The 60,948-nt window shown below is 53.0% G+C and overlaps 1 protein-coding gene across 1 annotated transcript; it reads right to left on the bottom strand.

Annotated features, from left to right (window-relative positions):
* Positions 1 to 1,729: 1,729 nt before the first annotated feature.
* Positions 1,730 to 35,460, bottom strand: EPHA8 (EPH receptor A8). The gene is made up of 16 exons (XM_035557510.2): positions 35,401 to 35,460; positions 26,290 to 26,953; positions 15,004 to 15,159; positions 13,606 to 13,941; positions 12,729 to 12,853; positions 12,389 to 12,551; positions 11,962 to 12,058; positions 11,096 to 11,163; positions 10,466 to 10,591; positions 9,588 to 9,773; positions 8,441 to 8,502; positions 7,839 to 8,048; positions 5,304 to 5,453; positions 3,972 to 4,162; positions 3,457 to 3,612; positions 1,730 to 1,844 (listed from the first exon to the last, which is right to left on the bottom strand). Exons 2-16 carry the CDS (start codon positions 26,933 to 26,935, stop codon positions 1,730 to 1,732), a joined length of 2,787 nt encoding a protein of 928 aa, XP_035413403.2. The 5' UTR covers positions 26,936 to 26,953; positions 35,401 to 35,460.
* Positions 35,461 to 60,948: the final 25,488 nt, after the last annotated feature.

Genomic DNA, 60,948 nt, shown 5'->3' with positions numbered 1-60,948 from the left:
GCCAGCCCCGGAAAGGCCAGTTTAGCCAGGATTATTGCAACTGGGAAATGGCTTTAACCCGCCCCCCACCCGCCTGGTGCCCAAACAGTGCTGGGAGAAGCAGACCCTGGGCGAGATCCTGCCCGTACCTGCACTGGGGTGGTGCTGGATTTTCTGTGCAAGTGCTCAGGACAGGATGCTGTGGCGGGTCCCCAGCAGGCAGTGAGGGCCCCCACCAGCACTTCTCCTTCTCCAGCACCCCCACCCCCCCACCCGAGCCGTGCTCCCAGCAGAATTTTTTTTTTTTTTTTTTGCAGTGAGTTCAGCCCCGCAGCTGGGGCTTCTGTGCTTTGAGAAACGTTTGTGTACATAACATCAGATTTCAGTAAAACAGTTCCCAACCCATAGAAAAATGTATTTACAGTCGGGAAAGCCTTCAGAGCCCCCAAGCCTGCACATCCTCCCTGGCACATCTGCATCACTGCATCCACCTCAGCCTCTCAGACCAGCTCCATGTGTCCTTGGAAGCTGTTGCTCCATACCAGGGAAGCTTACCAAAAGAGATGCTCCTGTGGGGGACAGAGGAGAGACAAGGAGGAAAGGCCAACCTCCCCGGCACCTGGCTTACCAGCTGGGCAGCGCTGGAGATCCTGCCAGCCCTGCCTGACACGGCTGAGCAGAGCCTCTTTCTGCAGCCACAGGGCTGTGTGGCTGCAGCTGGAAATATTGCTCGGGACCCCCCACTCTGCAGATGACTTGGCAGCCCCAGGTATTGGCAGGTAGCATGGGTTTCTCTAGGGTAATATAAGAACAAAGTTTGGCAGAAATCCCTCTGGCCCCCAACCACATGAGATGGGCACAAACTCTCCCACCCTGCTGGGTGCAGCTCTGGGGGAGGCCGGAGGAGATGGCAGTTCTGCCGGGGAGAAACCTGAGCTTGTGGCCCTAGAAAGCACATCTGGGCTGCCCCGGGATGCTTGTGCTGTTATCCAGAGAAGAGCAGTGCTGGTGTGCTCATGAGGTGGAGAGTCTCCTGTGGGACCTGAGATTTCCTGAGGCTCCTGAGAGCAGACCCTGGCCACCTCTTTCCCCGTGTGAGGAAAGGGCCAAAGTATCCTCTGCACAGAGCCCGCTGGCAGTTCCTAGCACTGTCAGCCTGTACCCTGTCCCCTGCCCTCCTGGGCTTAGTGGAGGTGGACCACGAAGTCACCTGCAGGCTGGTGCAGTTCAGGAGGAGCACGCAGGAACAAGGATCAGGGCTATCTCTGCCACGTGGCAGCCTGCAGGGCCCTCCTCAGCTCAGAGCTCCACCAAACTCCCCACGTGTCCGATCCACAGGAGCTGGAGCCCGTGACAAGCCCAGTCCTGCTGGTCCTGGTATTGCTGCTGTGAGTGCTGCCCCTCCCTCTGCAGGTGCTGCTGGGGCCATCCCGCTGTGTGAAGGGGTTGCCACCTGTCTAGCACAGCTGTGCGGGGACCCCCAGCCCCACAGGGACACAGTAGAGGATGGAGAGAGGAAGGACCTGTCTCTAGCCTGCTTGGAAGTCTGCTCCCCCCTTCAGACGGGGGAAGGAGGCAGCAGGATTGTCGAGGTAACTGGAAAGCCATATTTCCACTGAAGTTCAAATCAGAGATGCTGGAGGAGTTCCAGATCCTGGTCTGGTGCCCCTTTTTCCTGTTCACCACCCTGCTGCCCCCCAGTCAGGGTAAGTGTTAAGGAATGTCCGATGTGGGTCTGCGAAGCCGGTGATCAGAGATGCCTCCTGGGGCCATTTGTGTTCAGCAGCTGGGACCGCATGGCCTGGATACTGCTCAGGATCTTCTTCTGGTGGCCCATCATGGTGATGCCCAGACTCCGAATGTCCCTGGAGAGTAAGGACACAGTCAGACAATGCATGGGATGGCCTCATGCCCACAGAGACACAGCTCCTCCCTGCATGCACACCCCACAGACCAGCCCAGGACCCCTCTTCTGGCTCTTCTCCATTTGCCCCTCAGCACAAGGCTGCCTGAGGGGCCCGTGACATGCTCCACGGGGAAGGAGAGGTTGTCATTCCCCCGGCACAGTCTCCTGACAGGGCCGCTGTGACAGCCGGGGGGGAGCAGGAGCAAGGGGCACCGCTCCTGACAGGCTAGTAGGTGACAAGATCGATGCTCTGAAATTGGATTCAGTTTTAGTGAGATGCCCTTAGATAATCCAGTCAGAAAGACAGGCAGATGATGAGCCTTCTGCACGCAAAAGCTTCCCTGGTGTGTGGGAGAAACAAGGATCTGTATCCGTTCAGTGCCACGGCGAAGGCCCCAGGTACAGCCCCCAATCAATGCACATGACAGCGCTCTGCCTGCATCTCTCCATCTTCCCTTTCACCTCCTCCTGCTTTACCCGTCCCAGCTCAACCAACGCTTTCACTGTCACATCCTTTCTGAGTCATGGCAGCTACTGCTTTTGGCAAGGAGCAACTCTCCTCAGAGGTAGAAGAGATTTTTTCCAGCCCTGGTGTGAGAGCTAACACCAAAGGATGGTGAACGTAAGCCCAGGATGTATTTGCCATCTCTTCTGGTACCACTTGTGGCATCAGCTACCTCAAAGAACCCCTAGAGAGGTGCCGGAGCAAGCGCTTTACAACAAGAGGAGGAGGATGGATGGTGGGACAAGCCTTTCTCAACACCCCTTAACCCAGCCTTGATTTCTAGGGAGCAATTTCTGCCTCTCTTGCACTCCTGTTCCATGCAGACAGGAGCCCTGGGCCCAGCGACCCAGCACATGGTGATGCTGGAAGCTCTCCTGTAGCTCCCTGCTTTTTCATTTCTCCCTGCTGTGAGTGAGAAAGGTGGCAAGAAAGAGGCAGGGGGAGGACTGTATTTACTAGGAAGAGGATTTCCAAAACATCCAGGCTGAGGCTATGGCCCTCCAGTCACACTGAGGCCCTGGGTCCTCCCTGCCCAGCTGCAACGCGCAGGCAGCCAGTGCACAGAGGTCTGAGCTCCCATCATTTCCCTGGAATCCCACACCCTATGAGTAGAGAAGCTGAGTGTACGGCCCAGCCGTTCCGACCCAGACATGCCTTTGGTGGAGGAGACAAAGGTGAGAAGAGCAGGGAGACCAAAATCGTGTATCTGACCCTACTTTGAGCAAGCAGTTGGACTAGATGAACTCCTGAAGTGCCTTACAATCTGAATTACTTACTTCTAATTATTATTATTATTATTAATAATAATAATAATTTCTATTTATATATATAAAGTGCCTATCACCATATTGATAAACACTCTTTTGAACCACTCTATGCCAACCGTGGAGCTCTATCACAGAGCTGCCATGGAGCACCAGAGGTGGCTAGGTTCTCACACACCCTCTGGGAACAACTCCCACATCTCTGCTCAAAGGTCACTGCTGCCATGGACATCATCCCAGGACTCAGCATTAACCTGGTACAGGTTATGTACCAGGTTATGTATGTTAATGTTGGTACTCACTCGATGTTCATTCGCATCACCATGCCCAGGGAGGAGTACCCTGCCATGGCAAAGTTGTCCCGGTAGTGCCCCAGCCGGATGGAGTCCAGCCAGTCCTCGACTGTCAGGCAGCCGGAGAAGTCGAGGAGACCCCTGTCGAAGGGTGTTTGGGTGAACCTGAGAGCAGGACAGAAGTGATTAATTATCCCAGGAGCTCAGATGGAGATGGTGGTCCTAGGTGTTCCACCTCAGAGAGGGGAGGACCTGGAGAGCCCTCGCTGTGTAGGTAGGCACGCTGCTACGTGGGCAGTGCTGCACATGCTTGGCTCAGCCCCGTTGTTGGGATGCTTCAGTGGGTGCAAGGCAGCAAAATGCAGGACGTTTACCACCACCCACTGCAAACAGTGGTCACAGGGCAAGCTACTGTTGCTAGAACTGGACCGAAATATCCCTTTTTTGTGGCAACCCACATGCTCTGCTTGCTGTCAGCTGTGGCTTGATGGGGTCTACCCCCGCTTGTCACAGCGAGCCCTTACCGGTTCACCGTGGCCGTGCACTTGAGGCTGTCGGGATTGCGGATGAGCTTGTCCAGGACGCCGACGATCTGGGAGAAGCGGGGCCGCTCGCTGCGCTCCTTCTGCCAGCAGTCCAGCATGAGCTGGTGCAGGGCCGTGGGACAGCCCATCGGGGCGGGCAGGCGGTAACCTTCCTCCACCGAATTAATGACCTGGAAGGAAGCCACGGCGCTGGAGCGGAGCTGCTCTCCTGCCCGGCTCTGAGCACCCTAGACTGCTATGCACAGGGGAGATCCCCGGTGCATGAGCTGTTAAGGCCATCAGAAGGGGAAGCAGGGAGGTGTACACAAGATTCATGCTAAATGACAATTTTTATTGCCGGTGAGGTGTGTGCGGACTCTGCGGAAAGCTGAAAGCAGGCTGGACACCACACACATACAAGAAATCACTGCTCTGAGAGCAGATTTATTAAGTGGTCCAACAGGCCTAAAATATTGCAGCTTGCCTCCAGCAGATAAGTCATGAGGGCTTCATTCACATTCAGTTATTCTACAGCCAGGGCTTGCCACTGCTCAGCAAAGCTGGGAGAAACCCCACTCAAAGGACCTGTGCAGACGACGTTGTGCAAGTCACTGCAGCCACCATCTGTCACCAAAGCCACTTTCTATCATAGGAAAAAACACCACAGAGAGGGGGGATTCCCAGGACTCAAGAGCAGGGAGAAAGCAGGCAGGTTTATGGCACCCATAGGCAAAATAAGGAGTCCTATGGTTCTGCAGAATCAAAAGCATCCATTCTCTGCCTCCTTTTGGAAATTTTGCACCCAGTTTTTAGTCAGGCAATAACCTACATTTTACTTTGGTTTTTATGCTATCCTTGATATAAGAGTGGCCCCCAATGGCACTGCCAAGCCCAAAGCTTACTGCTGGGTGCTACAAGTCTGGGGCTCTTGGAAGCCACGTGTGGGCAGCAGGTGTGAGAGGAACTGGCAGGTCAATGCAGTGGGGTGGCAGCGATCCTAAGGAAGCTCTGACCCCTAGCAGGCAATGGGTAAGATGGCACAACGTACGCTGAAGCTCTCCAGCTAGCAGAAAGGCTTGCACAGAGCAGCAGGCTGGGGTCGGAGACCCGCCGTGCACAACCAGACACAGCCAGGAGCCACCGCGCGGCAAAACGAGAGGCAACAACAGGCAACACACCGATGCCCCCACTAAGGGGACAGGCACGTTGTGCACAGCCCAGCGGGGATGTGAGGAGAGGCAGGGGCTGCTCTGTGGGTCCCTTTTCCCTGGCACCCCTGCTAGGCTGGCTCGGGACGGGGCAGGAGGCGAGGCAGGCCTCACGTCCACTCACGTCCCGGTTGGTCATGTTCCAGTACGGGCGTTCGCCGTAGGCCAGCACCTCCCACATGACGATGCCGTAGCTCCACACGTCGCTGGCCGAGGAGAACTTGCGGTAGGCGATGGCCTCCGGAGCTGTCCAGCGGATGGGGATCTTGCCCCCCTGCAACAGCAAGCAAGGAACGCATTATTTCAATAGCTCCTGTGGGAGGGAGGAGGGGAGTGCTGGGCCTTGCTGCTTTGGGGCAGGGATCAGCATCAGGGCCAGGGCAGACACCACACTGCGTTTCTGTGTCAGATGGCTCCTGGCGATCCAAGCTGTGATGCCCAGCTCTCATTACGGGCAGAGGATCGCACATCGTGATGCTCCAGGGCTGGCTGCATCCTGCACGCTTCACTGTGCACTGTTCCCTTTTTGCCCCCAACCTATTGGGTTGTTTCCACCTTTTGGAGCACTAGCACGAAGCTTTCATTTCGCTGGAATGCACCTCTGCCTGGAAAACACGGGCAGCTCCCTTGGCCCTGCACTGCTGGGTCCTCTCCTGATCTCAGGCTGCCCCGGCAGAACTGGGATCCAGAACAGCTGCACTGGATGGGCAGTGGGCATCTTCTGGAAAGCACTGAGGAGGCCATCAGCACAAGGTAACCCTAAAGCTGTACTGGAAGGATGACTTCAAGGTATTTCCAGTGGAGCAAGGAGAAAGCTGTACTATTTTACAAGGTCTTCTTTGAAATGTCATGCGTGATGCTGGCCCTCAGTGCCCAAGAGAGGAGAAATCAGTGGTGACATGGAGCAAAGGGCTACCAGAGCACAAAGGACACGGAGCTGACCCTAGGCACAGGCAGAGAGCCTGACTCATTTAGTGCAGAAAGGAGGGAGAGTCATGGCATGTGTCTGTTACTGATTTGGCAGACAAGTGCTGAAGAGAATTTGTTGAATTAAAGGCTGACTATGATAACAAACAAAAAAAAAAACTAAAAAAAAAAGTAATAAATGGGGTAAGAATACATCTAAATTGAAATCGTGGTTGCTGGCAATCTGAACAGAAAAGTTGTAAAAACATCCTTATTTTAAGGATATCCCAAATGGCTCCTTGCCAGAGTGCTTGTGTTCCTGATCCTGTCACTTCATGTTAGTGGTTCATTTTTATCTGGGCTATGCAACAGGTAAGAGCTACCAGCGCTGGTGGGTTTCACCGTGCCTGGATGCCTCAAAGCCTCTGCTTGTGACATGCACAGTGGTAGCTCCATACTCTACTGACCTCTCTGCTTGCATTCATGCTGGATACATTAAGACAGTGTCTCTAGAAACTGGGCAGGATTGGAAAGGTCAGCATGTAGGTCAATACAGAGGTGTGCTCTGGTCACTCAGGTCACCCTCCTGGTCCTGTACAGTCCCTGCCACACCATTTCCAGAAATTACTTTTTAACGTGGGAAAGCTCAGAGACTGCCTTGGTGGGTGGCAGGCCAGGCTATCTGTGTGAAGATGGCCTGCTCTGAGGTCAGGAAGCCCTAGCTGATCTTGGGCCCCTTCTTGCCTTTCCACCAGCCTGAATCCTGAAATGAAGGTTCTCCTGAAGGAGTGGTCTCCAGGCTGAGTCACTGTGCACCCACCTCTCAGACCTGCAACCATGTTAGGCCATGCTTTGCAGTGCCACGAGCCAGCCCAAACCAATCTGAAGCTCTTTCTGCCTGTCTAGTCCTGGTCCTTCTGAAAAGTGATGCTCAGACTCCACAGCTGCCTCTCCAAACTGACCCAAATCAGGGAAGTCTATCTGCCAAAGGACTGCCTTGGGAGAACGCTAATTTATTTCATGTCCAGAGAAAAGCAAAAAGAACACGTTCCTTCAATGAATTTCATTTTCCCTCTTATGACCTCCACTAGAGGAGCACATCAAGCTCCAGTGCTGTCAGGTTGGCCAGAGAATCTTAAAATAGGTTCACAGACAAACGTGTCCTACATTAAAACAAAGTCATCTAGGTTGCAAAGCCAAGTGCTTGCAAGTCAAAGAGCTCAAGAATTTTCATTCCCGTCCTTTCCACACCCCTGAATGAGGCAGTGTCACATGGAGGAGCTGTCACATGGAGAGTGTGACCATGCTACTGAAGACTATGACAGTGACTGACCTGTGGTTGAAGGAGTGGATGGAGCTACGGTCTAGGGATGGACTCCAATAGGGACATGGGAGCATCCCTGTGGAGTGGTCCTTGCATGCTAATGGGAGCTGCTGGCTGGGGAGTTTTGATAACCTCCCTGTTCTCCTACCCTGCTTCTCTTTGTTCATTGCACACTTCGGTTGTGGGATGTCTCTTTATGAAGGAGAGTGTTCTCATATAATGCTTTGAAGGTCAGAAACACTTTGGGTTCATGTCCAGGTAGCAGTGGTGAGGTGACTGTCTCCATTCCTGCACTGCCTACCTTGACTTGGGTGTCTAACTTTTGCACCCTCACTGGACTGGGGCAATCACCACCTGTAAAGCTCAGCAAAAAAAAAAAAAAAAAAAGGAGTTTTAACACTAAGAGCTTTAACACTAAGAGCCACGCACCGTGGTGGTATATGCAGCGTCAGGGTCATCCTCGAGGATGCGTGAGAGGCCAAAGTCAGACACCTTGCAGACCAGGTTGCTGTTCACCAGGATGTTGCGGGCAGCCAGGTCCCGGTGCACGTAGCCCAGGTCAGATAGGTACCTCATGCCTGCTCCGATGCCACGCAACATGCCCACCAGCTGGATGATGGTGAACTGCCCATCGTGTTTCTGGAGAGGAAGTAACACAGAGGCTATTCGTTTTTTTATTATTTTTTTCTTCCCCAGCAGTCCCGTTGACACTGCTATCATTAAACTAACTCCTGAGTAGCTCTTATCTTTGGCGTAGCACCTCCTCTAACTCCAGAGCCTCTATCTTGGCCCTAAGTCTGTGCTCCCAGCACCTCTGCGTGCTGCTTGGGCAGGTGTCCCTGCCTTTGCAGGGAGCCAGCTGCAGTGCCCTGGGGCCAGTGGCTGCTGGGGAGGGGAAAGCCCAGCGCCCGCTGCTCTCACACAAGGACCACAGTGGTGGTCACAGGGCTGAGGAGTGTGAACTAACCCCATCCCTAGTCTTGCAGCCCAGAGGGATGTGCAATGAATACAAATACAAGAGAGCACTTTACCCTGAGAAAGGCGTCTAGCGAGCCGTTCTCCATGTATTCAGTAACAATCATGACCAATTTGCCTGCAGAAGACAAGGGAGGTCAAGTTAATAGACAAGTCACCTTCCTCTGAGAAGCCCGGTGCCAAACTTTACTGGGAGCGACATTAATTCAGGCCGGTGGGTCGCCTGCAGCCCTGTAGGGTGGTCTCACCACACAGGAAGGGCATGGTGGTGGAGATGTGGCCAAAACCCCAACACTTACCCCTCCCTCCAGGCAGTATTAATGTGGCTAGGTCAGCTTTCTTATCCCATTGAAATTTGCATGCCATTAACATAACGCTCTGCATCGCAATGTGCCTTTTTGAAGGAAGGATCCAAATTATTATTCAATACAGGCAGCCTTTAAAACAAACGCTAATAGGTAGGACTTCTCCTAATCCAATAACCCTGTCCTGGGGCACCGGGGAGCGCTGCGCAGCAAGGTGGGTAAGGGCTGCATGGGAAGCTTCTCCTGTAACAGGAGATGACAGGAGTGGTCTTGATTCATCTCATTAAGCCCCCTCCCTAGGACCGCCGAGATGCTGCCAGAGGTTTGGGCAGCAGCCAGGAACAAGCAGTTCATTTCTCTAATGGGGTTCAAAGGGGAAGGAGGAAAAGCAGCAGGGCTGCCGGGGACAGCCTGTCTCCCTCTGAAGATGTTAATGGGGAATGCCAATCAGGAGAGAAAGCTTCCCGGCACGAAGCATGGCCCAAGCCTGAAACCTTCAGCCTCACTTCAGATCAGGAACAAGCTACCCACAATTTAGATATAACTCCTGGGAAGGAGTTGGCAAAGAGACAGGGTTGCACAGGGCTCCCAGCCCCTGCAGACCCCTAAGCTGCTCCCTGCCAGCCCTGTGCACTGTGCTGAAGGAGCCACATTTTCCTCAATCCCCCCAGCAGACCCCGGGAATAGCAAATCTCCTCACTGCCCTGGGGTCTCTGGTGCTGTCAGCAGGAGGGGGTGGGCTGCAGGGGACCCCAGGATAAATGACAAGAGATTACCCAGGGCAGCCGAAGGATGGTGTGCGTGCCCAAAGAGGCCCCTGACCCCCATCCCCATGGTGCCCCCAGGGAGATATGCCCCCAGTTGTGACCAAGGGACCCCGTCTCCACCAGCCACCTACTCCTGGTGACCACCCCTTCCAGGTGGATGATGTTGGGGTGGTCAAACTGCGCCATGATGCTGGCCTCACTCAGGAAGTCCTGTCTCTGCTTCTCTGTGTAGCCAGACTTCAGAGCCTTGATGGCCACGGAAATCTCCCTCTTCCCCGGCAGTTTCAGGCGGCCGTAGCACACCTCTCCAGACTCCCCTGCAAGGCAAGCGAAGGTGAGGGCATGGTGCTCAGCTCCTTGCACGGACCCTCCAGTCTGCCCCCGTATGCCTGCAGCGTGCTCCAGCCATTGAAGACGTATAGCAGCAGGGATGCCTACTGCTACAAGCAGTCAGGCTTCCTATTGCTTGTCTGCTTGGCTGGCCCTGCACCGTCCCTCAGCACACGGGGTGAGCCTCCACCAGCCCCTGGGGCACTGCTCGTGAAGCTCTAGCTCTGGATCTGTCCTGTTCTTCCTTGCAAGCCCCTGTTCCTAGGCAAAAACCCATTTTGTTCTGAAAATTTACCACTCTGCTTGCTATTTTGCTCGTGTCTTGTCACCCCAGATGCTTGCTCCGAGGTTTGAGAGCAGGGTGGCTGCGTTTGAGCACCCACGCGGGACAGGGCGAGCCATCTGCTGGTGTCAGGCTGAGCCGCCAGTGCCACGCTGGCTGAGCAGCTCCCGCCTGCACCAAGCTGACGCAGGAGAGTTTATTTCATGCACTAAAAAAACCCATCCTACTCACGGTTCTCATCTCAGGGAAATAAGGAGCAGATGAAGCCCTGATTGAGCATTGTTACAGAACCGTGCAGCCTGCTGTGGTCCCAGCGGGCTGTGGAGATGTCCCTGCCTCCCAGCAAATTGCCCGAGCAGATGGGATGCAGAGAGGCAGCCTGGGCTGGGGACTCACCAGACCCAATGACTTTCTCAATCTTGATGCGGGAAGCCTCGATTTCACGGGTGAACTCATGCACGGCTTGGCAGGGGTCCTCATACGTGTGGGGGTCCACGTAGAACTTCGACTCTGGGAATTTCACTGTCAGGTTTAAAGGGGAGAGAGGAGACAAGCTCTTCCACACAGCACCGCCATGAAGTGGGTGCCCAGGAGCTGGGTGTTGGACAGGCAGGGGCAGGACTTCTTGGGGTGACACGCTGGGGATCCCCAAGGAAACCCAAGGCACTTCTTGGCATGGCAATATCCTTAGAGCACTCCAGGACTTGGCCATCCAGATCTCCTCCATATGATTCACACCCCCATCAACTCCTTCGTGACCCCTCATGTGGGTTTGTGGTGAATTTCCCACTCTTCTGGCCTGCTGATGACTTAGATGAACCTGCTACAACCCCATTACCAGTACACCCCTGGGATCAGAGCCCCACTTCAGCTCTCTTAGACACATCCCCAGAAGCAGGAGTGGACAAAATCCTTCTCCCTGGAAACCACAGCAGTACTGGGGAAAATGGTCCAGGTCCTTGCCCATTCAGGGGGCTGAGGTCCTTTGCACCCCGGGGGCAGGAGAAGGAGCAGGGATGGTCCTACCTTGCCCATTCTGATAGTGCATCTTCTCCTCATCAGAGTCCTGGAAAGCCTTGCTGTACCCGCAGTGCCTGTCACAGAGACACAGGGGTCAGAGGGATGCTCCTGTCTCTTCCTCCTACCAGCAGCCCAAAGGCAGGGTAAAGGCAATGCATGCCAGGCCTGGAGCTAAGGCTTTGCCCTCCACCAGCTGCATCACTGCATCTTGCTGGGCTGACACTTTGGCCTGGAGCAGGGGACGTTCTGGGTGCTCTCCAAGGCTCAGCAGGGCCAAGAGCTTCAGCCCTTTTGTCTCCTCTAGGCAGTGGCGTGTGTGCTGCACATGCCTGGCTCTGTCTTGCTGAGATGTAGAAGGACAAAGTCACTCTTCAGTTTTTCTGATCAAGAAGATATCTGTCTGTTCCTGACCTACCCCCTAGCCCACCCAGTCAGCCCTGGTACTAGTACTGGTAGTGGTAATGGTATATATATATATACATATATATATATATACACACTACTGATAATGTTACGGCTATTATTATTGCTATTGCTATTGGTATGGCTATGGCTGTTGCTGTTCGACCTGCTGGTTTTATTAGAATTAGAATGGGGATAGTTCGGTTGCAAAGGACCTACAAAGGTCATTGAGTCCACCTGCCTGACTACTTCAGGGCTAACCAAAAGTTAAAGCATATTAGCATTAAATGCCTCTTGAACACTGACAAGCATGGAACAACAGGCAGGATGACTCTGAATGAAGTCTCTTGGCTGAGCCCTGACCTATGGCTGCTCCGGCCAAAACTGGGAAGATAAAGCTGTGCCCAAGCTCTCCCATCCCTCCTGTCCCACTCGGTGACAGGTTGCACGGACATCCAAACAACACTTACCTCTTCTTGCAGATCAGGACCACCAGCAATGCGACCAGGCCAGTGATGAGTGTCAGGCAGATCCAGACAATTGTCATCGTGTCGTACCGGAGAGAGACTGGAAGAAATAGGGTAGGAAGGTGGGGAAAGCTCCGCTGAGCTCAGAGACTCCCCTAACCCACCAGGGTCACTATGTTCAATAACAAAGCACCGTCACCTATCCAACACCAGCTTTGGGTCTCTCCCAGTCTACAGGGCCCATTTACAGACAGGGAAACCGAGCGCAGGTCTGGGCAGCCATGGTGATGCAGCAAGCCAGCACAGAGAAGAGTCTGGGCCCTCAGGACCTCCCCAGATCATCTCTGCCCTGTATGTTCTTCCTCCTCTTTCTAACGTATAAGCACATCTCTGGAGGGCTACCTCCAGCAAGACAGCTGCACACACTCACCTGGTTTCCCTGTCTCCACCTCCACGGTCTGGCTGAACCTTCCACAGCCAGCAGAGGTGCGGGCCCGGACCTGGAAAATGTAGCGGGTCGCGGGCTTGAGCCCCGAGATGGTGGCAGTGGTGTCCTTGGATTTTAGGGTCGAATAGCTCTGCATTTCCTTGTCCTGTGGAAAAGCGACACCGAGAACTTCGCTGCATCAGCACAGCATAACCGTAGGAAGGGAAAAAACATTTCGAAAACAGTTCTTTTTTCATGGCTGCCTGATAGCAGCAGGGAAAATTTGCATCCAGCCTAAATCTGCCCCACCAGGGCTGATGTGTAGCCATGAACTCGGCTTTACCTTCTCGTAGTACTTGATCTCGTACTCCAGGATGATGCCGTTGGGCTGGTCCGGCTCTTGCCACAGCAGGGTGACGCTGTTCTGGCCTGTGCTCTCGTGGCGGACTGCCACCACCTGGGACGGGGCTGGGGACACAAAGACAGGGCATGGGCACGGCGGCAGGGAGACAGAGCCCCGTGCAGGCCCCTGGAAATGGTTTAAGACACATTTCTGCTTTAATTAAAGCCACTGCAGTGATGCCCAGGGGACCATGAAGCAAGGTCCTGGCCCAGCTGGGCTGGATCATCGCGCAGTATTTCCTGGGGAAAGAGCATTTCTCAGTAAGGGATTTGCAAAGATGAACTGTGCACGAGAGAGGTTCTTCCCCACAAAGGTTGTTGTCACCTCCCGGGGGCTGGCACTGGTGTGAGCTGAGAGCAGAGCAGGAACTGCTGCTTGGCCTTTTGGGAGAGGACAGAAGGCTGCAGGGACAATCTGAGAGATTCATGCTCCACTTTGTGTTCCTGTCAATGAACAAGTGTCCTCCGTGCCCCCTGTCTCCTGCAGAAAGGGATCCTCCACCAGCGGCTGCAGGCTGAAGTGGAGGGAAAGGGGTCTGAAAAAGGATACCACGAACCAGAGAAGATAAGGGTGGCCTCGGGCAGCAGCTTTGGGTAGGTAGCTCCCCAAAGCTACCTCCAGCAGCAGAGGGAACAGGAGTCACCCCTCACATCTCCCGGGGGGCCCATGCTCTCCACCAAGCCCTGCCTGAGGGCAGGCTGGTGCTGCCCCTGCTCACAGCTGGCTCTGGAGGTACCACTTGGGGCAACGCCGGAGCGACATCAGCATCACCCACGTGTGCAAATCCTCTGGGATGGGGGGTGTCTGCTCCTCCTACCTGCCTGGTTTGTTGTGATGTTGGCGACCGCAGCCCTCCTGGCCTCCAGGCTGAGGTCCGACACTCCGTTGACGGCCTCCACCCAGAAGGAGTAGTTGGTGTGTGCCAGGAGGTTGGTGACGGTCAGCGCACCCTGCACCAGGCTCATCTGCTGGGGCACGAAGCGGGTGCCGCTGCCGCAGGCCTCGCACTGCCCCACGTCCCCCCCGCAGCGCCGGCAGAGCACGTTGTACGTGATGTCGCTGCGCCCACCCTTGTCCAGGGGTGGCCCCCACTCCAGCGTCACCGAGGTGCCGTTCACGCTGGAGACCAGGTTCACAGGAGCCGAGGGGGGACCTGGAAAGGAAGCAGAGGTTTGGGCAGAGAGGGGGATGCCGAAGCGCGTTGGGGCTGGCAGAGCAGGGTCCTGGGGGAAATGGGATGGACAGAGGAGGTTTGCTTCTTGGTCAGCGTGTTCTGTGATTCCTGACGGTGCTGCCAAGGGGGGGAAGTGCTCCAAGGAGAAGACAGCAAAGACACAGGCGGGGCTCAGGGTGAATTGCCGTGTAGGACCAGACCGGGAAGCGAGGTGCTCTGGGTCAGGATGCCAAGTACCTGGCAGAGGAGAGCTGAGGGTTTGTTCTGGGGCGAGCAGGGAGCAATGGGGATGGGGGAAGCCTTGTGGGGAAGAACAAAGGTGTCTGTGGGCTGGTGGGTGGAGAGCAGGAACTGCTCTTCTAAAGGGAAGGGTGAACTCCACGGGAGATCAGCAATCTTGGGTGGACATCTTGGGACCCTAGGGAAACTGAAGTCAGATGTTGCTGACCTGCCTTTCACCTTCAGCTAGCGGCCCCAAACCTCTCTGCCCTCCTGGACCAGCTGCATAGAGTGCAAATCCTCCTGGGATGCTTTTGTCCCTTTTTAATAACACTGGGCCCCTAATGCAGAGAGCTGGACTGAAACTAGGTGCCAAGTCCTCATGCCAACATCCACCCATAGCAAGGGAAAGCGCAGCAATGCTCGTGCTCCCCTGGGACCACCCTGGGCATTTCTGCAAATGGAAGCAGCCAGCAAGAGGCTGGCTGGTGCACTAGCAGGTGAGCTTGGTGGCAGAGCTCAGATCTCGCCCTGCTCCAGTGCAGCATGCAGCCCCAGGAGGGGAGCAGATTCTAGCCAGTGATATTTGGAGACCGGCAGGATGAGGATGAGCCAAAGGACGGTGAGAGAGCTCTGCCTGTGGGGTTTCAACTCATGCAACACAGGGGTTGAAAGGCTGCTGCAGCGCCTTGGGCAGCTTGCTCAGAGCCAAGGGTGCACGCTGGGCCAGCCAGGGAGCGTTAGACGTGTGTGAAGACACGACGATGTGTCCGAAGACAAGACAACGTGTCTTCAGGAGCTGTGACAGCTGGGGGTACTTACGGGTGCAGGCGGCCGAGGGGGGGTCCTGCACGGCCCGGTAGAAGCTGCTGTCGCAGCGGCACACGCGGGCTGCCCGGCTCTCCGAGTGGCTGTGCAAGGGGCACTTTGCACACAGCTGGTCCCCAGGAGCTGACTTGTAAAATCCCAGCTGGCAGGCTGCAGAGGAGGGAAGGGGAGATGGTCAGGGGGACGTGCCTGGATGAGAAACAGCCCACGGCTCGGCAAATCTCAGCAGCACAGAGCTGAACCCCGCTCTCTGCCCCATCCCAGCCCCTCTCCCTGGTGCCCAGGTGAGTTCCCCTCCAGCTGCCCAGCTGGAAACTGGGCCCTGTGAAAACTGCTTTGGTCTCTCCCCCCCCAGGCTGTATGTGCTGCCATCCCAGTACCTGTTCCCCACTGTTTCACAGGCAGACTCGGGTGCCTCCGATTTTGTGAGCTGCCTGCGAAGCTTGATGTGCTCTCCTTGTAGCTGTGCCTGCTGCCCAGATCTCTCCCAGCTGCAGCTTCTGGGCCACGGCCTGGCTCTGGGGAGGGAGTGCTTCAAAGCTCAAACTGGTAGCACTGGAAATCACACTGTTACCCCTTCTGAGCTCTATCATTTATGGGGCAAACTACATTCCTCACTTCACAGTGCTTTCCATACACATGCTGGGTGTGTTTAGGTGCCCAAGGACATCCACACGGGTGGTTTCAGGACTTAAGATCTCCATACCTGGTACATGGCCCTCTGCATGCCCCTGGTTTGCTGCTATACAAAGCAATGTGTTTCCTTGCTCAGCACAAGGAAGCACACCTTCTCTAGTTTCACTTTGCAGCAAACTGACTTCGCATGCACACTGCCTGCTCTCTGCAGAGGAACAGCAAGGCCAGCTGAGCCAGGCTGAGCTTTTTCTGGTCACACAGCCCACCTTCGGCTGCTCTGCCCCTGCCTGGTGCTGGTGGCTGCGCAGTGGGATCGTGTGCTCATCCCACACCAGGGCTGCCATCAGTATCCTATCTCATTAGGAAAGCTAATTAGCTCAGCAGTGACAAGTATCATAGCAGGTATCTGTCTGGTGTGGAAGGATCCCTCCTCTCCAGAAGATTTCAGTTCCAAACAGGCTTTCTCTGAGTCTCCGTATTTATCAAGCATTTGTAGGACCAGTTCCAGTGTTTCAAGCATTATTCCAGACCCTGAATCATTTCTCTTTTCCCCTACTGAGGTAGCAATACATTCATTTTCCCATCCTTACCCCCAGTGGCCAGCTCTGCATACACCCTCAATTTTTGCTTCCAAGCATGTAGAAGTGTTTTGTCTGCAATCCAGCATCCCTGGTGGTCTGGGTCCCTCCACGCTGTCCATTTGTTCTGCTCCTAGGTGCTGATTTGTCTTCTTATTAATAACCCTCCTTTTCTTGCCACAGATCTCCCTAGAATGATTGCTGCCAACATATTTCACATATACACGCTGCATAATAATGCAATAGCCTCTTTATAACTGAGCTACTTCCAGCAGGGGTAGCTGAAGACAACGCTCCAGACATATGCAAGCCTAGCTGGTCCCTCTTCAGACTCTGTCCTCAGCTTCTGAAGCACTTTTGTGTTGAACACTGCTTCAAAGGCAAGGGAGCAATTTTGGCAAGATGTCCCAGGAAGGCACTCTCTTCCAATAGCTTTCAAAGGCATCAGAGAGGACAGAAAACCAGGGAGGCAGAGCTGGGAGAGGAGCTGTGCAGTCCCAGCCAGCCACACCAAGGACAGGCCAGGCAGCTTGCCAGGCTCTGGTGCTGACTGCTCCTTGTGATGCCATGCACCGAGAGAGCCGGGGACTCTCTGCCCTTACACCCCAAGAGCCTGCAGCCTCTTGGTTTTGGGCACTGAGATGGGATGTAAGGCAGAGATGGGGGCTGTTACACCCTCCTCTCAGCTGCAGACAAATTCATGGGGTAGCCAGCTGGCAATAGATAAATAAATAAATAAATAAATAAATCTCTAAGAAGTAAAAGTTTCCAGTTCCTCTGCATGGGAAAGGATGAAAACACAGCATGAGCACAGCCTACCAAACAGGAACGGGGATAGCCCCACAGCCCATGCAGCGTGCATGCCAGGATTTGCCTTCTTCAACTCCCTGCGTGAGCTTGCCCTGCAAACTACCATCATCTCTACCCAGGTGGCAACCTGTAGCCAGGGACTCTTGATTCAAGAGACACTGAAGCGGTTCCCCCCAACAATATTTAATTAGAGGCAGAGAAATGAGTGCTATATCAGGTACAGAGAGACGGGCCAGGAGGAAAAACGGGAACGTGAAGCACAGCAGATTTGCACCAAGCAATTGTAATCACTTAGCATTTAATGCTGTAAAGAAACATTAATTGCCTGTAGCAATAATTCACAATTATTTTAAATGCACCCAGGAGGAAAATTAACCTAAATGACAAATTACAGGTGAATTTGTGCACCAGTGCAGGGCTGTTGGCAGCCACCTCCCAGCACCCGGACAGCACAAGCATGCAAGAAGGCTGGAGAGAGACGGGTCACACACCTCCGTGTGTGTGAGCACTTGCTGTGCATGGAAGCAAGACACCTGGGAGGCCTTTCACAAGCATGGGAGATGGGACACCAGCTTGGTGCCCATGTGCTAGGGCTCAGTTTCGAACAAGCTATGAGCTCACCTCAGGAATACGCACAAAGAATTAAATCCCTACAGCACCCAATGGCAAGCCTATCCTACTCTGGACTGAGCGCTCCCCTGCTAGGCCAATGACACATGGAAGACCAGGCCCTTCTGGGTTTGCTCTGGGAAGAGCAAACCAACAGAGAAATGGCCAGGAAGAAAAAGTCAGCCAAAGACATCAGGTCTAAAATCTGCAGAGCTCCATGGTTACAGCGCACGCTGCACCCACGGACATCTGCAGCCACCCACCAGGGAGGTGCAGAACTGCCGTCCTGCTGCCTTTACCACCACCAAGTTCTGCCACCTGCCACAAGTGTCCTTCCAGGAGCTGTGCAGAAGGTGAGGAATTCTTTTATATATATATACATTTTATGAAGTTAATACCCTTTCCCCATGCCTGAGGATCACAGGCAAACAGCCGTGTCCTCTCCTTGCAGAACGCTGAACCTGGGCTTGGCGGTGTGTGACTCCAGCCCTCTGCCCCATGGGTGGGTCCCCTCTCACCATCCCAGCCTGCTGAAGTTAATGCCACGGGGCTTACACCGATCCCCCTGCTGCACAACACATCTTCCCCGTTTTTCCCAGCTCACTGACAGGCTCCAGAGCAGCAGGCTTGTCTCAGAAACAGCAAGTGTAGGCACGGCTCTGCCAGCCATCTGCGGTTCGGTCCGTTTGTTTCCCTCCCTCTCCGTCCTCTGGGGACAGGACAACATCTGCTGATAAACTGGCAGGGCCGGGGAGATGATAGATGGACCTGTCGAGGAGACACTAGCGGGGAATGAGCCACTCTTCGCAGCCTGAGCAGCAGCATGGGACAAGCCCCCTGTGTGTGCCTGGTGGGACCACCGAGGGCTCCTTGAAGGGCACCCTCCATCCCCAGAGGCCAGACAAAGTGGCTGGGACTGAGCTGGGCAGGATCAGGGCTCCACACTGCCCCGGCACCCAGGGTTGTAGGAAACCCAGCCTGAAGTGCTCTGGGAGCCTGGAAAAGGGCATGAAAGCAGGACCTTGCTGCGTCCAGGCATGCAATAAAGACCTACAATGCATTTCGGGTTGTGCCTGCAAGTCTTGTTAACTGCCTTACTACTTGAGATGCACTGTGCCCAGGTTTCACCGATTTAATCTTATCCTTTGGCATTGCTGGGAAGAGATAAAGATGGAAATAAAGGTGTCATTGCCACTGTGACAGGCAGAGACAGGCACCGGTCCCAGAGCCCTCCAGGTTGCAGAAGCAGCTAACACAGAAAATCCCATCTCCTTTCAATCCAGTTTCAGCATGATGCTTGCAATCTCAGCTCCTGAATGACACAGACATTGAAACAGAGGCATATTACTCACAGCCACGTCTTAAAAACAGGCATCTGCCTCATTGCCCCCAGCTTGCAACCCTACACCCCTCCCTGTGCCACTTCACATCCACTCCACACACCTGAACTTGTCTCACATCACCCCAGAGTCCGCCTCACATTACCCCTACCCCTTCTCCCCACAATTCAAACCACGTCACACTCTATGCCCCAAAATGTTTTGGAGAGAGAAACGGGGGGAAACTTCCCCCTTGAAGACTTTGAAATCAGTGCTGCTGAAGGCACAGCTGCCTCTGCCGTGCTCTCCTTCTCCACATTACAAATAAACAAATAAATAAGTGCCGGAAATGTCCAAATCCCAACGTGCTGGGAGTGCTGCTCTGCTGCCTAGTGCAGACACTGTGCAGCCTTGCGTAGGTGAGACAGCCTGGCTTATCTTGGAGCTGAAGGGTTTTTTATGAAGTTTATCTGGGGAAATGCTACAGCTTGCAGTAGTAAGATGGAAGCAAGAGGCCCAATGCTAGAATTAGAAAAAAAAAAAAAAAGCTCTTTACAAAACTCAGTCTTGTTGGAGGGTTTTAGACAGAACTACTTAAGGTTTCTGAAAAAAATGCAGTTTTCATCAGACCAAAAACAAACCCGGAGAACTCTGTTCAGAAGGAGTGGAGCCGAATGCAGATGAAGGTACAGAAGGTAACCCTGCATCCCTGCTGCAAGTCTTTGGGGAGTAAAGATGCATAAATGAAGAAAGGACATACAAAACATCAAGAACTTATTCCCAGACCCTGCAGTTTTTGGAGGGTGGAAGCCCTCTCAGCATACATATATATATGGCTACAGATATATACAGGAGGCTGAGGTTTAAAAAAGGCCCAGCACTCCAGCAGATGCAAGTGAAAAGCAGCTTGTGGCACCATGGGGCCAGCACAGCCCTCACCCCCGCACAGCTGAGCACCTGCAGCTTTTTGGATCCCTTTCTCCTTCACCAGGATGTGGTATCAGTAGCATCTTGTTTTCAGGAAGGGGAAGAAGACATCACACAAGAAGTGTTGACATGGGTAGGATCTGGATCTCAAGTCGAATGCAGAACACATTTTTTGGCATGGTCCTGCTGCTCTGTGGGAAGAAAGAGCATCTTGCCAGAGCAAGAGCTGGTAGTGAATTTAAGGTTCCCAGCCTCCCATTGCGTTGTTCCATCTCCAGTTTAAGTAGGGGTGCAAATAGCAAGGGCTTTCCTGCAAATAGTTGGTTTCTAAACTCCCCGGTGGCTTTCCAGGCATCTGTGTGTTGGTAATCCAGAATAAAACACCTGGTGATGACCTGAGTCTGGACAAGTTCTGCAGAAGAATTCAAACCAAAACCACACATTCCAAACCTGGTGAAGGTTTTTCAGTGCTGCCAGACCCATCTATCACAGTCCAGCTGCCCTTTGGTGGTTTTTTATAAGAACTACAGAGACCAACCAAGCACAAATTAAATTTGTTCCATTACCATCAATACCCTGAACTCCAGCCTAGCATCACTCTCACCCTTCATCCGTGTCAGCAGCTAAGCACAGCAAACAGAGGAAAAGTGGCAAACTGTACAATACTCAGCCCCAGACAAAACCTATATTCTGTCTGTGGGTAAAGGCCAGTTCTGCAATAATCTCCATCCTTCTCAATTCTTCCAGAAAATAAAAATAAAAAAAAAAATCTGTGTTTGGGCAGTTGCTTTTTTTTTTTTTCCCCAGTAAGTTTCTTGTCCTACACCCTGCTTTCTCCAACATGCTTGCTGGGCTGAATTAGCCATGCCACACAGCCCAGTGGATCTGGGGTCCAAACAAACTCATTAGCAGCCAGGTGTGAGAATATAAACTGGAAGTCCTGGTACAAGACAAGTGTGAATACAAGGACCCATCAGCGCTTGTGGAAGGGGCCAAGAGCACCTGGGCCAGCTACCTGAGAGTGTTGGAATTATCCCCAAAAATACATCAGGGTGGCCCTGACTTTTTCTATATATTAGTCTTGGAAATTACCAAGGATGGAGATCCTGCCACCTCTCCAGTGACCTGTCTTAGGGCATAATCCACGGGAGGAAGAAGTTTTTCCTAATGTCCAGCCCAAATCTTGCAAGCAATTTGTAGTTCTGACACATCTTCTTTGCAGTCTGTTCCCATATGAAAACTGATACCTGGAATCCAAACACTCCTACCTTACTTAAGTGGTTTGGAAAACAAGCTACCCTTTACTAATTTTTTTAATTATTATTGGTTTATTAAATATATGGGTCTTTGCATAGGATAAACAGAAGGTGATATAATCTTACCATATGCCATTGCCTGTATTTTTAACAAAGCAGCTGACTGGCTTACAAACCAACAATACAAATGCTGTGAATCACTAAGTTCCTTTGATTTTCTTGCCTGGCATCACTGAAAGGATGTTTGCATAACTCTCTTAGCATGTCTTCAAAACTGCCACTGCTCCTGCTTGAAAAGTGTATTTTGGATCACTCACATTAGAAGCCCCCTGAGGTAGGCACCCAGGGCATTGGTGCAGCTAACTCCAGCTATGACAGCCTGATAATCTGCCAGCAGGTACAGGAGACTGAGCAGGCATCAGTAAGGTGCAACACAGCCACGGAGCCTGCAGCTCAGACCTGGCATCCCTGTGCTGGGACTTGCAGGAAAAGTCTCCTTGAAATCTGCACTGACTTTCAAAGAAACATGAAACGTATTTGAGTATGTCTGTCTGGAGCTGCAGTTACAGGGTATTTTTGACACACATTTATCTGTCGCCACGGTATATGGTACGTATGTGGTCCAGTGCAAAACAGCCTGATAACGGGCACCCTGACATCCCAGGTTTGATCTCTGCTGACTGACAGAGGCACGCGTGACCCCCCACACACACTCCTGGGGGCCTCATGCAGTGCAGAGCCAGGAAAACAGAGTTTTGCTTGGAGTCAGCCCAGCAACACCAGCGTCCTGTTTCCAACAGAGCAGCCTGCGTCGGCTGTTTCACAGAGACAAGACATAAGGAGCCCGTGGTTGCTGTGTGATGCTCCTACATGGGCAGGAAAAAATCACTGTTGGAGAAAGCAAAGAGGGGCCTGGGGCTCTGCCACACAGCGTATCTCTGAGTTAGAAAGGGAGAAGGAGTCTGGGGAGAGAAGGTAATGGAGCACAGTGGGCTCCCTTAACCTAGTGTAGCCTTCCTCCTCCCTGTGGCCTTGCCCAGAAGGAAGGGAGCACAGGCTGTGGTCTTCTTAGGCAGGCATCCAGGGAAGAGTGGCATCCCCAGCCGCAGTGCACTGTATGACTTGGGTGCGTGCAGGAGGCATCCCCTCTCCTCCTGCAGTGCGGCTCTGCTCCCCCTCTGCCCTGCCAGCTGGGCAGGGTGACGCTTCCTCCCTGCTGACTTCCTTCATAAAAGTATACGGACGCAAAACTGTATTCACGAGAACATTATCACCAAGCCGGGTATTTTCTCCTCTTAATTAGCAATGCTGTGGTGCTTTAATTGCTCGATTAAAGTTGCCCACGAGAAAGGTTTAAGGTACATTAGATTTGCTGATTGGTTCGTCAGCATGAATTCCACCAACTGGAAACAATTAAGTGGCTTCCAGATCTTTAACAAGACTCTTTAGATCCATTTCCACTGGACATGTGCTGCAAGAGGCAGAAAAGATCCCAGCAGCAGAGGGGTTTGTCCACGAGGGGCCAACTGCCCCTCTCACATCCCCGTCTCTTCTTCATTTTGGGTACTAGAGGTGTAAGAGTCCTAGCAGTGACAGTCTCCCTCACATCTCCCAGTCTGGAGCACACGGGCTGCATCTTTTCAGCTCAAGCAGAGCTGGATAAAGTCTACCCCAAGACCAGAGACTGATTCAGCCACACACATCAGAGCCCCATTCAGTAGCTGCTCTTGCTCAGTTCTGGCAGTCCTGGTGGACAAATGGGCTGATGGAGCAGCAGATGATGATTGTTGCTCCCTCATCAGTGTTTTCCAGCCAAAGGCAGCAGTCAGATGAAGGCCCTGAGCACCACAGAGGGCAAGGAGTCAGAGCAATCAGGACACCCTGAGGCTAAGATGCCTGGACCCAGATTTTAAACAAAGGTGTCTGAACAGTGAGTCTAGCTCCAAAACCCATGGTCATACCACAGAGATGCACACCTGCCTCTCGGACTCTTGAGGGCTCCTCTTCTCGTCCCCATCCATCCAAAGGATGAGGTGCACGTGTCCTGGCTCTCAGCCATACAGCAGTTTGAGGAGATGGGTTTCTTCCCTCCCAGAGAAGCAGAACCAGTGTTAAAGTGCTTGCTCCCTTTTCTCATTTCACTGATTGCACTGACCTTATTGAAATGTGTCTCTGTTTGCTCTGTACAGCAGCTGTGTATAAATACAGTGAATTATTCTAATTGTCTTCTTACCTGGTAAATGGCTGGGACAGACCCTTTTCACTTAGGCTATTATTTATTCTTCTATCTAGGTAGAGTAGTTGCTGTTTGCTGTGTGTATGAGACACTACCGTGCCTTGCTGTGGACCAAGACATTTCAAGGAGGAAAGGGCAGCACATCTGAGGCTGCCTGTGGACAACGAGGGGTGGGGGGACAAAGTCTTTTGGAGCCTTGAAACTGGAGGGGGAAAGTAAGTGTGTAGCAGGGCTGTGGTGCCCTGGGAGGGAGACCCAGACGGGTTTCATCCTTGGGGTGGCCATGGCAAAAGATGCCATGGGACTAGAAGCCAAGTGTTTTAGGAGCTGGCAGAGCCCAAGAAAGGCTGGGCTGGAAACTGGGTAAAAACAAAGGGTCAGAGATCCCAGCCACCACACACCAGGGCAAAGAAAGGGGCAATCCAAGGTGACAACCTAGAGAAAGGAGATGAGAGGCGGGGAAGTTTGCTGATTCCTGTGCATCCTCCACCACGCTCATCTTCACCCCATCCTTCCCAGCTCCGTGGCACAGCCTTCTTTCTCCTTTAAAGGGCTGCGAACAGCTCTGGCCATGATCTGGTTTCCTGAGCTGTCTTCCATCACTCTGGCAGGTCCTTAGAAAAATGAATGTTAAAAAGGAGGGGGAGAAACCTCCACTGTTCAAACATCTTTAGCTTTGACAAATAAGGCATCTGGCTGTGAAAGGCAAAAGGAAATTAATTTGGAATCACATTTTAAACACTACCATAAAGGCAAAGTATCTACTCTTTAATTTTTCCCCCCAAGCAAAAAAATGAATTTCCTTGATATTTATAGAAAGATTATTAGGGCCACAAGGAGTGATTTATATCATCTCATCCCAGTGACGGAAAATGAAAAATTACTGGGGACGACAGCCACTGGAATCCTGCTTTTGTTCGCCTGACAATTAAAACGGCTAATTTCCAACTCCTACAGATCCTCTTGGGTTATAAATCATACCAGAAAGGCACTTTTCACCATGAAAAATGAACTCTGCCCCAATCAAGCATGAGAAGCTAAGATCAGAGATTTGCATCTGTTTGCTTTCATGTGTAAATATATATATATACTCTTGCTCCAGAGCCACCCAGCAAAGGAGATGGTAGGAAGGAGGTTCTGCCCCTGCTCACCTGATGCTGGCCCATCAGACCCCCTGTGCTAGGAGATGCTGAGGATAAATGGGACAGGGAAGGCAGGAGAAGAGATGATAGTGAGGTCAGGGAAAGGTTGGAGACACTTCTGTGCTGTTTCTGACTCCACAAGGCCTGGAGTGCTTCACCCAGGAGCATTGCTGCTTGAGCAGCATGAGTCAGAGTGCATTTGTTTGCACAAGGACCAGACTCTGCTTGTGCCCACCACATCCACCACCATGGAAGGTTGCACCACTTTTCCTCCCTGGCCCTCTGAAATGGGTCAGGGGTGATCCCACAAGCCTGGCAGCCATCAGAAAAAGGCAGGAGGGCAGAGATAGAGCTCTCCGACAGCTCTGCTCTCCAGCAGACAGAAAAATGTGTCCTAGGAAACACAGAAAAGTGAGGCAGACTGAGCACAGTGCAGCCCCTGGGGCTTCCTCTGCTCCCAGCCTCTGGGCTTTGGGTGGTGATCACCTGAAGCAGTCTGCTGTATAGGACTGCAGGAGGGGGAGTATGTGGAGGGCATTTGGTCCTTTGGGACCAAAATCCCAACTCACAGCTCCTTGCAGTCATGGAGCTGGGACACTGCCATCCAGGCAGCTCATGCTAATGCCCTTTCCATGCTGGCACGTGCCTGGTCCTATGCACACTTCACACCCACTCTTTATCTGGGAGAGGAAGACATATTCTGATCAGATCTGTCTCAGGTTGACTTTCAAATCAGTGGTCACAGGGAGGGGGAATTTTGGACAGAAGCATTTATTCTGCCCACCTTTACCGCTCTACATAGCTGGGGACTCTCCAGAGCCAGCGCTGGTCCCGGCAGCACTTGGATCTATTCCAGCCCAGTGTCGGACGTCCTAACCTTGCATCAAGTCTCCCTAAGACAAACGCTTCACTTAACACTTCCACGAAACTCAAACAAAGGACCCACGCTCTTATTTACAGAGGCAGAATGCTGCTCCCCTAAACACCTCTGATGAAGAAACCGAGAGCAAACAAAGCCGTGCGGAGGGCTCTCGCTGGGAGCCCCGTGCGCCGAGTTCTGTACACACACAGCCCCTTGCCAGCAGCGGCTCCCGGTGCTCGGCTGCTGTGGTCACCCCGTGTCCTTATCACAGTTTGTACAGTCGGCAGCTTGCAGCCTGCCCTGCAGCACAGAGGACCCCGGGGGAGGCTCCCTGCACCCCCAGACAGGAGGGCTCTGTGGCAGCCCCGGGGAGGGGTGATGGATGGACGTGATAAGCTTGTTTTGCACAGTTCTGTGCCTTTCTTTTTGCTTTCCTCTCTTTCAAACTGCCTGCCAAAGGGAGGTGAGCAATGGTGCACTTAGAAGAGACCAGAGGTGCATTTTGTTGGAGCGTGCCAGCATTCATCTCGGCACACAGCTGCTGGGGGCCCAGGGCTGGGACCTCTGGTAGGGAAGATGCCTCCCTGCAGTCAGGGCAGCCCCTGTCCTGAAGCCAGCCCCCATCCCAAAGCCAGCCCCTGTCCCAAAGCTGTGCCCTGTGCACCAAGAACTGTCACTGCCAGGCTCACAGGAGCTCCCCAGCAGCTTCCCAGTGGTACCCACGACCCTTTAGGTAAGCACCAAGAAGGCCAGCAAAGGCTTGGGCAGCTCTTGGCCCCCAAGGAGGCTGTCTTTCCATTTTTTATAAGCAGGCCTCTGCCCTCAGCCCTTCGCCCAAAGAAGCCAAGAGCTCCTCGCAGCCACCCCTCGCCTTGCAGGCACCGCTGGCAGGAATTGGGACTCACCCATGCAGGCATCCCGCTGCTCCTCGTAGCCAGCACTGCACACGCACTTCCCAATGGGCACCAACCATTCTCCTTCTGCACTGCAGTACATTTTGGGGGTGTCCCTCTCCTCCGAGTGCCCTACGCACTCTCCCCGCACTTCCACCAAGGAGGACGAGTCTGCCCCAGTCACAGCCTCGGAGAAGGATGCCAAATTCCTCACCATAGCCGGGCACTTCTTGTAGTACACCCGCACTGAAACGATGGCGATACAAGCGCCTATGTCCTGGAAGGCCAAGTAGAACCCCCTCTTGCTCAAGGGCCCCACACCCCGCACCTCCGTGTTCAGCTTCAGGCGCCTAACACCCAGGTCTACATTGGTGAAGCTCTCATCAGCTGCAATGGTGTCAATCTTCATAAACTGGCTCTCCCGGGTGCTGGTACCCAGGTCACGGTCAGACTCCAGGTAGTAGAGGTTGAAAGTCTCCTTGCAGGTGCCCAGAACACCTGGCATGCTGTTACAGTCCCGCAGCGTGAATTTGATCTCCGCATAGACCCGCCGCGCACCATCCCGTTGAACCCAGTTGGTCCGTAGCCAGTTGTTCTGGTTGGGGGTCATGACATTACAGACCTGGTAGGTGTGGATAGGGCTGAAAAACTCATCCATTTCATTGATTGAATCCCACTGCGAGACAGAGAGAAAATAGGTCATTCTACACAATCCTGGTGAACATGGGGCATGCAGGAGTCTGTGCCATCATCCACCCTGACAATCTCCCTCTGTCCTTGTTGCTGCATCTGGGTACGAGATCGTTGCCATCATAAGCCAAAGGAAAATGAGGATGAACAGACTATGAATGTGCCAACTTGGGCAACAGAGCCCACTCTGACACAGAGCTGGGTGAATTGCACCTGTGTTTGCAGAAAGGAATGCTTCCACAAGGGTGATCTGATGGCAGAAAACGAGAGTAATGTGTTTTTGGTGAAGGCATCTGGGCTGCTAGTCCTCCAGGCCTCCATGCTTGCAAGAGTAGCAGAAAAGTACCTGTGTGGTGCTCACCTAGGTCTCTTCTGATATGCGATCTCCATGCATAATAAGCCGAATGAACAGGTTTCCTGGTGAAGAATGAGGTTTGGGGTGCCTGCTGAAGGGTGAAGGAGAAGCATGCAGCAAACACAGGACTTCCAACAAGAAACAGGTCGAGGGGGCTCAGAGCAACGCTGCTCCCAGACAAGGCAGGGTCAGCAGGAACCTTCAGGGTAAGCCTACAGTGCTCAGACCAGCTGAGAGGCTGGACCGGGGGCAGGCTCTGGGAACCCAGGGGCTTACAACTTGACAGCTCTGGAGTTACATTCAGGAGCAGCAGGGAGAGTTTGGGGAGAGGATATTGGGGAACAGCAGATTGCAGCAAGCAGGACTGTGATGGAGGGATGGCGTGGGGAGTCACTGGGTGAGTGAGGAGAGGACAGGGACATTTGTGTCACCCAGGGAGGGATGTTAAGCAGTTTTGAATGACAAGACGTGAAAAGAAGCACTGAGATTTTGGATACAGATGAACTCTGTAGTTGAGGGAGATGCCTGAACTTAGGTATTGGGGGCTATCAGACACTTCTGGGGGCTTGCTCTTGCCCCACAGTTCACCCTCTCCACCCCTACCAAACCCTCACCAGGACCCACAGCCCTTCCATTCTCTGGGGGCTTCCCACTAACTGTTCAGCCCATGCCCATCTTCCAAGCAGGTAACCGTATCACATCCCCCATGGAGCAGTCCAGGACCCCTGAATTCTTCTTATGGGAGAAGAAGGAAGTAAAAAAAAAGAGCAGAGATTTTTGGACCTCAGGAAACAAGCAAAGCTCCAGCAGCAGGGCACAGATCAGGAAAACAAATCTTTCAAGCACCAGCACAAATACACTAAAATAAAGCTCTGGGCTTGTGGCAAAAATGGTGTTTTGTCATGCAAGTGTTGACCTGGGGCTCATGACAGATGCAAAATCAACAGCAGCTAAGAACTAAGGAGCCTGATCCTCAGCACAGAGGGAATAAGCCTGAAGACTTCACCTTGGTGTGTGCAAGAGCAGGTGAGGATGCGGATCTGCCATGACAGCCTTGCTACGTGGCCACCAGCACTGCAGGGACATGGGGGCAGGGGGGACTCACACCTACAGAGTGCAAGAGGCATTGAAAAGACTTATCAACAATATTTGTAAGACACTTCTTCCTTCTCCCTTCTTAGATAGGAAATTCCTTCCTCATTTAACCCCCTTGACCTGTGCTTCCTGTGGAGGAGGCCTTCTGGTGACTTCTGCTAGTGCTGGGGTGATCAGAGCAGTTGTTTCAGTGATGTACATCTTCAAAACTCCCCCAGCATCTCACCTCTAGGAGAAAACTCCACTTCTCACTCCTATCGAGCTCAAAGCAGCCTGAAAAAGGCAGCAGTACCAGGTGCAGACCTCAACAAAAACTTGTTCAGAGGGGACTATGCTGGCAAAGGATGTGAAAGTCAAGCCACTGTCAGGAGAAAAAAAGGATTTCTGGTTCTTTTAAAAAATTTATCTCCTGAATTCCAGAAATGCCTGAGTTCGTTCAGGCACTGCCTGGCTGGTAGACCACCCAGGACCTGTTCTGCACCCCAGCACACAGGCAGACAACACAGAAAGGGGCCAGGATACCTGCTCGGCCTTGCTGGAGGGGCAAGCTGTGCCTGTGAACGACAACCCTCGCACAGCCCTGCCATGCACTGCAGCACTGCGGAGGGTGTGGAGATCGTTGTCACAATTAATTGAGCACAAATTAACACAGCATCTGTTTCCTGTCTTTTCCCTGCCGAGTCCCCTGGGAAATGAGGCAGAACTGCACATAGGAGGAGGCGCACGGGGCACAGGCATTGCTGAGAGCAGCAGTGGGGATGCTCCCCACATTGCGCCAGCAAAGCCAGTGGGGCTCGTGGCTCTCCAGCAGCGCCTGACAAGGGTAAGAAGAGGTTACTGCATGCACTGAAATGCCTTGGTGTCCAGTTGGTGCATTGTCTTGGGGTCTCCAGCACCATCAGCCATTCATTTCTATTCCAAATCTGACCAACAAGATGGTGTTCGTGACCATGGGACCAGGGTGTCCCATGTGGTGCTGCTGGAACTGGAACCTTCCTCACCACCAGCAGAGAGCAGGGAGTTAAACGCCCATCTCCAAGCACCAGCAACAACTGGCATCCCCCCAGGGTTGAAAACTCAGAGAGTTTGCATCTGCAGCATCACTCTTTCAAATTTTGTGCTTGTTTTCACATTGTCTGGACTGTCAGCTCTTTCTTTGGGTCATACACAGCACTGTGGGATCCCAGCCTGAGATGGGCCTGGTCTATGTGGCAATGCTCTGCCCCCAGTGGAAACACATGGAGGGAGGCCTGGAAGCCACGGGCCCAGACGTGGCTGCAAGGCAATGCCAGTTCCACAAGCTCTGCCAGGACCTGCCAGGCAGGCAGAGCGATTCGGGATGGAAAGACCTGCTTCAGAAGTCCCACAACTTGAAGAGGTTTCCTCTTCACCTTCAGCTTTTATAGCGAGCTCCTTCTCCATCGGCCTGCAGCGGCCTGGGGACAGTGATGCCATGGGCCCTGTGCCTGCTCCCGGCCTCCCACCCTGCCAGCCTCCGCCAGCTCTTGGCTGCCAGTTTGAAGCAGCTTTTATTAAAACAAGCTTAGCCCGGCCCCCATCACTGCGATAAGATCCCCTAGCGAGACGGAAATGAGGACATCATAATTAACGTGGTGAGCACATGGGTGTGTATGTGCTGGGGGGGGGCACGACTACATCTGTATTCAGGGGCCTGCCTAATAGTTTAAATTAAAGTCAACGCATGTTCTAAAAAAAAAAAAGAAAAAAAAGATTATGAAAGGCAAAAGATGCAAACACCAGATATCTGGTTGGCTGAGCAAGGTCTTAGAAGTCTCCCAGGGCCTGTACAGTGCAGCGGAGTGGGGAGGAGGAGGAGAAGCAGAGGGGTACAAGCATGCAATGAGGGGCTGCATCCCCTGGGAGAAGGAGCTCGGCCTCTTGCTGTGCCCACACCCTGGCCAGAAGGAGCCAAGGGTCGAAGCCTCCAGGGCCCTGGGACAGCTTTCAGGAGGGACACAGAGTCTTCCTGACTTTGCAAAGCTGCCACCAGGATATCCAGCCCTTCCCTTTGTCCCAAGAGCAAGCACTGAACTGCAGTGCTCCCCAGGAGCTGCTGAGTCCCTTGCACTACTGTCACAGGGAGAGAAAAAAGAGAAGGACATTATTGCAGCTATAAATCATTAGATGGGGGGTGTTAATGGAGATAATCCCATGAAATCAGTCACTGCTATGGCTAAGGAGGGATTTGTTTGGCGGCTAACTACCCTGAGCTTCACTGCAGGTGATTAACTCCTGGTAGTGACCAACGTCTGGGGAATTAACAATAACACAACATTTACTGAACAAGCACCAGGAGATGAGCTTTTATCTCAATTACCTGTTTAAATCTTTATTTTCCAATGTTCCATTCTTACCCATTTCTTTTTTAAAGAAAATGTGGTTTGCCGCAGCTATAGCGTGATGGTATTCCACCAGGCAAAGAGGCTCTGGATCGGAAAAGAAACCCATGGAAATGGTACAAGGGCACCAAAGGGTCAGAGGACAGAAGACTTAGTCCCAGGCAGATGGGAGAGCCCCAATACCTTTTGGTGCTCCTAGGAGGCAGCCAGGACACTGGATGGGGATCTCAATGGCATGTACACAGCACAGCTCGGACTGGAGCCCTGGTGAGCAAGGTGAGCTCAGAGCAAAGGGACGGCCTGCTCCAAGCACTGTGACAGAGCTGGCAGTCAGACCTTGTCTGTCCAAGCCATGCACTAGCTATTGGCTGCAGGACCAGAGTCAGGCTCTCTTCCTGGACATTTTAGCAGAAAGACCAAGGCCTCACCTTCAGAAACATCCCCTTCTGCATACAGTTTGCTCTGCAAACAGTTCAGTCCCAGGGAGTTCAGAGCAGTGCCTTACATCAGCACGAAATCCCCATCCATGATGTGCAAACACTGCTGAGAGACCATCCTACAGGCAGAAATGTGCTGTCTGTGCTCCCAGCTGGTTATTTAAGTAAAGGCTGTGGGGGTGATGGAAGGGGCAGCAGGGAAGTCAGGGCTGTATGGGGGGACTTTCTCTGGCACTCAAGGTGCTTCCACTATAATTAGGTTTTGCAAGGCATCATTCAGGCTCCTTAGATATCCTGTGTCTGAGCAAAATCATTTCCTGTTTGACTTTGTAAATCAAAGTAGACGATACAATAATTATTAGTAATATGTTGACTTATCTCATCAGCATTTTAATTAGTCAGTAGAAAAGCAATTTGCAAAGGGGCCGATCAGGCTCCCTCTGATCCAGCGGGTCACGTGCCAAGCAAGGAGAGGGGAAAGAAGGGCACTGGGGCACTGGGGCATTTTGCTGGAGAGAGCTGGCAAAGCGGAGGCACAGAAGGAGCAGAGGCAGCCTCTTTGACAGCAGCGATAAGAGTCTGATTTTCAATGCGAAGGGAATTGTTCTGGGGACGGAGTGGGCTGCAAAGCTCCTGGGAGCCCTTTGAAGTCATAATTGAGAGGAACCGCAGCCTGCAGGATGGGGATGCTCCCCATGACCCTTCCGCTCACTGCACGTGTCTTGGCGTAGAGGTGAGGGGGGACGCAATTAAACCTCTGAGCAGCTATTACAGCCAATTACCCCTCAGTCAATTAACTGGCAAGAGCAAATGTCAAAACAGGCCGTGCATGCCTCCCTGATGGCTTGACGCTCCCCAGGGCCAGCAGCACTGCTGACCCTCAGCTGTGCCCAGTGCTACCAGCCCCCTGCTCCTCTGCCCCTGCTGGCCACAGCCAACCCAGAGAGGAAAATCTTTCCTGTAAGGCAGGTTCACCTTGTCCAAACATGTGATGAAAACATCAGGACTTCACAAGCTGCCATTGTAAAGTGTAACTGCAGCATGCTTCCAGTTATGCACTTCTGATGCTTTGGATCATGCCCTGCCTGTGCACCAGGATCTCTGCATCCAGAAGAGGAAACCTCTCCTGACATGTCCAGGAAGCCCAGAGAGGCATGACAGGACCTGCAGGTGCCAGGAAAGCAAGCTGTAAAACGTTCAGGATAGAGCTAGCTGTCACAGAACCCCTTCTTAAGCCCCTCAGGAGTGGGAATGGGGATCTGTGCTGTTCAGTGCCAAGCAAACCCCCAGGCAGAGTTACCCACCTCCCCACTGTCACCCCTGTGGTGACAGGGCTCACACAGAGCACGAGAAAGGAGAAGTGGGTAAAGCAAACACAAGTTTGCTTTCAGCCAGGGAGCCAGAGCCAGCAATGCCACCCCTTGGTGGGAGGTTGCTGTGACAGGTGTCTTTCTGTCCCTGGACAGAGCAGAGACACTGAAGGGAAATCCCAAAACCCAAGGAGACCTGCACACTCAAGCACCCAGCTCAAGCAGGACAGCCAGCAAGGAAAGGTAACACTGGGGGAGAACTGCCACCTCTTTTGCAGCAGGAGTAACTGAATTAAGGACGTGACAGCAAGAAGAAGGGACCCCAAGTAAAATGTGGCTTCACAGTTCACCATCTCCATAACCAGACCAGCAACTGGGCTCAACCCAGCTGTAACAGCCCAGGGCTGCCAGAGTTGCAGCACACCACAGTGGGCAGTCCCAGGGACACCAGAGGTGTGTCTGGACTGCTCTTGAGGTGCTGACAAGCAAACTCAGGCCCTTTCCCAGAGCAGAGATCAGGCCAGGCTTGGACCCAGGTGGTACCAAGCTACCAAGTCTGAATCACCCAGCCTCTCTCCCCTGAATCCAAACTCTGCTGCAAGGGCACCTCAGGATGCAGACAAATCATTGGCACTGGTAGCGGGTACCCCACAGCAGTAAACCATCCTACCTCCTTTTGTGGTGATGGCAGCTGGTTCCAAGTGCAAATTTACTACCCAAAAAGCATCTGGAGCTGAAGGACCAGCAGGAGGGTAAAAGAATGAGATGCTCTTTCAAGATGATGCAGTGCAATGGCCCATGGAGAAAGAAACAGGCCAGACAAATGTTCAGAGAAGCCATTAAAACAGCCAGTTGGAAAAATATATGCAAAGTTCTCTGTGCAAGAATGTCACATCAAAACCCAGGCACCCTCCTAGAAGGTGTTCAGGTCAGTTTTCACATAGCTGTGTGCTCATCGTCTCCACAAAAAGGTCATGAATTGGGCAAAAGCACAGGGTAAGTGAAGAGTGGAGTTACCCCATGGCTTACGTAGGACTTTTAGGAGGACACAAAACCACAAGATGTCCAAGAGGTGGTTTAAGACTAGTGTTTTTTAATTAACATTCCATGGGAGAAAAAAGCTTAGGCACTATACAAGACTATTTTTTATTTTTTTATTTTTTGGCATCCAGTATTATCAGTTGTTAATAAACATCACCAAAATGCTGACTTCAGGTATGAGTTAGCATTCAGGACTTGCTGTTAAAGGGCTGCTGGGCATCTGCTGCAGTGCGAGTGAGCAGCATAGCAGCGACTGCCCTGCGAGCCTGTCCCAGCGTCCTGCGGTCACACACAGCACTACACCTGACAGTCCTAACAGGCCAGCTGTCTGCCATCTCAGGGCCCTTGAATGCATCCCCTGGCTTTGCAGATCTGCAGTACAGACAGCGGCATGTGAACCCGTCATGGCAGTCCCTGACGTGCTGGGAAAGGGGCACATGCAGGCTCAGTCTCCCAGGGAGATGTCTGCTCCAGGAGTGCAAGGTCCTGCACTCCCACGTACCCACATGTCCCCAGGAGGCCTAGGCCAGCCAGCTCAGGCAGATTCCTGGCCAATGCCAGCCTGTGCGTGACCGCCCAGAGGACAACAGCTCCACCACCCAAGCGAAGGCAGAACAGGATTCGGTGGCTGGAAACCAAAGCTGAGCAAATCCACACAGCGGTGGGTTTTTAACAGCGACCTTTTAACGTGTTGGAAGGACTCACCATGGGATATGGAGGATTTACCACCACTGGCAATTTGGAATCAAGGACAAATTTTCTAAAAGCTAGGCTTTTCTCAAATGTGAGCTAATTGACTTGTGAAGGCCTGTATTTATGCAAGAGATTACATCATGTTAGCTCCGTGGTCCCCTCTGACCTTAGATCTCTGAATCTATTATATTTCCAAGACAGTCATAATTGCAACAGCTAACTGCTAAAATTAGAGCTGAGTTAATGATTTAACATATTTACATATATGATAATGTCTGATATAAATCTCATCATTGTTATTATTATGAACTCACAGTTCTGATCACTCCTCCTCAAACAGACAGCACAAGGACTGAAAGTCTCAAGCAACAGATCAATGAAAATGATTAGAGGCCTGGGAAGATTTCTGTAGGAGGCGGAATTGAAAAGATTAGCACCATTTAGTTCAGAGAGCGAATGAAAAAGAGTGGATGTGAAAAATCAATGCAACAGCAAAAGCTAGGAAGGCACCCTGACTTCGCACATTTTGTGTATGCAGTAAGCCACACTATGCCTTGCAGTTGGTTCTGTGTGTATTTATGGAATTTCTTCTGTTCACTAAATCAATGAGAAAAAAAAAATCCTTACAGCCAGGTCACTTCCATCTGAAACTCACATTTACAATTTAAAGAAAGCTGCTGTAGAAAACCTGGCCATGGAAATGCAAGTGAAGAGAACATGTGGGGAGGATCCAGCCAGCATAGCTGGCAGGCTGGCTTCACCTAGGATGAGGTGACTGGCTTAGCATTCCTCCTGGCCATGCTGTGGGGCTGTGCATTTACATCCCCATTCCCAATGAGAAATCAGCTACATGGATGCTCTCCTGCCCTGTTGGCCCAGTTCCCCCAGCGAACTCTTCCAATTACAGACAGTTCAGAGCTTCCCAGTCATTTTAGGTTGTTCCTCCTGTTGCTTCCCCAGTACAGCAAGGAACAGGAGGCTTCTCAGCATGAGTGCTCCCTGGGCAACCCAACTCTGGAGTTCCCTGGGGGCGGCAAATACCTTAGAGCTCAGGGTCAGGTGGCAACCTGGTCCATCCACCCTGCCAGTGGTCACCCATCCTCCTATTGTCCCCCACATGCCAACAGCCGCTTCATACTTACCCCATGTGAGGGATAAGTCAGCCAGCCCCAGTCCCCTGGGATCGTTGACGTGTCTAGCAAGTTCACTGGAAAACACAGGAACAAAACACTGCATTAGACAGCTTGCACTCCGTCCCCTAAAGCAAGGGACCAAACCACCACAACGTGCCAGTCCTTGCACCCCGATTGTCCCTTGCACACACTGTGAGGCTGAGACATCTTCTTGTTACTGGCAGAGACCTGCTTGGCTGCAGCTCATCAACAAATGCTGTTCCCCGGAGCTGCTGGGATGGGGCAGAGCTGGGCTGGGGCTGTATCCGTACCCGCAGTACGACTAAGTGGCGTGCCCTTTTGGAGAAGAGGGGGCTCCAAACAACAGGTTAAAGAGCAGAGGGGAACTGGGGTAACGAAAGACAAGAATCAGGTTGTCCACCAGGTCCACCCTTGGCCAGTGCCCACACAACTGGGCCATCCTTTCTCATTGGGACACTGCTCCACTGGTGGCTCTGCCGAGCCCTTTCAGCTCATTTCCCTCCTGGCAGAACTGGTTTGAAGTTTGTGCTCCAGCATCCGCTGTAATCGCGCACCGCAGTGCCTGCCTCCGGCACAAAGGGACCCCCCCCCCACAATCCTGGCTGACACTGCACTGGAGACCACGGGGGAAGGACTGAGTGAGGAGGCCCATCAAAGCCACCCCTTCAAAAGCCCTGCTGCCACCAGGAGCCCAGCGTAACGAGGAGACACAAGGCGAGGGAAATGGTTTCAGCAGGGGAACACTCGGGGATGACTTTGAGCATGTTCAGGAGCTTCCCACTGAGACCCATGTGGTGTCAGCAGGGGGAGGACAGTGGGGCACCATGGCTTGGCTGCATGCATGGGGTGTGCTGCCCCTGAATGCCATCTGCTCTGTGTGCCACCCATGAGCCCCCCACCCAGGTTCTCCAGTATCAGGCAAAGGAAACTTCATCACTGCCTTGTAAAACCCTGAGCCTGCTCCAGCTCCTTCATACACCTGATCAGACCTGGTCCAGAGGAGGGCCACAAGGATGACCAGAGGGCTGGAGCACCTCTCCTATGAAGAGAGGCTGAGAGAGATGGAGATGTCCAGCCTGGAGAAGAGAAGGCTCTGGAGAAACCTTACAGTGGCCTTATAAAGGGGGCCTACAGTCCCTGGAGAAGGACTCTGGCGGTCCCTGGAGAGAACTGGCGATCTCTCTTGAAACGAAATGTTCTTTAAGATCCCTTCCAGCCCAAACCATTCTATGGTTCCATGCAGGGTGCTTCCAAGACCCACGACCTTGCTTAGCTCTTGGTGAAGGAGACTAGGCCCCAGCTCCAGGCTGCAGACCTGGAGGGGACAGAGGCTCAGGAGCGGGTGCCAGTGAGGTGCCCCAGCCCCTGAAAGTGAGTGCAGCGGGTGCAGACCACAGCTGAGCCCGTGCCTTGCCGCCCCTTGCCCAGCACCAGCTCCACCAGCTCCAGAGCCCACCAGTGCCTCCAGTTTTCCCAGAGCTCCCTGCCCTGTGGCCACCCAGCAAGGCCAGGCCCAGCCTGGGTGCCATGTCCCTCCTGGCTGTCCCTCCAACACCCCTGTGGGCATTCAGTGGGGCTGGCAGGCCGTGGCTCAGCTGCACCCCAGGCTCTGGAAGGAATGTGGTCTCGGCAGCCTGTCGTGGGGGGGACAGGGCACATTGGGGCAGCAGCTCCAGCCCCAGCTCCGTGTGAAGCGGGCCCCAGCAGCTGGAGGAACGGGTGCCACTTTCATTTACTATTACCAGGCAGGGAAGGAAAGGGGGGAGAAAGAAGCAGGGACGTGAGCTGGCTGTGAAACACCCGGACGTCATGCTCCTGACAGAGCAGATTAGGAGCTTTTGAGGCATTTATTAATGTTAGCAGAACAATTTGAAAGAATTTCCAGGGTTTCTTGTGTGACTTCATTGGCCCAACAGCAGGCCGAGCCCCTCCGCTCGCTGCAAGGCGCTGCTCCAACTGCTAGAGAGGCCCCTTGCCCTCAGCACGGCGTAATTACCTCGGAGATCTCAAATCCATTTTTATTTGTTATTGTTAATCTGAAGATTTTCTGCCTATTTTCCCTGGGTAATTCGCCCAGCGGGAGCCTGGGCTGTGGAGTTTCCCCGCTCACAGCGCCGGAGCACGGTGCCGGCGACCCTCAGCAGGCTGGCTGCATTTGCAGCCCCGCTCCCCGCCGGGGTCTCTGCACCCCCTTTCCCACGCCGTGACACACGGAGGTGGGCACGGCTGAGCCTCACTGCAGAACGGGATCTCCAGGCAGCGCCAGGAGCCTGCACAAGCAGGAGAGCACACTGCCGTGGAGGGATGCTCGCCAGGCTCCTCGGTGCGGTGCTACGTGGGTGCTAGCGAGCCCTGGGGCTCTGGGACAGAGCCACACAGACCCGGCTCGCCTGCTGCTAGTTCTGGAGGTGGTTAGCAGCACCCCATCCCATAGCGTGGGTCATTTGGCTGTCACCCAGCCTCACACACAGGAAGGAGCTGCCTCCTTTCAGGTGCTTCAATGCAAAAACAGCTACACAGACATGCAATCCCTGCCATGCTCCTGTGGAGTGGATTACTCGTGCCTCTTTGCAGGAAGAGGGATAAAATATTGCTTTTATTCCTTGGTAAGTGGTTCAGCCAAGTGCACAGGAGTCCTACACATTAAGCCCACTGCAGTGGGCAAATATAAAAGGCATTCCCTGTCCTGGAGCATTAAGTTACCGTAAAGCAAACACGTATCTGTGCACATGAAGAACCACCTAGCATCACTGTCACACGCCGTGCTCAGATATGGGGAAGTCAATACTCCACTGGTACAAGAGCAAGTGAACTCTTAGACAAGCATGTCACTGCCACATGCCACAGCTCACACATAATGACAGCAGGAATGCCACACGCTGCTTTTGACGCTTGAAGCGTGGTCCCTGCCCAGAGCACCACAGGGAGCTGTGCCATGGTCCTCCCAGCACTGAGCTCCAGCCCTAACTACAGAGCTTGTGCCAGGGGAATGGCTTGCTCAGTTGGCAGAGGCGTTCTCAGCAGAGAAGCAAAGCCTTTAGCAGCTCCCCAGGCGGGCTCCTTCCCAAATCCCAACCGGCCATTCAGGGAAAGGACCCGGACCAAATAAACGTGGCACTTTTGCCTTCCCATAGGAGACCGGACGGCACGCACTCCAGGTTTCCCCAGGAGGCTGACCTGTAAAGGGAACCTGCTGCCCTGCAAGCAACAAGAGCCCCAACCAGCACCCAGCAGGTGACGTCCCAGCTTCTGTCGCTTCCCTGGGGGCCAGCGTGCAGAAGCAGCTCACCCTTGGTGCAGGAGCACAAGCAAGATCTCCACAAAGGACTCCTTTCAGACTAAATATTTCTCAGAAAATGTGCTGGTTTGGGAGATCTCTCTCCTACAGCTGGGTAATTCTGTTTGATGTTATGGACTGTCTGCACATATCAGTCTCAAACTGCAAGCTCCATTTTTTTTGCTGAGCACCATTTTGATTTTCACTATTCTGTGCCTTGGCTTTGACTCGCTGTATTGAGCCAAAACACCAGGAGGTGTCAGGGGGAATTCTTGCACTGATGGAATAGCTGTCAAGACTGATTGCCCGTTCAAATGGAAGCACCTAAGGAGCAAGCAGGTTGCTTCCCCAGTGCAAACTGGACTCCGGAGCTGGAGTCTCATGCAGGGGAGACCTACTTGCTCCTTTGAAAAGTTGTGCCATGTAACGTTGTGTGATTAGTGCACGTTACAACTCCACACATGCAAATTATTCAGGAGTCAAAGAGTAGATACATGTATATGTATGTATATGCGTATATATATTTATTTACACCATCATCTTCATTCACATATATATCTGCATCCATATTTGTATCCATACTCATATCTCCCAAATTCTAACCACCACTTGAGATGAGCGAGGAAGCTGAGGCAGGGACCAGCACCCAGGGAACATGCATTTTGCCTCAGTCGTTTTGCATCTCTTGCACTGCTTAAAGAGGGAGCACTCAGAAATCCTTCTCAACATTTGGGCTGGTGACCACAGTTCCTGCAGGGACGCGTTATGTCCCAGTACACCCAGCAGTCCCAGTGCAAGAGCTGCGCTGGGGGAGCTGCTGATGTGCAGAGGCTGAGACCTGCAGCCTGCCTGGGGGTGCGCAGAGTGATGGGGGCACGAGGTGGGGGTGGCACGCTGGGGGCTCAGCCTCCACAAATCAGTGGGGGACCAAAGAGGGCTCTGAGCTCCCTCGCTAATAGTTAACCCGCTCCAGTCCTCACTCTAATTACTCCACCTTTTCCCTCCCAGGCGGCAGGCTTTGTAGCGCAGGCGTGGGGAGGAAGGGTCAGTGGGAGCAGCCCTGTTCCCTTGGGCTTCAGTTCCTCTCCATCACAACTTCAAAGGCCTCCCAAGATTCACAGCAAGGCTCTTCCCACCCGCCGCAACAACGCCTTTTGCATCGATAATTAAACTCTTAGCAGCACGGTGAGTTGCTCCTGCTCTCTGCTACCCGACGACTGGTGGGCTCAGCCTGCACAGCCCCACACAGGTCCGCCTGCCCCACGCCACCCCACGGCCACAGCCTGCTCAGTGGGGGCACAAGGCAGGAAGGGCTAACCTCAGCAGGGAGAGTAACCTCAGCGGGGAGAGCCATGGGGCTATGGGGAAGGGGCAGGGAGAGGCTCCCTGGCAGGAGGGGAACAAGTGCCAACGGCATTCATTTCCCGTAATCTCGCGCAGGACTTTGAAGGGGCAGGTGGGGCCAGGACGGGTCAGCTATTTGTATCCCACCAATTAATCCACCAGCCTGCTGAACAGCCAGCTGTGACCTTTCCAAAACTGGGGGGGGGGGGGTTGGGCGCGGGCAAAACCACACGACAAAACTGTGTCTTACTTCCTCATTGCATCGGGGAGAGACGGGACGGGATGCTTCGCTTTCAGGCTCCCCCTTCCCAGCACAGCAGTCACTGGCTGGCACAGGAGGTAGCATCAGGGCAGTGCTTTGTGCCAGACCCGCGTGGGTTTTGTGAGGCAGCCGCTTGTCCACGAGGCTGTGTGCACGGAGGGCACAGCAGCGAGGACGCTCACACCAGGAACCCACTGGCTCCACTGCCCAGACAGAAAAATTAGGAAAACATTGCAGGTAAATATAAAAGATGTCACCAAGTCCATCAAGAACACAGGATTTCCACAGTTCTGGAAATTCCAGCACCAGGCTGAAAAAAATATATGTATATTAAAAAGAAAAATGTTCAAACTATTGTTATGAAAAAGCAGTGCTGGGTTTGGATGTGCCCTAGTTCCCATCTCAGGATTTCTTGTCAGACCTATGGATTATTGCTGTGGACTTCCTGTATTTAATTTTATATATATTTTTTTACTGCATCAGGAGCAGTAATGCCCATAAGGACTGCCCAGAGGGTCACCCATTTTCAATATACCGGGAGCAGGAAATACTTTCATGTAGGAAGAAAGCTTGTTTGTTCAATCAGTGCTAACAAAAAGCCACAGTTCAGGTTTTAAAAATAAAATGATCAACCTGATCCTTCCAGACCCTGCGTGATATCACGTAAGATAATGTACAGTGCAAGAGCATAACCTGTGGTAGGACTGAGATGTTGTGAAATAATATAAAAAAGAAAAAATAAAAGAATTGAAATAAAATACTAAAAATAAAGTATTTCCAAGCCTAAAAATCTTGAAATTCAAGGGCAGGTTTTTTTTTCCCAGAAAAAAAAAAAAAGAAACATCAAACACCAAAAAACAACAACAACAAAAAAAGTTATCTCTCAAAAATATAGGTGAGAAAATATAGACATAAAATGATCGTGTTTCTTACTCGGTTTGAGACTCCTGGTGCTTGTGTGCAGTGGGACACCGGGGCTAATTGGGCATGCTGGCTTAGGCAACCCAAATTAAAACACCGCCGGCGCTCCGGCAGCAGCGTGCATCCCAGCCTCACGGCACACACCGTGCAGCAGTAGCGTACATGGTGCACAGCCAGAGCCAGGCAGAAATAACCCAGAAATGTTAGAAAACGTTAGAAAATGCAGGCTGGTGTGGGGCCCGAGGACGGGCTGCAGGGGAGCAGATCCAGCACTGAGGCTCAGCGCAAGGCGGGGGGCACACGTCTGCTTGTGCCTCCCTGCTCCCAGGAGCTGTGCCGGTGGGGAAGGAGCCGCTGCAGGCCTGAGGGGCAGCTGGACTTGTTGTAATTCAGGGCAGAAGGCTGAGGAGGAAGTGGGAAGGCTCTGGGGATGGGGGTGAGAAAGGTCAGGGAGGCAAAGGACTCCATGGAAACATCCGACGTGAGCAAGGGGAAGGAGCGGGACCGTGGCAAGACTGGGAGAGGGCAGGTGCTGGGAGAGCGGCTGCGGCTCGAGGGTCCCCGCAGCATCCTCTGCAGACATGCCGGGGACAGCTCTGCAAGCCCCATGTCCCCAGATCTGGACTTAGCCACGGGGGATTCCTGCGAGCCGCCTCCACTGCAGTGTCCCCAGCTCAGTGCACAGCAGAGCGCAGCCGTCGGCCGGCAGAAGGAAGCCCGCACCCTGCACGCTGCTAAATCAATCCGTCCAGCCCCACTGGGCACCCCACCGCCTGGTAAAGCAAAAGACCTTGCCCTATAGTCACACCCATGGAGCTCTCCCTCCCAAAAAAAAAAACAATGGCCTCCAAAGAGAGCATCTTGCATCCCAGCCTGACCGGGATCCTGAAATCCAGGAGCTAGAAGAACGGGTGACGGATCTGCACTGGCTTTTCACCTGGCTGCAGTCTGAGATAGCAGTTCAGGGACAGGCTGTGTATCTCAAACCACCAGTAATAAAGTGTCATGAGCACCTTTAAAAATTATACAAAAATTATACACCTTTTCAGCCTGCTGTAATCAAAATCTGTGCGGTGCTCACGGAAACAGGAGCTTTTCCAGAGGGGGTTGTGCCACTGGATCCTTTGAGGTCCCTATGTCAGTCCTTACTGGCCCTTCTCTTCTCTCACCTGTGCTGGGTAGCACAAAGCAGCTCCTTGTCCCAGAGCAGCTCAGCACTCTGTCTGTACACCATAAGCCATCTCCTGCCTGTTTGGGATTTTGCACTGTCCCCATTTCTTACCCCAAACGGGGGCTCCCGCAGCGTCACGCAGCCGCTTCTCGTGCTGCCCAGTGACCGACCTTACACACAGCCTGCTCTCTCCTTTCGGCAGGAAGGATGGGCTTTTGAAACTGGGCAATTTCAAACTGGAAATCACAGAATAGCGGAAGGGCTGTGGGTTTTGATTTTCAGCCCTGTGGGGGTCTGCCTTACACTCCCTCTGACAGACAGAGCCACATTGAAAGTCAGATCAGGTTTCTCGGGGTCTTGTCCAGTCAAGCATTCAAAGTCTCCTGGATGGAGTTTTTTGGCCACAGCCTCTCCAGAACCCTGCTCCAGCACTTTGAAAAAAATATGTATAAATAAATAAATAATAAATAAATAAAGGGAAAATGAGAAGTAAATGGGAATGCCCTTAGTCAGGTGGGCTTGGCCCCACACACTCAGCCTGAGTCCATCAGCAGAACAAATCCTGCAGCACCCTGAAGCAGACACCCTGCTCGTCCCACTGACTCCTGCATCCCAGCAGTTCTGACAAAGATGCGAGGTTTATCTTCCCTGGAGGATTCACTAAGAAAATGTGAATTTTTGCAAACGTGCTCACTTACCTGAATTATTTGAACAGTTTTCAGATGGCAGTATTTCAGGCTGTCAGATGCTCTTCTCTAATTTCTCTGAGGAAATTTACTTTCACACTCCTTGGCTACCCTAAACCATGCTTAGCTGTTTGTAAACTGATGAGTTTATTTAAGCAAGTTAACTTCTTTAATGGCAATTACTTTGCTCTTTTAAAAATACCTTTCTAAATTTAACCATTTTCAAGGACAAAAATAAGAATACTAAAAATGTTTGAGCGGACGGTCTGTATATCTCATGCCACCCACCATGAAATATTGTGAGAGTCTAAAAATCGTAGAGGAAAATTTCGTAACGCAACAGATAACACATCTGAGGAAAGACATCAGTATCAGGCTTCATTATAGAGGTGAATTAATCACCGGACTTGAAATTTGTGGTTGCCTATGTCCAGCAATTGCTGCCTGCGCAGCACAAGGTGGACACTGTTAAGACTCCCAGTATTTTAAATGTGAGAATCTAGATTTGCAGCAGAGAATACAGGCAAAACCCTAATACTGGAGGAAAAACCTCCGAGAGAGGAACTTGCAGAGCCCGATCTCCTTGGCTTGTTGCAACGAGGGGTGCGAGGCACCCTGGTTACACCGTGTGCTTTCAAGGAGAAAGCACGGGCTGCAACGGGCTTTTTAATCTCACCGGAAAATCCTAACAAGAATAAATAGCTAGAAGGTGAAGCCAGACAAATTTGTGTTAGGGAAAAAAGGGGCCCAGTTTTTTAACGTGGAGGCTGATAAGCCATTGGAACAAATTATTAAGGGAAGCAATGGTTCTGCCTTCGCTGATGTCTTTAGATAAATGTCAGATACCTTCCTGGGCCAAACACAATTCATTAGGCTTTATTGGTGTGACTGTACCCGGTCCATAAAGGATTATGTCCTTTAGGTGGTTATTTACGACCTCGAGTACCACACATCGACGTAAGCAGTACATGGGATTTTTGTTTGTGCTTTGAAGGAAACACACCTGCGTGATCCCGCCGCTCACTTTTGAGCAACCAGGGCTGAAGGGGTTAATTTTTTCTCGGGGGCAGAAGAGCAGTTTTGAGCTCTGGTCATGCTAACAGACCGGGTTAGGAGCACGAACTATCAAAAACTGTCAGGGTATGAATAGAGTTATCATATGAATGGATTTGCTCTGGAGATAAAGGGAGTGCTGAAAGCTGCCAGCGAGGCAAGTGGAGGCGAGCAGGGACATGTGAAACACAGAACCCAACCAAACAAAGAGCAGAGGTGTCGGGATAAAACAGGAGCCCTGTGTGCCCCGCACACACCAGTCCCAGCAGGTCTCGCTCTTCCCTGACTGAGGGGCTCTGGGCATTCGTTTTTTTCTGTTTTTTTTTTTTTGTTTGTTTGTTTTTCCTTTTAGGTAAAATCTCATTTTCTAATAGTTTTTCAGTAATCAAAAATAAAATAAAATAAAACATAAAATAAAACAAAATAAAATAAAATAAAACAAAACTAAATAGAAAGTTCCTTTGTCCCTCTAAGTAATCAATCAGCTTTTCTGTTGTACTTACTTACATTTGGATTCATCAGATCTATTTCCGCCTTTGCCAAAATGGGCTCCCATTTATTTTTCACTGTAAATAAACACCTAGAAATTCAGGAAACAAGAATTCAAGGATTGGAAAAAAAAGCTCACAAAGTAGATGCGTTCTGTGTGCATTGCATTATTTTCCTGAAAATTTAGGGATTTGGTTTCCAGAAGTTTGATAAGCTATTATTATGAGAAGAACATAAATGAAGGTGAGACCAGAGACATATTCCCCACGAACCCACCTACACTCATGCAAGTATTTGCTTCGTACCAGTGTTTTGTGAGCAAACAAAAAATCACACACCCGAAGATATTATTATTTCTAAACATAACTGAAATCAATTCCCCAATTCAAACCAATGCTTCTCCATAGCCTCCACCACCGAAAGTTCCTGTACCAAAACCCTTTTGTTTGCTCTCACTACGGAGAAAGTCTTTCCACCACCGAAAAAAGCCATTTCCTCTGCCTTTGAGAGCGGTGCTGAGCCCACAGCCCCAACTCCGGCATTGCTGCTGCCGGGCTAGCAAAGTAGCATTGAATAAATGCGCGGATGAGTTTTACCTCTTTTTCTGTTTGAGCAGAGGGGCAATTAATGAGATTACAATCGAGAGATTAGCGGGGGAGATTGGCACCAGCCCCGCTCTGTGCTGCGCGCCAGCCCCTGCGTCGGCAGCGAGGGAAGGCGCTGGGTTTTCCCGAGGACCCCGGTGCTCTCGTGCATCCCATCCCTGTTGTGGGGAGGAACAAAAACAATCCAGCACCAGCCCCGTGGCCTGGTGAAAAGACGGACATCCCCATGTCGGTGTCTCGGCACCTTCCCCTGCACATCTCCCACCGCTGCCCCAGACTTTGCAGCAGCGAGGTGTTCCCTCTCACCTGCTCCACCACCGCCGGTAAGGTTCTCAGTTAAGCACGGCCTCTTTGGCTATTTTCACAAACCCCAAATCCCACTTTTTTCTTTTTTTTTTCTAAATGTCCCCCTTTTTTTCTTGCCCTGCCCAAAGGCCACATTTCAGGTACCTCAGCCATTTCAGAGGTGATGCTGTTCCCTCCCTTTCCTCCCTACCTAGCCCTTTCCCCTTGCTTCTCATCTGCCTCAGCTCTTCCTGCGTGCTCCAAAAATCCAGGAGCGATGCCTGCAGGTCCCCCCGCCGGGTGCTGCAGCATCTCCTCTGCAGTGCCTGCACCAGCTGTGAGGGGAAGGAGGGTCGGCACACCGCGGAGGGAGAGCCGAGCCGAGCCAAGCCAGGCCAAGCCAGGCACAGCAGCTTGGAGCAGACCCCAGCCCTGCAGCAGGATGCAAAGTGCCATTTTCCAGCAGAAAATACCCTCTTGTCACACACACGCCGAGCCCAAAATGCGGTAAATTCTGCTAATTTGATTTTGTTTCAATACTGCAAAGATATTTCATATTTTATTATTTAACTTCAGTTCAGGATGTCATATAAAATACCCATGTGAATATTTGTGCCTATGCAACTCACTGTATATACTGCCAATATTTTAGTCTGTCACACTATTTCCATAATATTGAAAAGAACTTTTATTTTTTTAATCTCTGTGCTCCAATGCAATTTAACAATTTTAAACACTTTTTTTTTTTCAATGCTCCCAGTGAAAATATTCCATATCCTGCGGATTTTCCCCTCTCTAGGAAATATCTGAGTTTTGGCTTTCAATGCATTTTGCAATGGCTGCCGCACCAAAATGTGGGGATTTCCAACAGAACGGCGATCCCCTTTTACTGCCAGCTCCCATTTCCAGGGTACCCACCGCAAAAAAAAAAAAAAAGACAAATATAAGCTCAAAACTTTTTGGAAAAAAAAAATCTTTCAGGAAAGAGAAGGGCATTAGGAACTCTTGGAAGGGAAAGAAAATCAAAGCAATTTCTTTAAGTTAGCGCACATCTTGACGTACCAATTGCCTCCCAACACGCGCATGCAGAGCGCAGCACATGCCGGCCTTCCCTTTGCAGCTGTAAAATTTTGCACCCTGCAGCTTGTACACGAGCACTGGGTGTGCTGGGGTGGCACGGCCAGGGATGCACAGGAGGAAGCAGCCCCCGCCCGCCGTGGCCATGGCAGGCATTGAAGCCAGCACAACCGTGCCCAGGACAGCACGATGTGCTGCGGAGCTGGGCAGCAAAGCCTCGGGGTGGGCAGCCTCGGGGCCATGCTGTGACCTCCCCGCATCCCCAGTGCCAGCCCGGCAGCGGCCCTGGTGCTGGTGCCTTTGTCCACCCATCCGCAGGGTGCTGAAGATCCCGAGGCCACGTCCCCGGCTCTTCTCTGCCCGTATGGCCGAGCCCAGCGGATGCCAAAATGCACCATGCTGCCACGGGGCTGCAGAGGCTCGGACATCCTTCGGGCGGTGGAGGGAGCACCACTGGCTTTCTGCCGGGCCCCACACCTCGTCCTGACACCATCGCAGCCCGGAGCCATCCTGCTTCATCTTCCACATCGCCGGGCTCACCCCGTGCCCCACGCATCCCCCTTCCTCTTCTCAAGGCTAGAGACTAACTTTCCTTTCCAAATGTCTTGTGGAAAGCCCAGGTCTTTCCCAGCCAGGGCCACACAGACAGCAGCCCGGGGCCCAGCTGCCCCTGTAGGTGCTGTAAGACCCACGCCAGCAGCCAGTGATCTCCCTTATAGGCAGGAGGGGCAGCCTGTGGGTGTTAGAGGAGGCACCGTCCCCTCTCAGAGCACAGCCGCGGGCCGAGCTGAGCCATGCAGCCCCAGCACAGGCCTGCACTCTGCTATTCTGCTATTCTGCTATTCTGTTATTCTGTTTTGGGGCAGGCACAGGGACAGGAGCAAGAGCAGGGCCAGCCAGAACAGCCCAGGAGGTTGACCATGACACCAGAAGGATGCTGGCAACTTGTTCTTCTCCTCTGCATACCTGCCTCCTGGCTACTGCATCCTACAGAGAGCCGAATTTCCAGCTCCTCTCTCTGCTCCCTTCACCACCGAAGGAACGGAGGAAAACAAGAAGCCATTGGCCTGCTGTATTCTGCCCATGCCTGGGGCTGGCTGAGCTCAGGCTGGCTGCTGCTCCCCTTGGAGCACCGCAGCTCCTCGTGCCAGTGCCAGGAGGCTGAGGGAGCACAGGATCCAGCCCAGCAGGAGCGTCCTGCACCGCCGTCAGCCCTGGCCAGGGGCACAGGGCAGCTGCCGTGGTGTGGAGTAGGGGCTCAGGGGAGCCAGGATCCCCTCCTACCCCCGCAAAGCTATCCCCAGCCGTGAGAGCCCCATGCAGACCGCACAAGGGCAGGAAAGGAGCAGGAGTGCCGGGAAGCGGGCAGCTGGCAGAAAATGGGGTTGGGACCAGCAGATAGCTAGAAACAAGCAGTACAGGTAAGGAAGGCGAGATGGGTGGGAGGGGAGGTAGGAATGCGCGTGGGGAGATGGCAGCAGGAGCAGGAGCACACAGGAGCACACCGGGTGCCACAAAGGGCACAAAGCAGCCCGTGGGCCTCGGCATGCCGGGAGGACGGCAGGACTGCAGGGAGCAGGAGGGAGGGATGCCGCCACCATCGCAGGTAGGGGCTCGCTGCGGGGGGCTGCGCCATGCTGGCCGTGGCTCTCAGGCGTAGCAGAAGGGAGGAAGGATGCTGCTGCCGGTGCCAAGGACACGCTCGGGAGTGGGAACAGCAGATCTCCGGGTGATGAAGATCAGCAGCCCCGGGAAGCAGTCACTCCGCTGCCAGCACAGAAGGAGACAAGCGAAGGGATGACAGGCCACAGGAGCAGCGCTGCCAAAGCTGAGGGGGCCCAGGAGCCGCAGGAGCAGGGCTGAACAACCAGCACGGGCTGGCCCCGAGCACGGCCGGGAGCTGGGCATGGGCCTGTCAGTGCTGACACAGATGCTGGGAGAGGATTCTTGCCTCCCTGCTTCCCACTTGAGAAGTTTACAGCCCTTTCCCTTAGGACAGTTCCCCACCTGAGTGCCCTCCCAGCTCCCGCACCCTCCATACGGCCCTGCCTTGCCCACCCGCTCACGGTGCCGCAGCTGCACCGCTCCGCCAGCCAAGCTGCCTCCATGGAGGTGACCATGGCTAAGCTGGTTCCTGTGGCCTGGTCCCCTCCACAGCCACCCCCGCGCGTTGCAGCAGAGCCCTTCCAGGGGAGGACAGGCAGAGCGGGCAGGTGCTGCTGCAGAGATCAAGTCCTCTTGCCCAGGCTTCGAAGTTTAGCCTCTGTGCAAAAGCTCTGGGATTAGCAAACTCAGGCAGGCAGGAGCCCGGAGCTCTGCTCCCCTGAGAGCAGGGAGAACTAAGACCAGCAAAGTGAGCTTCTCCTGCCAGCAAAGCCCATGACGACACATCCGAACACCCCAGCCGTATCGATCCTCGGTGTCCCTCCCAACGCTGCCCCGTCACGCCAAGGCCACCCCGCTCCCTACCTTCGCTGGTGGTGGCTGACAGGCAGGCAGCCAAGGCGATGATGATGGAGAGCGAGGACGTCAGATCCCCCTGTGCCCATGCCATGGTCTGGCAGGGCCACCGGGTGCGGGATGGGGCTGCTGGGGTTGTCCTGGCACCTTTTGCGAGCGAGCGCCCGGAGCTACAGCACACGGCGGCTCATGCAAAGGCACTTTGCGCACATTGCTCGCATCCACACAGGCGAGCGGCTCGGCGGGGAGGGCGCAGCCTGCCTGTCACTGCTCGCAAGCCAATGGGGTGGGTGGGCTCTGCAGCGAGCCCCCCTTCCCGCTCCACACGCACACGCTGTACCCAGCCGGAGCATCCCGACTGCAGGCTCCGGCTGCCGGCCATCCTCCTTTCCTCCCTCCCTCGTGATGCTCTGCTGCTGCCGAGCAGCCCCTGCGCTGCTCCTGCTCCCCGTCCCTCTGTGCTGCTCCCGTCCAGCTGCTGTGAGAGCCGAACCATCAGCCTGCGCCGTGGCCCAGCGCTGCAGCTACTCCCTGTCCTGGCCCAGCCTGGAGGATGATGGCTCCAGCCTCCTCTCCCAGGCCGTGAGGACAGAGAGGAGAAGCTCTGAGGTTTCTCCCCCCCGGCTGGCAAAATGGGGTGCATGTGCTCGGTTATAGTCAGATGCAGAGGGAGTTGGGGTTGCCCTTCAGTCCTGGTGCACCTGGAGGATGAAACCACCTGGCAAGTGTACCTCTCACATTTTTGGGCCAGGGAGATGGGCAGAATCCCTGCCTTGGTGCCTTTCAGGCCACATTGTCCTGGGCCGGGGACCCCTGCTCATCCCTGAGCTGGGGCAGTGGGAGCAGGGGACAGCACAGCCAGGGCTGACAGCACCCAGCCTGATTATAGCCAATTAGCCACGTGAGACAGGGTCATCCTCTTCAAAAGCAGATCCTGGGAGGACACAGACCCCCACAATTCTCTCACCAAGGTGGGCCAGGCCAGGCTGTGGGTAAAGGGGCCCTGCATGGGGGTCTAGGCCACCTCAAGCACTGAGCATCCTCTCTGCTACCCTGCAGAAGAAGCCTCTGCATCCTTCCCATTTGGAGCTGCCAAGACAGGTGAGTGCCCTGCCCAGCATTTAACACTCAGCATCTGTCAGCAAATCCCCTACAGCTGCCATGACTGCTTCCCCACCTGAGTGCTGAGTGATGGCCAACACCTGCCCATGATGACCACGGGTGCTGACCCCCACCTATGCCACCTGAGGTGTTATTCACTCTTCAGCGTGCTCGTGGCCAGGTAGACCACTGTGTGATAGCAGCCATCCCCTGCCCACAGGAGCTCAGGAAAAGGCACGTGAGGGAGGATGGACTTCCCTCTCTCTCAAGTGTTGGCCCAGGCCTGACCCATATCTTGAACAAAATCTCCCCCCATGTCTCCAGACTTGCTTAAGGGCTTCAGGGAGGACTCGGTGTGGTCACAAGCCCTCCATCTACCCATCTTCTTCCCCCTGGGCTAAACTCATCCCACCCTGGAGCCCAGCGTGGTCCCTGCAGATGCATGTGGGGCATCCCGTGATGACAGAGCCCAGGGCTGCCAGCAGCCACCTACATGCTGGAGCGAGAGGGGCTCCCTGCCGGGCTGTACCTGCCCAGCTCACAGCACACGGTTGCAACAATTCCCCATTCAGTCGCCCAGGATCGTGCCTGCAGGGGTATGTCTGCAGCACTCATCACCAGGACCTGGGAACGGCCTGGGGCATGAGGTCCCTCCAGGTTTTTTTTGCACTGGCTGCCTGGGAAGCTCTCCGTCTGGAGACAGCACTGGAGAGATCCTGTCATCAGCGGTATCGCAGCACGACTCAGAGCCCTGACACACGGCCGTGGGGAGGACACAGTGGCCCTGTGGCAGGCAGACAGTGACATCTCACACCATCCACACCGCCACCACCTCAGTCCCAACCTCTGGAATTAACCTCTGGGGAGGCAGAAGCCAGCTTTGGTCTTGCAGAGCTGTGTGCTATCCACTCCCAGCATGACGTCTTAATGCAGAGACTTAATGCTGTAGACTTTCAGCACAACCCAGGCCCAGGCACAACCCACAGCATGGGCTCTCCAGCCCCTGGCGTCATCCCAGCCCAGGTACATGGGCCATCTAGGTCTTGTGGGGGTGCCCAGGGCTACTAGGCATTGCCCTCCACCTCTGCCCGTTGCTTTTCACCTTCTGTGACCCAGGATCCCAGACAAGCTGCTGAGGCTGGGCCCCATCACAGAGCATGAGGGGGCTTTGCAGGAGCCTGGTGTGCATGTGAGCAGCGTTGGGTGCAGCAGGGTGCTGAGCCCTGGCAGAGGGCAGTACTCATCTCAGTGTGTCCCGAGAGCCACGGCACGTGTGCGTTTTGTGAATGGGGATGCATGCGCACTGAGACTGAAGGGCTGTGGAGGTAGGGGCAGGCATCCCATTTCCACTGGGCTCTTGGATTTGCCTTCAGGATGTGCTACCTGCACCTAATTAGTGCATGTGCCTGGAGGCTGGGCACTGTCAGGAGTGTACGAGCTGATGCAGGATGCAAACGTGTGCAAAATGCCCGTGATGCTCCTATCTGGAAACGCAGATCCTTTCCACACAAGGCAAAAAAGGAGCTCTAGTGCAGCCATGGGCATCGTCACAAGGCAGCCCAGGAGCCCCAAACACCCTAGGAACCAGGCATGCTGAAGGCATCATGCCAGGATCCCTGCCCACACCCTTCCCCCTTGCTCCCGCTCACTGCCCCCTGGTTCTGAGCAGGACAGGGTTAGGGTTAGGATTTAGGGTTAGGGTTAGGGCACGGCTGCACCCCCAGCTGCCTCCCCCAGCTGCCTCCCCCATCTCACTGCATGCTGCCACCCCGCTCCTCATGGAGTCCCTTTTCATCACCACATCCCCCAGACCCCACACCTGGCTGTCACGCAGGCAGGGAAGGATATTTATGGATGCTGCGGGTGGAGAGGAAAGCACAGCTCAAACGGAGGATCAGCAAAAGAGGGAGCCGAGCCCAGCGATGCCTCTTTTACCACCACCCGGGTTAGGGTGAGCCCCCCCTCGGGGGCTTCCCCGTTAATCCCTCAGTTCGCACCTGGGTGGCTGTTGCCCGTTTCTGCCAGCTTTTCGCCCGATGTGGGCCCGTCCCAGCCCCGTGTCCCTGCCGGGGGAAGCCGGGTCCCTGCTGCTCGCCCCCCTCCCGCAGCCCCCTCGGGGCCTCTGGCGGAGCCGTCGGGGGAACAGCACCACCTTCAGGAGCCGGGCCGCCCTCGTCGGGCCGCCGGCAGGGCCAGGACAGCCCCCAGCCCCACGGCAGGGGATGCTCGGGGTGGGATGCTCGCCCCCATAGCCCCGGGACGGGGCGCCTTCGGGCGGGTCACCCCTGCCAGCAGCAGGACAGGAGTCCTGCGGGGGTGTCCCACACACCTGGCTGTGCACAACGCCCCCTCCAACAGAGGCAGTTATCTGCATTTAACACGCTATCTACATTTATCACGCCATCTACCTTTATACAATACTTCATCCGCAGCAATACCCATGCAATGGCAGCATCCCGGTGGCAGCGAGAAGTTCCAGTGCTGTTATCAGGGCTGGGACAGGTTCTCTGGTGGTGAAGCTGAACACCACAGGGACCGGGTCTCGCTCCCTACTGGGGCAGCCTACACTTTTCCCTACCCGATGCCCTGGGGTTTTCCCTCCCTGGTGGCATCCTCACATGCAGGTCCCTTCTTCTGCAAGGTGCCTGTGCTGGGGAGCAGGCAGCGTGGCACCAAGCCACCTCTGCCACCGCTGTCACCCCTGCCACTTCTGGGCCTCTCCCCTGCTGCTGCTGTGGAGCAGCCACAGTGCCGCGAGTGAAGCGAAGTCGGTATTTCTCACAAGGTGCCTGCCCACTGCTGCCATGCTCAGAGCTGTGACGGGGCACGACTGTGGGAGGCCCTTGGCCAGCTGAGCAATCGGCACCCGATTAATTAAGGTCAGGGCTGGGCAGGCCTGGCTTGCCTTTCTTCCTTGTCATGCTGTGTATTAATATCCTTTATATTAGAAAAAAAAAATCTTATCATAATTTTTACTCATTGAAGGAGAATGGTTTGGAATTGGAATTGAGACAAACACAAGCCAGGAGCAGTGGCTGCAGAAGGGGAGAGTTTAAGAAAGGCCTTTTGGTAATATCCATCGTTCTCTTATCAGTGAGGATATTAAACATATTGAAATGCTAAGCAGCTCTTTAATGGCTGTCTCTGATTTTCATTAAACAAGCAAGGGATGAGCAGGAGAGAAGGGGATGCAGTTACTGTTCTCTCTCTAAGAAATTCTGATTGCTGGATATTAATGGCATTAATGCTCTTTTATCCCAGAGCACTGGCGTTCTGCTTGCCTTCTTGCCTATTTTCTCTCTTGCTGAAGTAGAACAAAGTCCCTGCTCCCTAAGGTGTGTGCGTAGTTGCTATGAAGCTGTTAGGGGCTGGGGCTGTATACGTTAGCAAAGCAATAGCCTCCCAGGGACCATTTCTTGGTACCAACATCTCCAAGCCTTGCCATGTCCATGCTGCCCAAACAGATATACGTGCTCATACCAGGCTGCCCAGCCTGGTCCTTAAGTCGGTAAGGCCTGGTCTGCCCCAGTCATTTCCAGGCATGCAGAAAAGGCATGAATCTGTGTCCTGTCTGAAGGCATGGCTGGGGAACATCTCTGCCCCCTCCTAAATCCTCTCTCTGCACCCAAATGTACCTCATTGTTCTTAATATCTCTCCTTTGCTTTGCAGTTTTTAGCACGTGGCTCAATTCTTCATGGTCGTAGAGGCTTCACTGTTATAACCATGTCTCCAGGAGCCAGGGCTCGAAAGCAGCCAAAAATATCACAGGGATGTTTGTGGCACTGTGAGAGTCAGCAAGCACAGCAGAAAGCTGTACCAAGCAGGGGAGCAGCAGCTGAAGCATCTACTCTCTACCCAGTGCACATGCATTTGGAAAATGAAGGGACGCAGGGACAGCCCCTGTGCTCTCTTGGGAAACGCTGCTACAAACAAACAAAAATTAACTGGAGCTAAAAAAACAAGGGCTGCAAAAAGCCCAAGCAGCACGGCCTGTATTTTAATCCCAGTCTCCAGAGCACAGTGGCTCTGATTTTGCCAAAGGGAAAGGCTTTGTGGGATAAGCAGGTGGTTTGAAATATGTAGACTATGGGTAAATGCACCGGACCCCTGCATCTTCCTGCTCTGGGGCATCCCTTGCATTTCCTGAAGTCAGCTCATGCTTCTTTCCTCCTAGGCTGATGCACAACTTTTTCTCCTTTCCCCTCTGTCCTTGGTCTTTCCTTTCTTGTGCATGGCTTGTTCTCACTTGTCCCTGGGGCTTTGTCCCAGACAGATGAACCACCTTATTTCTGCCAGATGGTGGTGGCACCTCAGTCCCCATCCCCTGCCACCCATTGCCGCCTCCTCTGTTTGCACAGGAGGTCACTGCTTTGCTCTCTGATATCTGCCTCATCTTTTCTCTGTCTGCACCACCAGGCTTCTCCAGTAGCAACTACCCAAGTGCTGTCTAAGGCATCCAAAAAAACGAAACAAAACAAAACAAAACAAAATTAGTTGTGCTATGGGACACAAATCCCCCATAACATCAAGAGGGGACACTTCCATGGTTATTTCTCCTCGAGGCTTCCAGACCAAAAGTCAAGCCTGACTCTGGACAATGGAGACAAGATGGAAAACAAAGTAGAACAACCCAAGCCAGCCATCTCCAGGGTCCTGCAGCCTCCCTTGGAAGCGTGTTGCATACTGTGTTACAACTCTCCAGCATCCCCAGCTTCTGCTGTCCCAAGCAGAAGATCTCTGCTTGGCCCCTAACCCCTGCTGCTGATGGCACAGCCATGAGATGGGCAGAAAAGACCTCCAGCCCCACCTCAGGTATCCTTCGCACCGCAGACAAAATGCACTGATAGCTGCCTAAACTGTCGGCTTTATTTCAAGCACTTTGTTTCTGCTAGAAGTGGAAATCTCAAAGAGGCTTAATTATAGAGCTGGGCAGACACAGGCGTAATCCTTTTGAAAGCCTACAATGAGACACTCTCCAAAATTAATTTTGAAACTGCAAAATAACCAAACAAAGCTCCACTTAAAATTGGGTGAGTGGTCAGGGAACAATAGTGAGAGAAGTGGGAACACCCGCAGCACGTCAGCGCTCAGCCAGGTCTGTTCCCCTGCGGAGGTGGGCACTGGGCAGGGGTGAGCCCACAGCACAACTGCTCCCTGCTGGAGGCACCCGGTGGTGCTTGCCCAGGGTGTGCTTTCGGGGTGGTTCAGCTCTGTCTCTGTTTTTATCGCCTTAAGAAATCTGGGAGGAAGCCACCAATACGCAAAGGTGGGGCTGGAAATGGAGAAGGACAGTGCCAAGCTAAGATCTTCTCCTACAGTTTGGGTTGCACACCCTGGTGTCCCCAGATGCAGTTTTAGCTTTAGTGCTTGCTCTTTCTGATGGTGAAGTTCAGTAATTTCAGGGACTGTGCCACAAGCTGGGCTTCTGCATACACAATCTGGAGCCTGTCCCCTGCCCAGGAGCTGTGTTCCTTCATCTGGGGTGTTGAATGTAGGACTATTTAAGATGAACTGGAGCTACACACCCCGCTCTGGCTATAATATAAAGTCATAAATAACTTGGTTACCTTGGGTAACCTTGTAAAACTGCAGCCCAATTTCTTCAAACATCCACCTCTCCACCTTATTTCACCGAGATTTAACTCCCTGTGGAGTGTGGGGGGTCAGTGAAAAGCCCTTTGTTAGTTCAAGGGTCAGCAGAAGATGAACAAACAAATTGAAATTTTGTAAAGAGATTATATCTAATTAATACTGTCTCAGGAGCTAATTAACAGATTCGCTTGGAAATTGTCAGGAATATAATCTATGTTTCAAGGGTAGGTGGCAAAGGGTCAGGGAGAACACGCTTTATGTTTCACAGGGAGGAAAGGGCTCGGAGACAGGAATCAGTGGTAGGTAAAACCCAGAGCTGGGGCAGCGCTCCAGGAAGGGCCACGTGTGGCAGCACTGTCACCGCAGCTGAGAAGCCAGGTCTTCAGGAGTCTCATGGCTCAGGGTCAGCAGGAGGCTGTTTGCTCTTCCCAAAGGTCGGTGCAAGCAATTCCAAGCTGCAGAGAGGAGCAAGGAGCTGTTTAGCAAAGCCTCTGCGCTTTGGCAAAGCATGGCGTACAGCATCACTGGGCAGCTCCACCTGCCAGCCCATCAGCTCTTTACAGCTAAACCAGCCACAACACGGCTGTTGTATCTCACAGCCCAGGGTGCAAGTTTTGCCCCTGGTGAGTCTTCAAGGGCTTGCTCAAAATGCGCCGAGTTTTGTGGAGGTGGTGGCATCAGCAGGCAGGTGAGGTGCGAGAGGTCACGTTGCCAGATGCTGGCATCACTTTTCCCCACACCACATTTTCAAACGTCATGAGATTTACCCAGTCCCTAGCATGGATGACATTTATTTGTCCTCTGGTTTGGGGACTTGGGGTTACATAGAAGTCAAGTGGCTTCAGAAGGGAGCTTCAGCGAAATGCAGCTATTACGGGGCCTAAGACAAGTGCTGGGAAGTGGCAGGACAGCCACACAAGGGTCATCTTCCTCCAGCTCAAAATGACAGCTAGCTGTCTGTTTTTTAGATATATACATTTGTGTCTGTGTCGTGTCATCGTTTTGTGTCCCCCCTCCCCCTTCTGTGTTTAGAAAGAGTCTTTCCATGAGGCAAAGTAAAAAGAGCCCCAAAAGGAGTTGTTCGAATCAATTCAGCTTCCCCACAGGTTGTTCTCCTCTCTAGTGCCCCAACACGAGGACATTACAACCAAGCTCTTCTCTCATTGCTCGCGGTGCCCACTTGCACCCTGTTGTGCTGACCAAGCTCCCATGGGGCACCAAGAGCTAGCGAAGACCAGCCAAGGCTTTGGTCTGCCTGCACGGCAGGACACTGGCTCCTGCTGGGACATCTGAGAGCACCGAGGCTCCAGACCTCAGACCACATCTCTTCCAATCCATCTTTACAAGCCCTTGAGGGCCTCTCGTCCCAATCTATCCACTGAAAGCTCTGTGGGTGGACTCCACGTCTGCTATTCCTCTCCTGGAGGACAGGACGCAGGAGGACACCCGCTAACATCTTCTGTTCCTCTGGTCCTCCAGTTACACTGCTCGGGTCTTGGATACTTGACTGGGTGGTGGTGTGAGGAGAAACAGGATCTCCTCTGATCACCAGCACACTCAGGTCACATCCACATGTTCGCAGAGAGAAGTCTCTCACCCTGGTCTGAGGTAGTGCATTTTGTTGAGATACTTCCTGGCTTGCTTTAAATATACACGTTCAAAGTAAAGCAAGTTACCCTGGCTTTGAGATTTAGAGTCCATTCACCTTCTTCAGCACTGTCTTTCGCTCCTTTGAAGAAATCACCCGAGCTAATCACATGGTCACCTTCTTCTTTATCCATCCCGTGCATCTGCTGGTGTTTGCAGCCTCCTGCATTGCCTGCCTGTCTCCAGTACGCAGGGCACAGATCTCACTGCTTATCACAGCACAGGCAGCTTCCAGGCACTGTGGTGGTTTCATTCATACTTTCAGATCTGCTCTCATCTCTGCCATGGGTCACTTCGGTGTGTCAAGTGTTTTCAACCATGTCTGTGAGAGCTATGTGCTACTCACCCTTCAAAGTCGTCACTCTGGACAGGGTGACTTCGGCTGCCTTCTAAATTCTGATTTCTCTGCTTGGAGGTAGCTCTGCAACCAGACTTCTCTCTGTCTCTGTCTCTTTCGCCTGTTCTCCGGCCACAGATCGGTCACAAGCTCTTCTGAGATTTTTCTTTCAGTGCTCTCTGATTAAAACCATGTCTTTCATATGTTTCCTTTTTTTTCCACGGTGTTCCCATGTGCCTTGGATTTCTGTGCTGCACTTTCATAATTAGCTTCCTTGGCCTGAGTCAACTGAAAGCTGCCAGTGAAAAACACTGGTTTCAAAACCAGCCAGTGTGAAAAATAAGACCAGTACCTTAGCACCTTCTTTTTTACTGCAACCCATTGCCTACAGTGGCAGTGAGAAAAGCTGCTTGAAGCCGCTTCATCATGCCAAAGTCTGGCTTTGGAGGAGCTCTAGCATCCTCCCATGGACATGCACAAGAGCAGCAGTAAAAGAATGAGAGGAGAAAACCTCCTGTTATACAGTACCAGACGCAACCAGCAATTCACTGGCAGTATGGAAGAGAAGCACCAGACCTTCCCCTTCCAGAGAAGATTAAAGAGCCACATTTCACCTTTCCAGGTTGTGCCCCAACCTTCAGAAAGAGATGTCTCTCACAGGCCACATGGCTGGGCACCCAGTGGTTCATGCTGGTATATACAGACATGGGCCCCGAACACAGAGCCTCTTGCAGCAGCACAGCCTCCCCCAGGGCTTGGAAAGAAAGGTTTTATCCTAGTGAGGTCCCGGAGGGATCAGGCATGGCAAACAAACTCTGAAAATGTCTCTGTAGCTGGGATCATAACTGGGAATTGCAGCCCAACCTTAGAGGGTGGAAATTTTGGCTCCACAGCCTTTCCCAAGCCCCAGAAGGCTCCCGTCTGTCTCAGCATTATACCAGGTGCCTTGGGCAGGGAAGGTGGATTGCAAGTCACTATTGGTGCCAACATCCCATTGAAGATGTGTGCTTGCATGGCTGAGGTGCTTGGAAGCGAAGCGTAAGGCTCCAACCAACCCAGCAAAAAATGCATCTCCTTGCTTACTTGCAACACTGTCTTTAAGGATGCCTGTAAAATGTCCCGGCCTGCGGATTTCCAGACCGTTCTTCTCTATTCACAAGAAAATGCTGCTTCTCCAGAGACTATTAATGAAGTGACTGAAGGTCCAAGTGCACCAAAAAGGAGGGAACAGAACAGAACTGCTTTGGCATAGCAGATAGGAGAGTTGGGTCCTCTTGGGGTGTAAACCTGCAAGCAAAGGAGAAAAGTATTGCCCTCCCTTAAATCCCAGGCATCCCAGCTTAGAAGTCCTCCATCAGATAACCTTTCAGGAATAAACATTCCTACATCTCCATATGTGCCCTTAAATCAGTGTGACTGCCCAGCCTAGGTTCACACCAGTGCCTCCCTTTCTCATTACCCCTTGTTGCATTGGGAAAAGCCCTTGACCAGATACCCTTACAGGAGCTGACCCTCTCCTCCTACATCCCCAGGCAAACCCACGGGGCTGATGCCTGGGGTGACTCTGGCTGCCCGCTCACCCCAGCCCCGGTGAGCCTGGCAGCAGGGGGGTCTCAGTGGGATGCTCCCTTGAAGACGACAGGTCTCCAGTTCAGGGCTTATCGCTTGTGTTCTTTGCCACTCCAGCCAGCACTGAAGAAGATAATTACTAGTGATAATTTATTCATTACTGGTTAACCCATTTAGTCTCTCTAAGCCTGCCTCTAATTAGAAAACAAGGACCAGGCTGCCTCTCCTAGGTGGTCTCTTCTCCCTGGGAGGCATTAGCAGCACCCGCTTGTAAGCAGAAGGGGAGCAGGCAGTGCCACAGCCCAGCAATGCAGTGCTGATGAGCTGGGGAAAGGGGGTCTGGCTGCACCAGGGAAGGCATCAGCAGGCTGATGCACGGTATCAGAGGGGTTTTGTACAAGGGTCAGAGCCGAGCTGAGCCAAGCACCCCATCTGAAACAGCACAGACCTCCCGCTGCCCGGCCAAGGAGCCACCCTGCAGCCCCAGAGCAGTGCCAGGTTCTTCATCGCCCCTCATCCTCCCAGCCTGCGGGATGGCACTGCAAGGAGAGGTAGGGATGCAGGGGACACAGGGACAGGGGCAGGGGACAAGGGGACAGGGGTGAGGTGTCTGTGTGCCCACAGCTTTGCGTGAGGCCACTGCAGTGCAGCCTGGCCCTGAGCAAACTGCACACAGCTGCTCCGACTGCCGGCCCTCCCGCTGGGCACCAATCTTCATCTCTTTGAAATATGCATTAAAATACATGAGCCACACTCTCTGGCCAGGACTCCCAGCACTGGATAATTGCTTCTTAAGTGCTTTCTAAATGCAAACTGCATGTCATTCTTACCATCACTGCCACCTCCCCTGCACCCAGCCTTTGATCTCCTACATGTCATGACAATATTGCAATTACCCCGTCAGTGTCCGAACGTGGTGATGTTCTTGGCTGGAAAGCACAGGGATTTGCCAGACCTTGGGGGCCTGCCCTAATGATCAGTGCATATGAGGGGCCGGCAAGAGCCCTCCTTGCTGCACGCTGGCCATGCCCCAGCCTGGACACCACCAGCCTAGAAGAGCATCGAGGAGTCACGGGAGAGGACAGCCGGTGCAGCTCTCCTTGGCTAAAGAGATGGTGACTGTAAACAAATGCAATGCAGTCCCTCGGATTTCCTGCTACATGGACCTTTCTGGTGATGTGTACTCTTCCTCCCCCTGGCAGGACATCTACACAGTCCGTGGTCTTTAAAACTTAGCCCCAGACCCCTGCTTCTGTATCCTTTTTTTCCTGCGACCCCTGAGCTTTAAACAACGCTGAAGCCCAAAAATCATTTGTTTTACCTAAACCAGCTTCTGACTTTTTGATTTATGGGGAATGCTGGGAGGGAAAAAAAAAAAAAAAAAGAAAAAAAAGGGCAAAGAAAGAAAAAATAAAAGCCACCACTATTCTGGATTGGTCCCAGGTGTTGGTTTAAAAGCACTGTTTTCCAACCTGGCAGAAAAGCCAAACTCTGATCCACCCACCTCCTCCTGCAGAGATGCAGCTTTGAACGCAGCAGCCGGGGGGGCTTCCTTGAAGCTCACCCCGAGCCCTCCACAAGCATCGCTCATCGGTTCAGGCTGGGGACAAGTGGAAGACCTGCCATCACCATGCTTGTGCTCTGGCCAGGCCAGCGCAG

This window comes from Cygnus atratus, chromosome 21 (assembly GCF_013377495.2).
Source record: "Cygnus atratus isolate AKBS03 ecotype Queensland, Australia chromosome 21, CAtr_DNAZoo_HiC_assembly, whole genome shotgun sequence".
In the NCBI taxonomy this organism is placed as follows: domain Eukaryota; kingdom Metazoa; phylum Chordata; class Aves; order Anseriformes; family Anatidae; genus Cygnus; species Cygnus atratus.
Note: the sequence above shows the minus strand (reverse complement) of the source record. Positions and strands in the feature narration are given on the sequence as shown.

Excerpts from the sequence above, each read along its gene's own strand:
- EPHA8 (XM_035557510.2), bottom strand. The coding sequence starts at position 26,935 with ATGGATGAGTTTTTCAGCCCTATCCACACCTACCAGGTCTGTAATGTC. Across the intron at positions 12,059-12,388 it reads GGTGGAGACAGGGAAACCAG|TCTCTCTCCGGTACGACACG; the intron begins GTGAGTGTGTGC and ends TATTTCTTCCAG. Across the intron at positions 1,845-3,456 it reads GTGATGCGAATGAACATCGA|GGACATTCGGAGTCTGGGCA; the intron begins GTGAGTACCAAC and ends CTTACTCTCCAG.